Raw genomic sequence first — 60,394 nt, forward strand, 5'->3', positions numbered from 1 at the left:
CTAGGTCACATGGTAACACTGTTTAACTTTTTGAGGGTCTTCCAGACTGTTTTCAAATGAGGCTGCACCATTTTACATTCCCACTAGCAGCAGTGTATGAAGGTTCTGGTTTCTTCACATCCTTACCAACGCTTTTTCTTGTTTTTCTGATTATAGCTATCCTAGTGGATGTGAAGTGGTAGTTCATGGTACTTTTGATTTGCATCTCCCTAATGACTAACGACATTGAGCATCTTTTTACGTGCTTGTCCACTGTTTGTATATTTTCTTTGGAGAAATGTCTATTCAAATCCTGTGCCCATTTTTTATTTGGGTTGCCTTTTTATTCTTTTTGGGGGGATGGTGTATAGCTGGCTGGTACAAGGGTCAAACCCTGGACCTTGCTCACTGTAACCAACTGAGCTAACTGGCCAGCCCTTGTCTTTTTATTCTTAAATTGTAAGGGTTTTTTATATATTCTGGTATTAGACTATTATCAGATATATGATTTACAACTATTTTCTCCTATTCTATGATTTGCCTTTTCATTTTCGTTATAGTATCCTTTGAAGCATGAAAGTTTTAAATTTTATTTAAATTGAAGTCCAATTTATTTATTTTTTCTTTAGCTTTTATGCTTTTGTTGTCATATCCCAGGAAAAATGGACTAATCCAAGGTCATAGCAAAATACATCTATGTTTTCTCCTAAGAGTTTTACGCTTTTACTATTACATTTTGGTCTTTCATCCATTCTGAGGTGTTTTTTTTTTTTTTTTTTGATGCTGGCCTATATAGGGATCAGAACCCTTGACCTTGGTGTTGTCAACACCACACTCTAAGCAAGCTAACCCACCAGCCCTACAAATGCTTATTATTATTTACCCTTGCCTGGCTAGTCTCTACATTATATTACCATCTTGTTCACTTCCCTTTATCACTGGAAGTAGTTGGAACAGGGCAAATGGGTCCGAGCCAGGAATTCATAGTCAAAGTTAGAAATAAAAAGCCCAAACGTTCTGCAATAGGAATCTAAAATGTCAGTTAGGGGCCGGTCCGTGGCTCACTTGGGAGACTGTAGTGCTGATAAAACCAAGGCCACGGGTTCGGATCCCTATATAGGGATGGCTGGTTAGCTCACTGGGTGAGTGTGGTGCTGACAACACCAAGTCAAGGGTTAAGATCCCCTTACCGGTCATCTTTTAAAAATAAATTAAATTAAATTAAACAGTCAGTTAGGAGTATATTCTTTTATATTCCATCCCCACTGCCTTGCTTCAACTGTGCATTTTTACTTGCCTGGATAATTGCATCATTGACATTTCTCCCTTCAGGCTGTTAGGCCTCTGATTCACCCTTCTCATACTGCCAAAGCCATCTTCCTTAAATGCAAATATGATCAGAAATGACTTAACTGAGGGTGTTTTATTGAGATGGTAATTAATTCCTAGCCCCTTTTGTTTTCTTCATTCTCCCCAAGGGTCTTTGAACAGATTAGGCTCTCCTTGAGATGGTAATTAGTTACTAGCACCCATTGTTTTCTTCATTCTCTGGTGTTTCTCCCTTCACAGGGCTTAGGTGGGCCTTTTTTGAGGGCTTGTCCTGAGCCCCCAGACAAAGGAATTCCTTGTAAGGGGGTAATAAATTTTAGCCATCCTTTGGGAAGATTGTGCACCCTGTAGTACTCATAGCCAATGAGGAGGCAGAGGGAGGGACTCACATACTAGGAAATAAATTGCTTGTTACAGCCTTTTTCCGTGTGCCTGCCCTTCAGACACCAGAACCTTGCAAGGCCATAAAGTCTCACTTTGCTGTACCTCATGTCTCCGTGTCCATCCTTGGGCATTTGATGGGTGAGGGCATTTCTCACACTTCCCTGATTTATATCAAGTACTTCATTGGGTTCTGAATGCACACAGTGCACTGCACCTAGTGCTCAATAAATATTGGATGTTATTGTTGTTATACTTTATCATATTCTGATAGCTGTTTCCCTAATAAACTGTAAGTACATGTTGATTATTTTTGCAGATGACTTTGTAATCTATTACTTGTCAGTCTCTGCATTATACTGCCACTAACTGAAAGGAATAAAATTCAGCACCAGTTAAAGGATGAGACACAAACGCAAGGCAGCTCACCGGAGGTTTTTTTATTCAGCGGGCACATCTGCTTTTATAGGGTTAGAAGAGAGCTGATAGGTTTGCTGAGGACACGCAGCGTTCGGGGATTGGATGGATTGCGTTGCTAAGGGACCAGGAGCAGGGAGCCTGCGCTGATTGACGTGCGATTCGCGCCGGCAGGAAGGTATTGTGGCGCCGGTGGGAAGGAGAAGGCGGAAGAGAAGGGTAGCCAGTGCCATGATGGGGCATGGCCGAAGGGGTTCTCATACGACCTAATATTCCTCCCTTTTTGTTTTGTTAGGAAAAGGGCGACGTTTCTCTTTCTGGCTACTTCCTGCTGGTAGGGGGCGTCGTTTGGGAAGGGGTTGGAGTGTCAGGGAGGAATATGGTCAGGAGACCCCATAATATGGTGGAATATAAAAGAACCTCCTGGGGGGTGAAATGGATGAAAGTTCCCTGCAGTCATAAGTCGATAATCTGTTGACTCCACTCCTGATGTGTAAAAACTGGGTGTAGTAGCCAGGCGTCGGAGAAAGGGCATCTAGGAAGGCAATCCATCATGTCCTGTATGTTTCATCAGCATGTGGTGAGGAGTTTCTGAGAAGAGGCGGAGGGTTCATCAGTAGCTAGGAGTTGGTAGTTTCTAAGTAAAAGCTGGTTAAAAGTCTGGTTAGAAATTTTGCCCACTTGGGTTTGTAAAAACTTGAGTATACAAGGTAAAAAAAGGCATACCAGAAGGATTACAGAGAGGGGGCTGAGTATGGGCCAAACCCAGGTTAGGAGAGGGTTGGACATTAGAGAGGAGAATGGGCTGGAGTTGGGTGGGGCACGCAGGCTGGTAGCTAATTCAGTGAGTTTAATGATGTTATTTTCTACCACACCCGATTTGTTAATATAATAACATTCTTCTCTTAGGAAGAGGCAGGTGCCACCTTTTTCCGCTGTGAGCAGATCAAGGGCTCTCCTGTTCTGGAGAGTCACTTGGGCCAAAGAAGTTATTTGTTTTTGTAGGGAGGTTAGAGATTCTGCGTGGATGTGAGGGCCCTTTCTAACTTGGATTTAATATCTTCGGCAGCCCACAGAGAGTGGCCCAGGGTTCCTCTCGAGAGGCCGGCACTGGCGATGGAAATGGTTAAAGACATACCAACCAAGATAGGGAGGAAAGCCGCTCTTTTCTGTCGGTCGGGGGGATTAAGAAGGTGAAACATTTCTGAGCTGGTGTATAGGGTGAGCTGGGGAACAACAGTTATGAGAAGGCAAGGAGAAGTTATGTTGGGGAGGAAAGTGGTGATAAGGGTTCCATTGCACCAAAAAAAAGGTTCCAGGCAATGCATGAGTGGTATTTGTGAGGTTGAGACTGTATTGGCAAAAGGGGTCATTGAAAGATTTGGAAATAGTGGGGCCACAAAGGCATGTTCTAGGGAGGAGGGTGTGGCTGCCATCCTCAGGCTCCCACAAAGGAGCATTGGGTAGGGGTGAAGAGGGCCGTGGGGCCTGGGAAGGGTTTGGACGAAGGAGTGAGTCGGTGTTGTTGACTGGGACAGCGGCAAGCAGGGGGCGAGCCAAGGAGGCGCACAAAAAGCAATTTCCGGGGGAAATGGATGGAACAGTCTGGTTTAAAAAGGACAGGGTATCGGAGATGATCTGTAACCAAGTATATATAGGGGAGCCCAGGGCATGAAGGGAAGGGGCATTTTCTAAAGAGGATATGATGTTCTGTTCGTGATGTTTTATGTCTGTAGAGACAAGAGATATAAGGTCGTGAAGAGGAACATACGGGATATTTCAAAAGTTCTGCAGGGGTGTGAAGCATAGCCATTACAGTAAACAGAAGCAAGGACCCTGGTAGCCCATCGGCTCTCCCATGGGTCCTAGATGGTTAAAGAACACTGTCATTTGCCGTCACACTGAAAAAGTCTCCTACCAGTAGACTGTCCTATATACCCTAACCCCCCAGTGGATCTTACATGACTAATATGCCATAGGACAGCCGCCATAGGTGTCAGGCCACCAGCGGCAGTAATTGCAGGTCTGATCAAAGAGGAAGCAAAGGTAAGGGCGGTTGGCTTGTTTAGCTAACTTGGAATTGGAAAGAGTGATAGTGACAGCCTCAGTGCAACCTTTGATGGAGCAGTCCGCAGTAGCGGCCAAATGGGTGACTTTGGTGTTTGTTGTGTGTGTGTGTATGATTCTCTCACCTTAAATCTCCATATGTAAGATGGAGAAGAGGAACCTTGAGGAAGTATAAAGAGAAAGAGGAAGAGGATGTTAAAAGTCTTAAGAATACTAAGAGGGAGCATCCTTGTGATCGAGGGGAGGAAGAGCAGGAATGCGGGAAAATCGCAATTTCAGGGGATTAGATGGGTCCGGAGTACAAGAATAAGAGGGAGAAGGAGTAGATGGAGGGGAGCCTCGGGACTCTTCTGAGATATCCTGGACACCAGTGAGGACGAGGTTCCGGGTGTCTGGTTTTAATCTAGAAATGTGAATCCAGGTAGTAAAACGGTTACCAGGTAAAGAGAGTTTGGCGGCTGTAGGGGTGCAAAGAATAACTGGGTACGGGCCCTCCCACTTGGGCGTGAGAGGTCCTTTTTCTTCCGGGGAGTTGTAATATACTAGTTGTCCAGGGTGGAGAGGCAAGAAATTTTGAGAGGAAGCAGGGTCAGGAAGAAGCCAATCTTGAAATTTCCAAAGTTCAGAGCGGAGATGGAAAAGGAAAGGTAAATTGAGGTCTGGCGGTATTGGACCCTGTGAGGGAGTGAGCCCTGGAGGTAAGAGGGGACGCCCATACATTATTTCAAAAGGAGACAACAGAGAGGGTTTTTTTGGAAGAGCCCTTATCCTGAGTAAGGCCAACAGGAGTAGCTGAACCCAGTCCAGGTGTAGTTCTAAGGATAATTTTGTTAAAATATTTTTAAGAGTTCTGTTGGATCTCTCTACCTTTCTGGAAGCCTGGGGACGATAGGGACAATGTAAGTGCCACTGAAAAGAGAGAGCTTGGGAAACTTTCTGGGTAATCTGAGAGATAAACTCAGGACCATTGTCTGACTGTAATGAAGTGGGCATTCCAAATCTAGGGATAATCTGAGAGAGAAGGATGAACGCCACTGTAATAGCCCTTTTATTAGATGTGGGGAAGGCCTCTACCCATCCAGAGAAGGTATCTACGAACACTAGGAGATATCTCGTGCGTCGTGCAGGTGGCATGTTAGTGAAATCCACCTGCCAATCAGCTGCAGGTGTGTGACCTCTGGCCTGGTGGGAGGGGAAAGGTTTAGGTTTTAAAGGAGTGTTGGGGTTAGAGCGCTGGCAGACTTTACAAGTAAGGGAAATTTCCTGTAGGAGGGCTTTATCTAAAGGGGTGAGTGTAAAGAAAGTTTGTAAAAAGATTGTTAAAGTTTGGGGGGCTAGTGTGGAAGAGAGCATGTAGAAGCTGGAACAGGGCCGTATTGTCCACGGGGGGTATGTCAGAGAGGGCGGCTAAAAGGTGAGCAGGTTTATGTTCAGGATTCATGGCCGCTGTTCGTGCAGCCACGTCGGCCCTGGAATTGCCCTGTGTGATAGGGGAGTTGTCTTTCTGATGAGACTTGCAGTGAACTACTCCTAGCCGGACAGGCAGATGAGAGGCCTCTATAAGTTTGGTGATAAGGGATGAATTAGTGATGGAGTTTCCTTTTGTGGTGAGTAGACCCCCTTCCCTCCACACAGCAGCATGGGACAACAGGTTGTGGAAAACATATTTGGAGTCAGTGTAAAGCATGAGGCATTTACCTTGGGCTAAAATACAGGCTCTTGTAACTGCTATAAGCTCAGCCTGTTAGTTGGTAGTGCCTGGGGATAGGGGTCTGGCTTCTATGATTTCAGTGAGAGAGGTTATGGCATATCCTGCATAATGGGCAGAGTCCTGTCTGAAAGAACTACCATCCGTAAACCAAATGTAATCGGGATGAGAGAGAGGTCCTTCTGAAATAGAGGAGCGACAGGGCAGGAAGTTTTCTAGGGCCTCCAGGCAATCATGGGAAGGGGTGCCTATACCTGAAGGACAAGGTATGGGAAGTTAAGAGGCAGGATTTAAGGGGGTGGCATGGAAGAAAGGTGATGTCAGGGTTTTCGAGGAAGGAGGTGAGAAGGAACAAAACCCTGGATGGAGGGAGGGATTGAAGTCCCTTGTATGTCAGGAGATCCTTTAAATGGTGGGGGGAAAGGATAGTTAATGATGCCCCAAAAGTTAATTTGTACGCCTCCTTTTGTAAGAGCTGTCCGGCAGCTAGGGCACTTATGCAGGGTGCCCATCCACAGACGGTGGGATCTAACTGCTTGGAAAGGTATGCTACAGGAGCAAAGGTGGGTCCATAATTTTGTCTCAACACCCCGAGTGCCTGTCCGCCCTTCTCATGGACGTAAAAGAAGAAAGGTTTAGAGAGATCAGGGAGATGAAGTGCCAGCGCCTGTACAAGGGCCTGTCGCAATTTTAAAAAGGGATGGCGGGGGGAGGAGAGTAGGGGTTCATCAGGGGCACCCTTAGTTAGGTTATACAGAGGTCTGGCCCGGAGGTGATAATTTGGGATCCAGGCTCTGAAGTATCCAGCTAATCTCCAAAATGACAATATTTCAGCCTTTGTTTGGGGAATGGGAAGGTCCATGAGAAGTTGTTTTCTATTAAGCATAATTGACTTTTTCCCTGGGGAAAGGAGAAAGCCAAGGTAGGTTACCGTTGACTGGGAAATTTGGGCTTTATGTGGGGAGACCCGATATCCTTTATTAGCTAAGTGATTTAACAGGTGAGCGGTATCTGAGATTGCTCCCACGAGGGGCTGCACAAGAGAAGGCCATCTACATACTGAAGAAGCATGGAATCGGGGTGGTTGGCATAAAAATCAGTGAGATCCTGGGCTAAAACCTGGCCAAAGATGTGAGGACTGTCCCAAAATCCCTGTTGGAGAACAGTCCAGGTAAATTGTCAGGAGTGTCGGGTGTGAGGATCAGTCCAAGTGAAAGCAAAATATCTTGAGAGCTTGGCTCTAGAGGTATAGAGAAGAAAGCATCCTTTAAATCCAAAACCGAAAAATGGGTTGTGGTGGCTGGGATGTTAGAAAGGAGGGTATAGACATTGGGCACTAAGGAATGGATAGGGATGACTGAGGAGTTAATGAGGCACAAATCCTGCACCAAGCGATAGGTCCCGTTAGGTGTTTTTACAGCTAGTATAGGGGTGTTGAAAGGCGAGTGAGTGGGCCGGAGATGGCCCTTTTTTTGTAAATCCTGAACGATGGGGCAAAGGCCAAGAAGGGCTGTGGTGGTCAGGGGATACTGGGCCTGGCATATAAACTTAGTGGGGTCCTTAAGCCTAATGTGTATTGGAGAACACTTTACAGTGGAGGGGCTTGACGTGTCCCAGACAACTGTGTTGACAGGCTTAGTTAATGTTGGGAAAGGAGGCCGTGAGTCCGAGTCGTCGGCCAGGAGGGCTATAAAAAACTCTGTGGTAGGCGAGGCATGGGAGGTGATGCTGATCATAACCCTGAGAAGGGAGAGAATATCTCTTCCTAGTAGAGGGATGGGACATTGGGGCATGACAAGGAAGGAGTGTGAGAAGGGTGTGGAAACATCTTGCATGGTGCATGTTAATAGGGGGCGTTTACGAGGGAAAATCTGTTTACCTCCTACCCCGACAATAGGAGAGGTGGAAGGTGTAGTTGGGCCCCAGAACTCCCTCAGGACTGAAAAAGTGGCTCCGGTGTCTAAGAGGAAGGAAATGGGGCACCCATCCACCACAAGCCGCACCCTGGGTTCCTGTGTCATGATGGTCATGGTCGGGAACAGAGACCCAGGGCCCCATCAATCTTCTCCTTCTAGTCCCAACAGGTCAGGCTTAGATTGTGGGGTGATTGGCCCCTCTCCCCTTGGGGTGGCAGGGCAATCAGATCCCCAATGGCCTCTTTTGTGGCATTTGGGACAGGGAGTGGTTGGAGGCCGAGGAGAGGGTCAAGCTTTTGCCGAATGTCCCTCTTTTCTGCATTTAAAGTAGGTTCCAGGGGGTGGCTTATGGGTTTGTGGGCGCCTGGGTTGTGGCTGTCCTTGGATTATTTGTGCAAGCATCTGAAAATTTGCCTGATCAGCTCTCTGCTTATGGCGTTCCTTTTCCTCCTCTCTATTATGAAAAACCTTAAAAGCCACTGTAAGAATTTCAGTCTGAGGAGTAGCAGGCCCCTGCTCTAGCTTTTTAAATTTAGCCCTAATGTCAGGGTAGCTCTGGGCTAGGAAATAGGTCATTAAAACATGACAACCATCTGGGGTTTCTGGGTCTAGACTGGTATATTGTTGAAGGGCCTTGGTTAACCTGTCTAAAAATTCGGAAGGGGGTTCTTCCCTTTTTTGTATTACTTCCTGCACCTTTTGGAAATTTACAACTTTTTGAGCAGCCCGTTTGAGGCCGGCAACAAGGCAGGAAGCAAAAACATCACGGGAATTTATGCCAATAGGGGTGTTATAATCCCATTGGGGATCCTGTTCTGGCACTGCATTGGGGCCTGTAGGGTGGTTAGGATTAGTCCTGTGTGTTTCGTCTGCATGGGCTCTGGCCAATTCCCATACACGCCTTCACTCTTCAGGAAGGAGAATGTTAGCTATCAACATGTATATGTCATGGTGTGTGAGACTGTAAGCCTGCAGGATCCACTGAAACTCCCTAACATAGGTGGTGGGGTCAGTGGTAAAGGAGCCCAGTTTCTTCTCTAATTGTGTGAGATCAGAGATGGAAAAAGGTACATGAACTCTGATTACCCCTTCTGGGCCAGCCACCTCTTGAAGTGGTGCAATAGTGGGAGGGACTGGAGGGAGCCCCAGTGATCTAGTCTATGGAGGACTAAAAGGTGTTGCAGGAGGAGGGGAAATGGGGGCAGCTGTGGAATTGGAGTGGAAGGGGAAGCTGAAATGGAAGATGGCGGAGAGGAAACTGGGGTGGAGGGGGAAGTGGGAGTGGAGGGAGGTGGGCAGTATCGAAAGTAGGAGGGTCAAGAAGGGGTGGAGACTTACAGGCCAAGAGGACTTGGGAGGGAGAGGGGATCTCCTTCCACTTTTTGAGGCACTGGCAGTAGTTAAAAAGGTCACGAAGGAGGTCTGGGTCTAGGGATCCCTCAAAAGGCCAATGGTTTTGGTTGTCCAGGGGGTACTGGGGCCCATCTTGAGTGCAAAATCTGATCAAGAGCTTTGGCTTAATATCTGGTGTAAGGGAGAGTACAGTAAGGTTCTGAGTAAGCATTTGAGGAGCGAGGTTTCCGGAAGGGATGAGGAGGCTCCCATTGTGAAGTGGACAGAGATAAGGAAATCAAGAAGAAGAGAAAATGAGGAAATGAATCCCTGGGCCGGAAGTGGGTCAGCAAAATCCAGGAGGCATCCCCCAAGGAGTTTGTGAGCCACGGAGGTTCTATAGGAACCGGATTAGGAGGAGAGTGAGGGTCGTCACCCACACTTCAAGCTCCCAGGAGGCAGTGCCGGAGGCCACAAGGAACCTAGTACTAGGATTTTTGGAACCTGTTTTAGTGTCCAGAGAGAGAGAGAGAGAGAAGCAGAAAGGAGCCTCCACCCTGAACCCTCACGCTCAAAGGCTCCTGGAGAGAAGGGAGTGGATAGCTGGAGGGTCTGTCACTACCGTAAAGGTCTTAATGGGGTGTAACTATACATCTCTTCAGGGCGTCGGAGCCTTGTTGGTCGATAACTGCTCCACTGTAGCCCAGAAGAGGGTGGCAGCCTTATAAGAGAGACTTACCCAAGGGTGGAAGCGGGGGTGAGTGCAAAGAGCCAGTGCCCGAAAAGGTGGGCGAGGGTGAGCTGCCTTGGTTGAGATGGAGACGGGGCCCACAGTGGACAATCCCACCTCCCGGGTTTCAGCACCAATGAAAGGAATAAAATTCAGCACCAGTTAAAGGATGAGACACAAACACAAGGCAGCTCGCTGGAGAAGGTTTTTTATTTAGCGGGCACATCTGCTTTTATAGGGTTAGAAGAGAGCTGATAGGTTTGCTGAGGACACGGGGCATTCGGGGATTGGATGGATTGCTTTGCTAAGGGGTCAGGAGCAGGGAGCCTGTGCTGATTGGTGTGCGATTCGCGCTGGCAGGAAGGTATTGTGGCACTGGTGGGAAGGAGAAAGTGGAAGAGAAGGGTAGCCAGCGCCATGATGGGGCATGGCCAAAAGGGTTCTCATACGACCTAATACTAACTTCAGCGTAAAAACTGCCTTACTTTGCTTATCTGGAGGCTTACATATTATTTGGTACCCAGTTAATGTAGGAATTGAGTCACAAGCAGAACCACGAAACTGCCTATTGTTTCTGCTCTAGCAGGAGGTGAATTTTATTAGTTGCATGTTTCATTGGAGTCAAGAACTTGTACTCATTCTGAAACAAGGTGGCATAATTTTGGCTTTACAGAGTATCATATTGAAAGACAGTGAGCTGAGATGCCAGGTTCTGTTCAGGCTTTATTAAAGGAAAAGAATCTGCTGGGCTGCACTGAAAGGGGGGAGGGGCAGCCCGGGGCTGCCTTCAAAATGTAAGACAGCACCGGGTGTGGGGGTGGTAGAGCTTATATAGTGCGCCAAGGGCTGGCTGATACCATCAAGGACGGGCATTATGCTAATGTGGAAACTATGCGACCAGGGTGGAGAACTGCCCCTTGCAGAAGCAAAAGGTTTCTGTTTAAGTCAGGAGGCTTCTCATAAAGGGAAGGGGGGAGGGGTTTGGTGCTGGAGTGGAAGACAAGGCCAGAAGCCATTTCGTGCTTATTGTGTGCACAATGGCACCGGTCATGTCCAAAATTCATCATTCCCACCTTTTAAGCATAAGAAGAAGGGAAAAGGGGTGAAGGTCTCATTCTTCTGAAGATACTTCCTCCTGGAGATGGGTGAAAATATGGAAAAAATGAAAGATTTATGTTGGCAGGTAAAATAATTACGTGGCGGGGTATTGGTTTCATGTGGGGAGGCTGTATTCTTCTGGGGAAGTGCCGCTGATTCTGAGGGGCTGATATCCACCTCCCAGGAACAACTCAGCGACCTTTTGGTTGGTGAAAGCCTGTATATGTTCCTGCAAGAAATTAGAGAAACACAAAAGAGACAGGGACCAAAAAGTAGGATGAGGCACAGTTAGGGGTCCTAGTAGGGGCATAAGCCAGGGTATCCAAGGGTTCAGTGACATGGTTTAAGTTGTTTTGGATCACCCTAGACTCATTTACGTAGTAACAGCATTCCTCCCCCAAGAAGAGGCAGGTGCCTTCCTTCTCAGCTGTAAGGAAGTAAAGGGCCTGATGGTTCTGTAAAGCAGACTGTCACGAGTGAGGTGACCTGTCGCTGGAGGAAGGAGATGCTATCTATACTTAGTTCTTCTGAGAGTTTTTGATAGAATTGAGAGGCAGTAGCAAGGCCTGCTGTGCCAGTGCCAGTTGCAGGAAGGATCCCTGCCCCAATTAGAAGGTACAATTAATGCCCTATGAGAGCAGGGGGGGGGCACTTCTTGGGGGGGCAAAGTTAGTCTCGGTCCTGTCTCCATCCCTCCACCTGTCTGGACAGTGATGTCTGGGAATAGCCAAAAGAGTATGCAAGAAATCGTGTTGGGGGCAAGCAACAGGATAAAATAGTTTTACAAAGGAAATATATTCTGATTTTAGGGCATGGACAAGGAGGAGGTAAGTGAGCAGTAGCAGTTAGTGGTGTTAGTAAGGCAGAGTGTGGGCAGGCCCGACACAATGCTGACAGTCCCCACTGAGGTGAGATCAGAGGAAAGTGAAGAGATGTTTGTGGAAACGTTGTGGGCTGCATCGACAGGGAGGGGGGTGATCACAAAAAGTTTCTCACAAAGTGGGAGACAGATGAGTTGCTTGGGGACCAATGTGATTTGTTGAGGACTGCGTCATCCCTGCAGACCTGGAACCTCCATGTTCCAGGTAAGGGGGAGCATTGATATAGGAGGAAAAACATGGGAAGCCAAAAGAATTTAAAGGGCACATTGCCACAATGAAATTGCTAAGAAGCATCCTACTGATAGGAGGTAAAGGAGTGCCAGGAAAAATCTTCCTATAATGTTACAATCTTTTGGAGCAGCAATGGCCAATCCTGTAGCAAGTACTAGAACAGGTAGTATAATAGTAGCTCTTTCGTGAAGGACGTGAAGCAGGCCTGCAAGAGCAACAGGATAATTGCTGGGGGAAAGATCATCCTTCTTTTGGGATTGGGGCCAGAGCGGAGGTCCTGGAGATTTTCAGTTTTGTAGGTCCTAAAATGGATGAAGTCTAGTTGTTTAGAGAGGTATGTAACCAGAGAGAAAATATCTCCTGCCTCCTGTCCCAAAACCCTGACTGCCAATCCTTGGGTTTTGGTGACATATAGGATAAAAGGATGAGATAGATTTGGGAGGGATAGAGCTGGGTCTATAAGGAGAGTGACTTTTAATTGCTGGAAAGGAGAATGAATGGGCTTTGTAGGATCTAAGGGAATGGCAGGATCCCCTTTGGCTGTCCCATAAAGTTGTTTTGCTAGCACGCCAGAGTTAGGAATCCACATGCAGAGAGATCCTGCAAGCCCCAGGAAAGAGAGAATTTCACTCTTTGTGGTAGGAGTAGGGAGTTCAGAAACTAGACTTTTGCGATCCACCGTTATTTCTCTGGTGTTGGAGGTGAGGTGGACTCCCAAGTAGGTGACTGAAGGAGAAGAAATTTGGGCATTGCTGGGGACACTTGATATCCCCTGGAGGCCAGCAGGAAATTAAGGAGAGCAACAATGTGGGCCTGTGAATCCTCATAGGAGGGGCTACAAAGGAGGAGGTCATCTACACATTGTATTAAAGTGCTAGAGGTTGGGGAAAGTTCAGATAAGTCTTGAGCTAAGGCCTGTACGAAGAAGCGGGGGCTATCCTGAAACCCCTGAGGTAGTACTGTCCAAGTAAGTTGTTGGGAATGGCATGTGTCAGGATCAGTCCTGTACAGAATGGTATGAGCTGTTAGGCTTTATAACTGGAAGGATGGGTGTATTAAAAGGCGAGTGTGTAGGCCGTGAGAGATGAGAAGAAAGGAGTTTGTTTATAAGGGGCTTTAACCCTATTAGGTGTTTATTAGCAATGGGGTATTATGGGACACTAGGGAACAAAGAGGGGTTCCACAACTTAACAAGGATAGGAGAATGGTGTGTAGCAATAGAGGGAGAAGAAGCATCCCACACTACAGGATTAACCTTGTACAGGGGGGAGGGGAAGGTGGAAGCCTCAGGGGCCAGGTCTGGGGTGGCCTGTAATAGGAGTATTATAGCTGGAGTTAAAGTGTTTAGGGTAAGAATGGCTTTGAGTTTGAAAAGAATGTCCAGTCCCAGTAAGGGGGTTGGTCATTGAGGCATTAGTAAAAACTTGTGTGTAAATTGGGTGTGACATAGGGTGCAGGAAAGGGGCTGAGTGATCCATGGGCAGTATTCTGATCCCATGACCCCTACTATTGTGATAGAGGATGGGGTTCTTGGTCCTACATATTCAGGAAGGGTAAAATAAGTGGCCCCTGTATCGATGACAAAAGAGATCAGCTCACCTGCTATGAGGAAAGTTACACTGGGCTTATGCATGGTGATCTCTGTGGGGACCTCAGGCCCTGGGCATCATCAGTCCTCCTCCTGGGCAGAAGTTGAGAAGCTCTGGTAGGGATGGCTGTGAAGCCAAAGGCTGTAGGTTGGGGACTGGGCCACTCCCTCTCTGGTGAGTGGCAGAGTCAGCCCCCCAGTGACCTGGCTGTTTGTAGTGAGAACAGGGCCCAGGAGAGGGCCTGGGGTTATTACAGACCAGTGCTGAGTGGCCCGGTTGACTGCATTTGAAGCAGTTCCCACGTGGCTTGCCCTGAGAGGCAGCTGGCTTTGGAGTATGTGAGCCATGGATGGCATTAGCCAGGAGCTGGTATCTGGCCTGATCTCTTTTATAGTTTTTTTTTTTAATGTCAGGGGCTGATTGGGTAATGAAGTGAGAGTGTAAGAGGGCCATGCCTGCAGGGGAGTTTGAGTCTATAGGTGTGTATTCATGTAAAGCCTCAGAGAGGTGGGTTAGGAATTTGCTGGGATTTTCAGTGGATCTCTGTGTGATCTCTCTAAGTTTGTCATAATTGAATGGCTTGTGAGTAGCTTTTTGGAGGCTGTGAAATAGGTGTGTGATCATATTATCCCAGAGATCCTGATCCCTGTGGCCAGCCTGGTAGTCCCAATTTGGGTCTGTGCAAGGAACAGCAACAGCTCCCACAGGCCCCCTATTATTTTGAGCATGTACCTGAGCCGCCATCCAGACCTGCTCCCTGTACATGGACTTGGACAATTCCTTCCATCCCAGCCACTTCATGGAAGGGTTATAAAAAGCTGCAGCTGAGGTAGGGTTGTTACCTGATGTAGGGGGAGGAGGAGAGGGGTTGAGTGGCTGAGGACAAGCATCTTGAGACCAGGTAGAGGGAAGAGAGGGAAATGTAGAGGGGCTGGTGAAGGATTCGGAGCATACAGAGGTAGTCAAGGTGGCCCATATGGGTAGCAGAGTAGTCTGACAGATCAGAGTATTGATCCGAGTCTAATAGGGGAGGTCGAGCATGAGCTAGAAGAATTTGAGACATAGGACATTTTTGACAGAGAGAAGAATGCATTCAGAGATAGAAGAAGGCCTGAACAAAAAAATCTGTCTTGCTGCTTTGGTGAGAGTATCTAAATCGAGAGTGCCATCTTGTGGCCACTGGGATCCATTGTAACGAGGCGTTCAAGTTTTAATGTCTCCCTGGAGGCCGAGAAATTGGTTAGGAGACAGCCTGGAGGTGTAGAGCGCAGAGAACAGTAGAAAACTAGACATTTAGGTTTGGATTGTGAGGATCTCATTTAGAGGGTGAGAGAGGGCAGTCAGTCCTGGTAGAAGACGTTTGCCAACAAAGAGCATCCTCTTTGCTGTCCACCTTCTTTTCTAGAGAAAAAAGCCACAACCCGCTAATGAAGTGTCCTTCAACAGCTGGGGGACACGAGAAAGTTCCCCTTGGCCAGGCGCTTGGGATTCGAGAAGGAGAGAGAGAGAGCGAGTAGGGGGAACTGAGACAAGCCAGGACTGACCCACTGACTCACCCTGAATTGAGGCTGATGTTGGATGCGTTGGTCTGAAACGGCAAAAAGGAGAGAGTCCTGAGTGTACCTTGTTTCAGCAGGTTCAGGAAGGGTGGCTGGGAGGCGGCCAATTAACCCGAGAGAAGGGACTGTCCGACAGTCCGGCCAAGACCCTTCCCGGGTATCGGTGCCATAGTGAAAGAAAGTGAGCCTAGACTCCGGCTACTGTTCAAGCGTTATTAAAGGAAAAGAATCTGCCAGAGTGCACTGAAGGGGGGGTGGGCAGCCTGGGGCTGCCTTCAAAATGGAAGAGGGCACCGGGTGTGGGGGGGTGGTAGAGCTTATAAAGTGCGCCAAGGGCTGGCTGATACCATCAAGGACGGGCATTATGCTAATGTGGAAACTGCGACCAGGGTGGAGAACTGCGCCCTTGCAGAAGCAAAAGGGTTTCTGTTTAAGTCAGGAGGCTTCTCATAAAGGGAAGTGGGGAGGGGTTTGGTGCTGGAGTGGAAGACAAGGCCAGCGGCTATTTTGTGCTTATTGTGTGCACAATGGCACCGGTCACGTCTGAAATCCATCACATATTACTGATTCTGCCCTATCCCATCCACGCTCAAATAAATCGTGTCTCATCAGATGAGAAAAGATAATAATACTCTCCACACACGCACAAATGTACACTCCTTGAGGAACGAGAGGCTCACGGGTATCAATGCACCAGGGCACACACAATTTAACGAAAGGCTGCAGAGAAGGCACACTCGACCTGAGAGAAGTTAGCGGGTGCATTGCGGGGTCCTGACCTACCCCCATCTTCAGGTGTAAGAGTCTGCTGCTCTAAATATGTCAGGATCCTTGAGAAACGAGAAAACACAAATAAAGCCTAAGCTTGAAGGAAAACTGGAGAATACGGTCAGAGTTGACAAGGAGGGGGGTTTGCTGTGTTCCAGGCACAAGTATTTCAAGGCCGCATTTTCCACGCTGCCCCAGGGAATCCCAAAAGCCACCACCACACCTCCCGGGAGCTTCCGAGTTGGGGGCGGGACTTCCCCCGGCCCTGCACTATTCAGCGGCCAGGCGGTAGGCATGCGCACTGATTGCGGACGTGTGAACCAAAAGGGTTCATTTTGGTGAATCCGGTTTGCGGGGAGGCGCAGCTTCATCCACCTTCCCACAAGGCCTCCTCAGCCCCCGGCGCAGACCGAGGTTTTAGAGCTGCGGGGCGGGAGCCGACGTTTCTTCTTCCTTCCGCTTTGGCAGAGGCTTTGTGGCTGTGGGCCGGGCCCCAAGGCGCCCCCCATGGCGGGGCAGCTGGTGGAGGTCGACGGCGGGATCATGGAAGGGGTGAGTGTGGGGCCAAGGGCAAAGCGGCTGGGGCTGCATGCAGCCCAGGTTAAACAGAGCTTTCACGTCCGGAGTTCTTACGTCTCTTCTCCCCGCACCCCACCCTTGGCAGGGCGGCCAGATCCTCAGGGTCTCTACAGCCCTTAGCTGTCTCCTGGGCCTCCCGTTGCGGGTGCAGAAGATCAGGGCCGGCCGCAGCACGCCAGGCCTGAGGTAAATCGGGGCGGCGGAGGAGCGGGGCTGTGGAGTTGGGAGGTCTGGGGACCGGTTTGCTAGCTGGGGGCGGGAGGGTGGGGTGGGGCGGGCGGGGCTTGGGAGTAAGGGGCGGGTTGCCGGTCTGGGGGAATCCGGAGTCCGAGCGATGGAGTCTGGAAATCCTGGCCATAGGGTTGGGGGATCTGCGGACCGGGGCGGCGGGGTCTGGGGGGTGGCGGGGGCGCGGCGCTTGGGCCTCCTTTCCTAGCTCTGGGACGCGCAGCCTGGGTGGCGGCCTGAGTTACAACAATCTTGAAAGCCTCCAGGGGCGAGTTTAGAAATAGGCTCGAATTTTCTTTATTGGGCTAAAGTCTCGTTTGCTAAAGAGCTATCTTTTAAAAAGTTTCTTCACCTCATTGGGCATTTCAATTACCCGGAGAGCACATATCAGCGGGCGAGATAGATCAGGGCAGAAGTGCTTGTGAGTCCAGAGGAAACCCCACTTTTTAGTCAGTGCATTCTGTGCTGCTGCACATTTTAGAGTCATAGAAAGGATCTTGAGATGTGCTATTCCAGCTTTCATTCAGACCTCCAGAAAACTGTGGTACGACCACAATTATCTGTTCTGGAGGAGGAAATACCTTGACTGTTCACCTTCCTGTTTCTTCTGTCTGGGAAACTGAGCATACCACCAGATTAAGTTATATGCACCTATTAGAAGAGGACCCAGCTTGAAGCCAAACGGATTTCTTTGTACATATTCTGTATATATTTCATTTTATTTTATTATTTTTTTAGTTTACTTTTTTCGAGGGATTTATGTATTTTTTGATTTAAACGTATTGATTGTATGTATTTATGGGGTACAGAGTTATATTTAAATACATGTATACAATGTGTGATGATCAAATCAGGGTTACTATATATTCACGATTCTAATAAATGTCCATGATAAAATATTCCTCCTGGGTGTATATTCCATTTTAATGGTTCAGCTTTCTCTTAGCCTTTATTTTTGTTTGTTTTGGGGTTTATTTGTTTGTTTTTGTTTTTTTAATGGCGGCTGGAGGGCAGGGGGATCCAAACCTTAGTGTTATAAGGCTGTGCTCTAATCAACTGAGTTAACCGGCCAGCCCTTAGCTTTTAATTTTATTCACAATCAGTTTTGAAATTATTAAAAGGCAGTTAATGAAATATGTAAACGTAATTCCCTTTGTCATAGTAGTTGTTTGCAGCAGTCTAGTTCACCAATAGGGGATTCAATTCTTTAAGGCTGTGTTATGTACTGTCTAGGTCTGCCATAACAAAATACCACACACTGGGTGACTTAAACAACAGAAATTAATTTTCTAATAGTTCTGGAGGCTGCAAGTCCAAGATCAAGATATTGGCAGAATTGGTTTCCTCTGAGGGTCCTAAGAATCTGTTCCAGGCCTCTCTCCTTGCCTCTTCACATAGTGGTCCCTCTGTGCACTGTGCCCTTGGTTTCTCTCCTAATCTCTTTATGGGGACACCAGTCAGATTGTATTAGGGCCCACCATAACTGCCTCATTTTAACTTAATTACCTCTTTAAATACCCTGTCTCCAAATACATTCTGAAATACTGAGGGTTAAGACTTCAGCATATGAATTTTGGGGGAATACAGTTCAACCCATAATATTACTTTTTTTGGTGGCTGGTGGGTAAAGGGATCTGAATCCTTGACCTTGATGTTAAAGCACCGTGCTTCCTTTAACCAACTGAGCTAACTGGCCAGCCCTAGCCCATAATAGGTACCAGAGATTACTCAATGAAGTACAAGTTGAGACTGGTAGCTCGTAGGTAGTTTTATTTGTTTTCCTCTTTTGCACACTTCTTACTTGGAACAATAAATCAGTGTATGTATTTACAGCCAAAATGACTGGTCTTAAAATGATGCCTAATAGCAGGTGGTCTTGGTGCATGAAAACCCTAAAGGAAGTTCTGACACTGAAGATGTGGCTCTTACTGTGGTTAGATTTTGCTGTGTTCTTGCCATGGCAGTTTTATAAATGTGTCATAAAATGTGGGGATATAGGCAGTCTGAATGCACACATTTTGATGCAGTATTATGACCTGAAGGCCTCAACATTTATCTGGACTGGAAATGGTTCGAGATTTGTGTAATGGACAACTGGAGGGGGCAGAAATCGGCTCAACAGAAATAACCTTTATACCAGAAAAGATCAAAGGTGGAATCCACACAGCAGATACCAAGACTGCAGGGTATGTATCACTTATATTTCACTTAAGTATGGGTTTTAGAGTTAGACCTGGATTCAAATCGAGATTCTACCACTTTACTTGGCAAGTTGCTCAACTTCTTTGAGCTTCAGTTTTCCCATTTTTAAAATGGAGGTGAAACACCTACCTTTTAGGGTTAGAGACAATGTATGTAAAGTTGTGGGTATCTAATTGTTTATTAATGGTAGCTATTACTTTCTGAAATTTTCTCATGTGTAGTATGGTGCACTACATTTGCTTCTTTAGTTTTCATTATACAGAAATTGAATATTTGAAACTGACTTGCTTTCATGTTCTGTAGTCTTTGCATTGTAGCAAATTTAGTTCTTGGCTTATACCTAATTAGGAACCATATTCTACTATTTTTAGTCTAGGTATTTTTGCTATCTTTTCATAGATACTTGTGCAACTCTAGATATTTTTAGATGTAATCCTGATTTTTTTCCCCACCACGCAATGGATATTTAATAATTAAATTGAGCCATTATCATTTTCTAAATATTTCTTCTTTTATTGAGAAAACAGAGAGAGCAATTAATTTTTGTATTGCTTTTTTGAGCTATTTGGCTGATTGCTATTGTGAACAGCATCCTTTTACCAAAATCCTATCCATTTACTAGGAAATTTGATAAAATAAGAAATGGTTGATTTGTAGAAAAGAAAAGAAAAGAAATGGTATGTAAAACTGATGCCAGTTTCCTTCAGAAATGAGTGTTTTAATTATGATTTTTTACTTTAAGAACATGTTTAGTAGTAATTGAGATTTGAATTATGATGTAAATAGACCTCTATGAAAAAGGACCTGCTGCTAGGCCTAGCATGAGGTTTGCTAAGTGAGAATTTTTCTGAGGGAAATAAAGAATTTTGAGTTAACTTTATAGTCAGCATATTATTTCAGGCATTCTCCTGTACAAAAAGGGAAAAAAAGTCACAGTTAACCAATGGTCTAAATGTTAACTAAAATAGCATTGTAGAATTTTGAAACTGCAAGAGGAAACACGTATTCCATCTCTTCCTCCAGTTTTTTTTTTTTTTTTTTTGGCAGCTGGCCAATATGGGGATCTGAACCCTTGAACTTGGTGTTATCAGCACCATGCTCTACCAAGTGAGCTAACTGGCCAGCCCTTCCTCCAGTTTGTGAATGAAGTCAAGACCCCCTGGGGTTAAGTGATTTACCTAAAGTCACAGGGTCAGGGTCAGAACTAGAATTAGAATTGAGGCCTCTGACTCACTCCACTAGAATGTGTGGAACGTGAGTTTAAAGTCAATAATCTAGGTCCATTCAGGAGATTAAAACAAGCAGAATCCTAGCAAGAAAACACATCTTACCTATTCACTTTTTATCACACTTACTCATTTTTAGTACTAATTGTGATTACAGTACCATGTGGTTCTCAGTCTACCTTTATCATTGCAATTCCCGACTCCTAAAATTAAGGTTGTCTTTACTATTCTTGGGATCTGATTTTATTGGGGAGAAAAGAAACAACTTATGTCTTGAATTACTCAGAGGAAATAAACAATAAATTCAGTAGTTACAAGCCTATAGTCTGTAGTAAGCTAAACATTTCCAAGTATTTTTCATTTTCTCCTACGTTCAACTCATTGAGAACAGGGATTATATTGCATATGTTTTTCCCTTACAATGCTAAGCATATTACATTGCCAATAAATATTTATTGAATTAATGAAATTCATTTGTCGGTGATAAAGACTTTCCAGTTCAGTACATATGCATTGTTGTGGTAAGCAAGTTAAGTAAAGGTCTATTTTTTGGTATGTACAGGCTATATTGAATTTCCTTTCAAAGTACAATCAGCTTATGAATATGATTGTTTTCCTTTAACTTCGGAGAAGAAGGGAGATAACAGTTCACTTAGAAAATCTGACCAAATGTTTTATTTCATAAATTTTTTCATGTTCTATAACTATTTCTTGTGATTTATTGCATTGTTTGACTATAAGGCAAGTAAAAGAGGCAAGTAAAGCAAGGATTATTTCCCTAAAACTTTTCTGTGTGAAATACTCAGCTTTCAGTCTTTGTAAAATATTATTCAATTATATCATGAGGTCCACAATGGTAGGAACTATACCTTAACTTGATACATGGAACAGTGCCTTGTGCATGGTGGCAACTCAGATATAATCAATTGAATATTTCTAGACCTTGACTTTTTTGAATACATTTTCATAAACTGCTACTTTTATGAATTCTTTTATAAAAACATTTTTAAAAGCTTTTATTTTCAATTATACTTCTTTGTAACACAAAGAAAAATGTCAGAACTTACCCAGGCTGACACGTCTTTAGTCTTGGATTCAACCCAACCTTATTATTTAAAGCCAGTTTTTTCTACTGTGAAGTACTGTCTTTCCTTAAGATTCATGATTTTACCATTCTGATACTCAAGTGTTTAACTTTAAACTTAAGGGGATAAACCTACCACCATTTTAGTTGTCTGTGCTTCACCTAATAGTGATGACTAATAACGTGGTTTTGTTGAGACTTTAAAAAGAAAACACAGCTCAGCCTGTTCTGCCTTCTCCTTAGGAGTGTGTGCCTCTTGATGCAGGTCTCAATGCCCTGTGTTCTCTTTGCTGCTTCTCCATCAGAACTTCGTTTGAAAGGTGGAACTAATGCTGAAATGGCACCACAAGTTGATTACACGGTGATGGTAAGAACTTTTGTTGTGGGACAAAATGAAAAGATCTCATATATCCTTTTGAATCTCTGTTCTCTATTTAAATATACACTGAGTGTTTTTGTGTACATTCCTTTTTATTTCTTCACAGTGTCTAGTTCTATTGCAGGAAAGTTTGGGGAATTATGTTTGAGTTTCTTGTTATATCTTAGAATAGTGTTCATAGTAAATTCTTTAAAAACCTCAAGTGTAATTATTATATAAATTATATCAGTTATTCTATAAGTACATTATTTTATAAATATAGGAATTATGATTTGGAGGAAAACTAAAAAATTTTTTAAATGATAAAACTCAATACTGGGGCTGGTAGCTCAGGTGGTTATAGTGTGGTGCTGGTAACACCAAGGTCTGGGGTTCAATTCCTGTGCTGGTTAGCTGCCAAAAAAATAAAATAAAATAAAGTAAAACTGAATGCTGGTATGCTTGTACAACTAGTGGGAGAGAAAAGTGGTATAATTTTTTTCCTCCAGGTTTGTTAAGGTATGTATTAGTCCGTTTCTGTTGCTTATAACAAAATACTTGAAACGGGGTTATTTATAAAGATAAATGACATTTATTGCTTACAGTTTTGAGGCTGGGAAGTCTAAAGTCCATCTGGTGATGGCACCAATGACCCAGGGGTCTCAGATTGCAAGATAGTGGAAGAGAAAACAGAGAGAGAAAGACAGATTCTCCTCTTTTGAAGCCCTCAGAACCATGCCCCTGACCACCATTTTTAATCTATTCACTACTGCCCTGTCCAACAATCCAATTACCTCTTCAAGGCCCCACCTTTCAATTACTGTAATAGCATTTCCAACCCTTTTAACAGTCACAGTGGGGGCTAAGTTTCTAATACATGAAACTTGGGGGGACACAGTTCAAGCTCCAGTGAGTTTTGGGAGTACATAATTCAATCCACTACAAGGTGTAATTATTTATAATGAAATTCATCCTTTTTAATGTACACTTTTGTGGTTTTGACATACAGTTGTGAACCAACCACCACAATCAAGATATAGAATAGTTCCATTTCTCCAGAAAATTCCCTTATATCCCTTATATCTCTGCCCCTACCCTTGGCAACCACTGATCTGTTTTCTGGCATTGTTTTGCCTTTTTTTTCCCAGGATGTCATATAAAGAAATAGTGTAAGTAGCCTTTGAGTCTGTTTTTTTTAGCTTGACATGATAAATTAGAGATTCACCCCTGTTGCTTATATCAGTAATAAAAGCTAAGTAGTGTTCTATTATGTGGATATACTAGTTTGTTTATCCATTGTTGAAGGACATTTGGGTTGTTTCCAGTTTGGGGCAATTTTGAATAAAGTCAGTATTAACATTTATGTGCAGATTTTTTGTGAACATACGTTTTCATTTCTCTTGGGTAAATACTTAGGAGTGAGATTGCTGGTTTTTTATAGTAAATGCATGTCTAATTGTATGAGAAACTGCCAGATCGTTTTGGCATCCAAAGTGGCTACGTCATTTTGCATTTTCATCAGTACTGTATGAGCATTGATATTCTCCCCAGCACTTGATATTCTCAGGTTTTTACTTTTAAAATTTTTTCTGCCCTTTCTTTTTAAACAAACAGAAGTTTAATAACTTGTATACCTTCTCTATACTGGGGAGATAACCCAGAAAAATGAATAAATCTTTAGAATAGATCTCAAAAAGTTGCCTTAGACTTTAGGCTTAAATATTATCTTTCTCTGAAACATTTCTATTCTAGTAGATGGTACATATAATCTTTTTTTTGTTTTGTTTTTTGTTTTGTTTGTTTTGGTGACTGACCTGTACAAGGATCTAACCCTGGACTTCGGTGTTATCAGCACCATGCTCTAACCAACTGAGCTAACCGGCCAGCGGAAGTCAGTTTGGTGTGATGTATAATGCGAGTTAATCTCTCTTCACCCAGTAATTTCACTTCAAGGAAACTAGCCTAATTAAATATTACAAAATGCAGCAAAAGATAAGTGTTAAAGGTATTTGAGCAGAGCATTATATACTATAATTATTATTATATAATAGTATATCATTATGCAATAATGACAACTTGAAAATGGTTAAGTAAATTATGCTAGAATGCCATGCAGTCATTCAAATATTGTTTAGGGAGAATTTTATGATTTTAGGAAAATGCTTATGTTTATATTGTTAAATGGAAAAAATAAGGATAAAATGTATATGCAATGAGATTTCAACTGTATAAAAAAATTGAGATGGTAGAATGGAATGCTGTTCACCAACCCCACATAATTTCTTATAGTGTATTTTACTGAGAAGGATTAGGAAATACTGGCCTGTGGTGTAAAAAAAAAAAAACCACTGGGATCAAGTATCCTGAGTTCTGGGCTAGCCAGTTAGCTCAGTTGGTTAGAGCACAGCCTTGTAAACACCAAGGTCAAGTGTTCGGATCCCCATACTGGCCAGCCACTCAAAAAAAATAAATAAATAAAAATAAAAAAAGGAAGTATCCTGAGTTCTGATTTTTTTTTCTTTCGTTAGATAGACCTGCACAGTCATGATTAATTAAATGTTAAATTTTAAATTTAGCTACATATCAGTTTTTTTGTTTGAAAAATGGAACTAGCCTACATGTTTTTATCACTGTTTACCTATAATGCCTAAAGCTCAGTGAGAGCACTTTTGTTTAATAAATATACTTATTGAATCAGTGAATATTGGTGGTTAAAGTAACAATAAACTGATTTTTCAGGTTTTCAAGCCAATTGTTGAAAAATTTGGTTTCGAATTTAATTGTGACATTAAAATGAGGTAAGTTGCTCATTTCTCCACCCTTTTGATCCATTACTTGTGCTAAAAAAAACAGCGGAAAAATTAGACATTAGACTAACTATCATTCTGGAACCCACTTAATACGTTAGCTTTCTTGTAGGAAATAATTGTACTTTGTGGCTTAAAAGCAATAAGCAGTGGGACACGGGGATTTGAAAGCAGCTGCATGTGATTTTCATTTGTTTCTTGGGAGAAATAGTTTCCAAGGGAATTTCCACAGTGAGGCACCTTCATATCTCGTGTTATCTATGCTCTGTGCCCCAGCACAGATTACATGCTTACCATGTGCAGACAACTGGACTAGGGACTACAGGGTCATAAAAGAGATTCTATAGGCTGGCCGGTTACTCAGTTGGTTAGAGCATGGTGCTGATAACACCAAGGTCAAAGGTTCACATCCCCCTGGCCAGCCACACACAAAAAATAAATAAATAAAAGGGATTCTCTTCTATACTGTGATTAGAAATACATTGGGTATTCAGGTTATTTCTCTTTAAGGCTTGCCTTCTGCCACACAAAAACAAGGCCAAATTTCTTGGCATGGCATTTAAGTGCTTTGCAGTTTTGGGCTGGACTATGGCTCACTTGGGAGAGTGTGGTGCTGATAACACCAAGGCTGCAGATTTGGATCCTATATAGGGATGGCTGGTTAGCTCACTGGCTGAGCATGGTGCTGACAACACCAAGCTAAGGGTTAAGATCCCCTTACCGGTCACCTTTTTTAAAAATAAAAAAAATAAAAAATAAATGCTTTGCAGTTTTGCCCCAATTTACCTTTCTAGCTTCGTCATCCCTCCCCGCCTTTCAACATGCCATGTATTCTAACCACATGATTGCTTGCTATTCTTTAAACATACTTAGAGCCTTCGGACTTTCATGTTTTTGTTCATGTTATTCTTCCCTTGCTCTCCTAAAAATTGGAAATCTGATGTTTTTTCAAAATGAAACTTGTAATTTCTTGTGTGAACTGTCTGTGAATGTGCCTCAATCTAATTCATATTTGTACCTCTGTCCTTCTTACAGCTGTAGTCTTCCTTACAGCCTGACTTGTATTCTAGTAGATAGTGTGTGGAGCCATCTCCCCCCCAGATGATGAGCTCCTCGAAGATAGGAGCATTCTTTTTCTCAGCATCTGGTATAGAATAAATGACACTAAATAATTGAGTTAAAATTTTATTAGTGTTCAGCTACTTAAATATTCATCATATATTTATGTGAGTATCTACTATGTGCCAGGCATTGTTTTAGGCACTAGAAAACAGCAGTAACAAAATAGGTCCAGCCATCTCTGAGCTTATACTCTAAAACTGCACTGCCAAGTAACTTTCTGCATTGAGAGAAATGTTCCCTATCTGTGCTGTCCAATATGATAGTCATTAGCCAAATGTGACTATTGAGCACTTGAAATGTGGCTAGTGCAACTGGGGAGCTGATTTCTAAATTTTATTCTATTTTAATAGTTGGATATAGCTTGAGGCTACCATATTGGACAGCATAGACCTAAAATATTATTACAAACTTTTTGTTAATTACATGTTTGGATATCATTCACATTATTTTATTGTAATATTGAGCTTTATTTTTGTCATCCAGTCATTTTATGTGGGTATTTGTTGTACTTTTCATAGGGGCTATTACCCAAAAGGAGGTGGTGAAGTGATTGTCCGAATATCACCAGTTAAACAATTGAACCCAATAAATTTAACTGACCGTGGCTCTGTGACTAAAGTATACGGAAGAGCTTTCGTTGCTGGTGTTTTGCCATTTAAAGTAAGTTGACTATGGGGATAATTGGAAGGGGACAAAGGGTACAAAAGCAATTTCTGGTAATGGGTATGTCCCCAATATGAATCTGGCCCCCACATCATGGTCAGGAGGTGGGACAATCAAATCAGCTTTGTATCTCATGAATATTCAAAATAAATAAATAAGTAAATAAATAATAAAGTAAGTTGCCTAGATGTTCTTAGAAGTGTATGTATGTCTCGATAAGTATTATGTCATCTAAAATTTGAAATTATTGAAAGAACTTACTTTTTAATAAATCTTTAAAATTTTTCTTAAAATTCAGTGCTCTTCTTACTCTTGAAAATCAAGCTTTTAAATAATGCATGTGAATGTTATTAATTATTTTATGTTATTGTTTTTGTTTTTGGTGACTGGCTGGTATAGGGATCTGAACCCTATGTTGTATCTTTGAAGGCTTAAAAACAGTTGTCCAAATAATCAGTAATTAATTTATTCTATTTGTCTGTCTTGCCAAATAGGTAGCAAAAGAAATGGCAGCGGCAGCTGTGAGATGCATCAGAAAGGAGATTAGGGATCTGTATGTTAATATCCAGCCTGTTCAGGAACCTAAAGACCAAGCATTTGGCAATGGAAATGGAATAATGTGAGACAATATGTTTTTTCCTAAACATTGGTTGAGAGCCCTGAAATAATTATCCCATTTAAATTAAGGGTTTGTAGGTTTTTTGCCTAAATTCACAGTTTTAAGAAGACATATTTTGAAGGGCATGCCTATCTAAAACAACAGTAAGATGAATTAAGATGATTATTCCAAATTTTTTCTGAGGATGGTTTGCCTCTTATTGTAACCTCCCTTTCGCTTATAAAGTGAATTGAAGGGCTGGCCGGTTAGCTCAGTTGGTTAAAGGGCAGCTTTATAACACCAAGGTCTCAGGTTCATATCCCCATACTGGCCAGCAGCCAAAAAAAGACCAAAACTATATAGTGAACTTAAATGTTTAAGCTAATCAGAAGTTAGACTTTGAAGCTGATCCTACGAGAAATATTTCCAGTAGTATAAAATACCTCAAATGTGAAATTAATTCACAAATAAATTTGGCAAGATCCCTTTTAAAAAAGGAATGGGACTATTACATTAATCCAATTAGAAGTTATAGATTTAAGTGTTATAAAAATCCTTTTGTTTTTGGTGGCTGGCTGGTACGGGAATCCATAAAAGTTCTTTAATTGATGTTTTTGAAGTATAAAAGTATCCTCTGTGGATATTTAAATTTCAAACCATCTTATTCAGAGTTTCTATTAAAGGGTTTAAGTAAATGCTCTCTGTACTTATCAAAAATCTGTAGAACAAAACCAAAAGTCCCTCCATGACAACCTTTTTATTTAAGATAATCATAAAACACTTTATAGCACTGTGTGCCTGTGAAATGGTTACCACTTTGTGCTGATAACATGCTCAGTTCTTGGGGTAGGGGGAGACATTCCTTACCTGTGGATTAGAATCTGGTGTGACTTCTGGTCAAGAGCTAAAGGATACTTAATGGTCTGATTAAGGCTGTTGGAGAAAATCATGCCACTCTCTGTATGAAGAATTTGACCTTTGTGATATACTGGCCAGATTTAATTGTCCGTTTAACAATCACAGTTCTCCTGTGTTGTATTTGCTGTAATTTTAGAATATTTATAACATGAGTAGTAATACTTTTTTTTTTCCCTTTATAGCATTATTGCTGAGACATCCACTGGCTGTTTGTTTGCTGGATCATCGCTTGGTAAACGAGGTATAGATAAAGGAAGGGGGTCCATAGTTCCCAATGCTACTGTAAAATTCTTTTAATTATTTGTCAGGATTGGAATGTTATAGAATTATGGATGACACGTTTCAAAGGATACAATTAACTGATTCATTTTAGAATCAATTAAACTTTCAGTCTTCCTCCCAACTTTGTTTGCTTGTTTGTTTGTTTTTTGTTTTGGTGGCTGGCCAGTAAGGGGATCTGAACCTTTGACCTTGGTGTTATCAGCATCTCCCAACTTTATATTCTGAAAAATGTCAAACATATTAAAAGGTTGAATGACGAATTCAACAGTCATCCATACACCCTTCTCCTAGATTCACCAGTTGTGAACATTTAATTACGTGTTGTGTATGTTTCTGAACCATTTCAATGTAAATTGTAGGTACCATATCTTACCCCAGACTACTACAGCACATGTTTCCAAAGAACAATCCTATATAATCATAATATCATTTTTACACCAGAACAATTTTCTATTATTTTCAGACACACCAGACATATACAATGAGTTGCCTCCAAAATATTCTTTAGAGCGATGTAAGATATTTTTATTTTGAAGCACACACATTTGGTTAAGTCTGTTTAGTTTCTCTTTTAATACAGAATGCTCCCTTCACCTTTTTTTTTTTTTCCTTTTATGATATTGACATTTTGAAAAGTCTAGGCCATTCTCTCAGGATTTCCCACAATTTGAATTTGTCTGATTGTCTCATGATTAGGTATATTCAGATGAAACATTTTTAGTTGCATGGGTGATTTTCTGGGCATTCTACTGCATTGCATCAGAGGGCACATATTATCAGTTTGTCCTTTATTGGTGAGGTGGAGTGTGATCACTAGGTTAAGGAGATGTCCTCCAGGTCTGTCCGCTGTAATGGTTCTTTTTCCCTTTACAGTTAACAAGTAATCTGGGATAATACTTTGAGACCATCTGATTATCCTGTTCCCATACAACTTTCATCTGATGGTTTTAATGTCTATTGAAGATTATTCCCAGCATGAGTTATTACATTTGTGATTTCAAAATATTGAATAGTTTTGTAAAAGGTTAATTTGTTTAGCATATTAGGGAAAGGATATACATATATGCATCAGTTTGTGAATATTTAAAGTTATTTTGGCGGGCCCGGTAACTTTCAGATGAACTTCTAATTGTGTGGTAGTTGTCTGCTTTATTCCTACTTTGTAGCATCTTTAAAAATGCTTACCCTTGCTATGCTGTTAAACCACATTATCACTCCTGAATACAAACAATTTCAGGTAATCTTAGTCTGCTCAGTTGGTAAATCTGCTAGTTGAGCATCGGATCTAATCAACATAGTGGAATAAATAAAATCAACATCTCCAATTGACCTCACATGAAAGAATTCTATCTAAAACTGTTTTTTAGAAACATCCAAAATATGAGATGATTCGTCATTTAGTTAGAAAAGCATTAGGGTTTCAGAATTTATTAGGATTTTGATTTTTTTTTTTTTTTTTAACATAATGCTAGCAAAATTCTCATGTTTTCTTCATTCTGCTCAGTTGCAGTAATGGCTGGTAATAATGTAAATTCATTTATACCATTGTTCAGCTGTCAAGATGGTAGGTAGGAAGGATTGTGAATGGCTCAGAGATATACTTTGCGACTTGGCAGAAAACTTTAATGTGCCTACTGCTCTCTAGTACTGCAAAGCCAAGAATTCTTTCCTTCTCTGTCCCAATTGTAGCCATTTTTCAAAGATTCGCTTAAGTCTTTCATGCTGCATGAAACCTCAGATTATTCTAGAGGGCTGGCCAATTAGCTAAGTTGGTTAGAGAGTGGTTCTGATAACACCAAAGCCCAGGGTTTGATCTCTGTATAGGCCAGCTGCCATAATATATATATATATATATATATATATTTTTTTTTTTTTTTTTTTCTAGAAGCTATAATATTTTTTTTCCTCTGAACTCCTTTTGCTTGTGTAGTTTACACTATAGAGCTTAGCATTTAATTATCCTCTAGTACTGTAATATGAATTTTTTTTAATGTCTCCTTAGCAAAGGAACCAGCATGGTACATAGTGGGTGCTCAATACTACTATTATTATTAATAGCTTATTACGTACTGGTCTTGGTGATAGATGCTTTATAAATACTATCTCTAATTTCTCTAACATTTTTGCAACATAGTTATCATCTCCATTTCCAACTAGAAGAAGAAATGGCAGTAGCTAAGTAGCTTACCCAAAAAGTCAAGATTCATACCACATGTTCCATACCATTTCATCCAGTTATGTAAATACTTGACCACTCGATGATGTAAAAATAGTAAATTTATTATATTATTACAATAACTGCCATCAGGAAAAATTGAGTTAAAATTCGGAAATTTCCAATTTTCTGGGGTATTTTATGAATGAAGGTATATAATCAAATAAATTTGCAAATATAAAATAGGAACAAAATTGGGCTGGCTCATGGCTCATTTGGGAGGGTATGGTGCTGACAACACCAAGGGTTAAGATCCCCTTACCAGTCATCTTTTAAAAAAAAAAAAAGAAAAGAAACAAAATTAACCACATTCTAATTTTTTAAAAGACATTTTCATTTGTAGCCAAGGATTTCTTTTAATTTAAAGTAAATACCTTAAAAGAATAATTTGACATTCCACTACTTCTGACAGACTCATTTTGTATTCAGTTTTGTACCAAAGATTTGGAGTATGTGGAGAGGCAGGAAGTAGAGCAAGTGGGTAAATATTTTGACTTATATTCAAAGTAAAATAATACCTGTTCAAATCTTAAAGGGAATAACACTTTAAAATATTTGTCAGCACCATGCTCAGCCAGTGAGCAAACCGGCCGTCCCTATATAGGATCCGAACCCGTGGCCTTGGTGTTATCAGCACCGCACTCTACCGAGTGAGCCACGGGCCGGCCTACACTTTAAAATATTTGGTGTGAGAATGTTATCTGCTCTTCTTTAGATGAAAATCAGTTCCCTAACTTTTAAAAAATTCTTTAATTCTTATGGAATTGCCTACAGACTAATTGTAAATTAATTATTTAAATTTTGAAATCGAGGCGTAGCGTTATAGGGTCACAACTTAGTACATTTTAAACAGGGCCAAAGCAAGCTATTTTTTCCTTACTAGTACATTTAAAGATTTAAAGTCTTTGCATATACCAAGCTCTCAGAAGATTAAATAACTAAAGATTTTATTCTAAAAGATCCATTGGGTGAGTTCAGAAGCCTGAAAAATATTATACCAGTGCTAACTGGGATGTACTAACTAAACTTTTGCCTCTTAGTATCTAATTCAGGAGTTTTTGTTTTTTTTCTTTTACATTGTGCTTGTCTTAGGTGTAAATGCAGACAAGGTTGGAATTGAAGCTGCCGAAATGCTATTAGCAAATCTTAGACATGGTGGTACTGTGGATGAGTATCTGCAAGACCAGGTAATGACACTTTTAGGATAAAAACCTTCCAGTCTATTAGATTTGAATAGTTGGTACTTAGATTGAATATAAATTTTTTTTATTGAATCGTAATTGATTATACATATTTTGGGAATTCAATGTTGACATATGTTGATTAAATCAATGTTATTAGTCTGTATATTGTTACAAATTGTACTTATTCTTGTGTCCCTTGTCCAATCTCTCCCGATCCCCCTCTCCCTCCCCGCTCCCACCACTGATAACCCTAGATTTCTTCTCTCCCTCTGAAAGAGTAATGGTTACTCTGTTAATTTGTTGCCTAGATGATCTGTCCAATGCTGAAAGGTGTGTTATTATCATAGAGCAGATGCTTTTTCTGTCACTCTGGAATGGGCTTTGTGGAGAGAGAATCCTATTCTTTTCTTGGGTCTCTACTTTGAGACTCTCCTTGTGTCAGTGCACTCCAGTGGCTGGTGGACCATCTGCATGGTGGTTGTGACGTCTAGCCACTTTTGCAGCAGCTGTGGTTACTGTTGTGGCTGTGATGGGCTACCCACATGGAAATGATGTTTTGGCATGCTCCTTGGCGCTGGTGGTGTGCCCGGTTTTGGGAGGAAGTCCAGTCCCTGGCTCCATTCCCTGGGTCCCTGGGCAAGCCCCGAGGCACTGGCTGTGTTCCTGGATGTGGGTGGGGTGTCTGGTCCCTGGCTCCATGCCCCAGGCATCTGGGCGGGGCCCCAAGGTGCTGGTGGTATGCCGGGTGGTGGGGGGTGAGGTTCGGTCTCCAGCTCCATGTGCTGGGCCCCCGGGTGGGCCCCAAGGTGCTGGCAGTGTGCCTGAATGTGGGAGTGGGGTCTGGTCTGCAGCTCCATGCCTCATGTCCCCTGGAGGGCCCCAAGGCACTCGTGGTATACCTGGGCCAGAACTAATTTTTTGTCATTTGCTTACTTCTAAAACGGGGGAACTTCCTGTGGGAACCAGTACTTGAGCTGAGTTGTTAAGCTAAATTGCTGCTTTGCTGCTGCTTCCCTAGGAAAGGCTTTTTGTGCAGCTCAGGTGTTAATGGTTGACTTTATAGGTACTTCTGGCTCTCCAGAGACCCGGTGCACCTGGGTTATATAGAAACTCTGATCTGGGCCTGAGTCTTTTCATCAAACTGCCCCCCACGCAATTCTGCATTCCCGACCAGTCTCCTCTGAGTGGTCCTGTGCTGCTTGTGGGGACGGACCACTGTCCTTGCTGTGTCCCAGTGTTCTCCCCTATGGCCCGTGCCCAAACACTTCCCATGGGATGGGCCCTGTGCCAGTCCCTTGCGATGACTCACCAGCCTCTGAATGGCTCCCCATTTTCAGCTGTTCTGGCTTCTTGCTCCTGCATGGGTCCACGGGAACTCTGTTAGTGGTCTTACTGTCCTGGGGGCCACCAAGGCCCTCTTCTCCCCTGCCGCCTCCAAGCAACTCCATCTGAAGGGCACAGCTGTGGCTTCTGCTGGCTCCTGCTCCATGTGCTCATCAGCTCCAGCCTTAAAGTAGCCACCACCCAAAATGCTTCGAGCAGTTTTTTCTTTCTCTCGTGCCTTCTCCTGCCTTCATGAACTCCACAGGTCTCTCCTCCTCTTCGCCTGAGCTCCAGTGGCCCCAGTTTGGCTGGTGTTACATTTTTATAGCTGTAAATTGGTTGATTTGTGGGAGAGAGTGACACTGGGGACCGTCTATTCCGCCATCTTGACCAGAACTCTGAATATAAATTTTAATCATTGACTTTCAAACACTGATTACCAAGTCCTATGTGAATCATTTTTTAAAGTATTCTGGAATTTATATTCCTCACATTTCAGTCTTCATCTTACTTGACCTGTCCACAGCATTTGGCACAATTGATCACTCCTTTCTACTTGAAATACTTTCTTCACTTGGTTTCTGAAATACTGTTATCTTCTCACCTCACTGATAATACATTCTAGTGTCCTTTGCTAGTTTGTTGTTTTCATCTTTTCAACTTCTCAATTTTGATGAGCCCCTAGTCTCAGGCTGATGCTTCTTTTTAAAAATATTTATAAACACTCCCTCAGTTATTTTGTCCAGTCTCATGGCTTAAACACCATCTGTATGCTGACAGCTCCCACATTTATATCGCTAGCCCAGGACTTTCTCCTTAACTCTTTACTCATTATATCCCCTATTCCTATCAACATTTCCACTTGGATGTGTCATAGACCTCTCAAACTTAACATGTTCACTCACACCGAGAGATGGCTATTATTTCCAAATGAGATCTTTTTTATGGTTTACTGTCTTTATTGATTTCCCTTTCTATCATACAATTTTCTCCTTAATCTCAAATCAGCAGTCTACATTTAGAACTGTATTCCCCAAGGTTTTTTGTCCAGTTTCTTAAAGTAGTTTCCCTTACTAGTCTCTTCCTTGTCCAGGTCTACTCCGTATGTTCCCAGTAATTCCGTATTGTTTTATTTATTCACCTGTCAAAATGTAATTTTAAAGAGTGGAATAAACGTGTCATATTATACATACCAGCTTGCAGTGATGGTTGGTCTAATTAAATATATTAACTTTCTATTCCATGTTTTATTCTTAAACAATAATTTTTAAAATTCTATATTGAGAAGTGCTACTAAGCATTTCTGTACCATACCACAGGTTTTCTGTCATCTTCTAAGGACTTCTGGAAACCTAAAGAAATAGAAATTCTTTTTCACCTATTTTGATTTCTAGTAGTATTTCATATGAATAACAATGGAATTGTAACTCCAAATATTAGTAAATGTGTGAGATTTTTATTGTTTGTTCTTTTTTCAATAGCTGATTATTTTCATGGCATTAGCCAATGGAGTTTCCAGAATAAAAACAGGACCAGTTACACTCCATACGCAAACAGCTATACATTTTGCTGAACAACTAGCAAAGGTAAATATTGTATCATAAAGAGTAATTGATTTCCATTGTAGCCAATTTGGGGTTAAATTTTAATGAACAGAAAATTTAAGAGTAATCATAACTCCTATATCACTCACTGAGTACTTCCTTTGTGGCAGACACTGAACTAACCCAGCAATTTATTTGAATCCTCTTACTCTATATGACCAGTGTAGGTGGCTATTTGTTATTACTCCCATTTTACTTATGAGTAAAGTGAGGCAGAGAGATTACTTAAATTCTTCAAGGCCACATAATTTCTTAGTGACAGAACTAGGCTTTGAGCAAACCTGGGAAAGCATACTTCAAAGCTCATGTTATAATCACTGTGTGGTACTACCTTACAGAGTAAGGAAATATATTTTGGGGGGTTTTTTTTGGCAGCTGGCTTGTATAGAGATTGAATCCTGGACTTTGGTGTTATCAGTAACATACTGTAATCAACTGAGCAAATTGGCCAGCCCCGTAAATATATTTTAATGGGAACTATGATATTAAATTACAAGAGGTTTATGGTTGGCTATAAACTTAAATATTTATATAAAATTTTAAATGTTTTATTTTCTTGTGATTCTTTTGGTAGATTAAAATATTTGCTGAGGGCTGGCTGATTAGTTCAGTTGGTTAGAGAATGGTGCTAACACCAAGGTCCAGGGTCCAATCCCTGTACTGGCCAGCTACCTGAATGAATGAATGAATGAATGAATATAAGTAAATAAATAGCTGGAATTCTAACATTCACTAGTACTCTTAAATTTATTTATTTTTAATTTTTTTTAGTTTAGTCCTTTTAAATTTAGAAGAGTAGATTTACAATTTTTAGTGAAAATGGATTTAACATTGTATAAGTTCATGCTGATACCTTTTCTTTCTGTGAGATGCTTAATTTTATTTTTATTTTTTTCCTTTTTTTGTTTTTGTTCTTTTTTTTTTTTTTTTGTCAGCTGGGTAGTATGGGGATCCAGACCCTTGACCTTGGTGTTACAACACTGAGCTCTAACCAGCTGAGGTAACTGGCCAGCCCAGGATTCTTAATTAAAAAAAAAATGATTAAGGGCCGACACCGTGGCGCACTTGGGAGAGTGCGGCGCTGGGAGCGCAGCAGTGCTCCTGCCCGCAGGTTCGGATCCTATATAAGGATGGCCGGTGCGCTGCTCACTTGCTAAGCGCAGTGCGGCCGGTCACAAAAAGACAAAAAAAAAAAAAAAAAAAAAAAAAAGATTAATATATACATTTCATCGTGAAACTAATAACAATTTTTTAATAGAAAATATAGAATATGGGAAAATCTGCATATAAAACCACTATTGACATTTATGTATTTCTACCCCGTTATTTCTTAATTTTTTCAAGTTCCCCAAGCTTTATTTATTGCTAAAAGATGGGGCAGCCCTCTCCTGCAGCTGAGTTGACCATCCCACCCCTCCAAGTTTTGTGCCCAGTTTATCATCCAGTGATGGATTGATTCTCCTCTCTCTTAAATTGTTTCTTTTTGCATTTTTTACAGTTAATGCACACAACTTCATTTCTTGCCTTCTTCAGTAATTAAGAGCAGATTTCCATTTTGCTATATTCTTTATAATGTAATTTTGTAAAGTAATATAAAATGTATGACTCATGAGGAAAGGTGCTGACCTTAAGCATTTTAAAAAATTATAAAAGTAATATACACTAATTTAAAAAATTAAGCATTACAGAAATGTACCAAATACAAAGCCACTGTTGCCTTACTCCTACTTGTATGATTCTTAATAATACATACTGTTTTTTTGGTTATTAGATAGGGTTTTTACTGTTGGTTCTGAGATAATTATCTAATACAGATTTTCTTTTTTTGTTTGTTTCTTTTTCTTTTTTTTTCTGGCCTGTACAGGGTTGGAATCCTGGGCCGTGGTATTATCAGCACCACACACTTAATGAGCTAACTGGCCAGCATTTCTTTTATATTATTATTAGAAGGCATGGATAGGTTTTGGTTAAATTGTAAGAAGAGGCTAATGGGAATTGAAGGCAAATTATATTTGATGTCGAGAGAGTTAACTTTTTTTTTTTTTTTTTTTTTTATTCTACATAGGCTGTATTTGTAATTATTCCTTGTCTATCTCCCCCTTGTAGATTGACCTTGATAGCAGGGACCGAGTTTTATCATTATAGTCACAGTACTTTGCATATAGTAGACACTTCTGTGTTATTTGAAGTGAATACATAATGGAAAATGGTATGAATTGGAATTTTAGCTCTGGTTTCTTATCCAGGTTTGTTGTGTTTTAACTGGGTGACTTGGGGCAAGCTTCTTCATCTCTCTGTGTCTCAATGCAGAAAATTTGGTTATCTACCTCAGAATTCAATGTTTATTCATCAACAATAATTTCAAGTGTCCATTGTGTGTTGGTACGCTGCTGCATAACACTGAAACTGAAAGACTTTGTGAGCACTATTGTTCAGTAAGACCCTAGAGTAATGGTTTTCTAATTGTATTTCAAAGAAATCCTAGGTTTTAGGCAACTTGAAATCCCTTTGCCACAAACTCAGCCTACTCATTTGTTTTGATTTAGATTCAGTTTTGTTAAAATGAACCACATTTGCTTTAACAATAATTGTTTTCAAAATACAGCGATAGAGATCAAATATTTCAAAACCAACTGTAGTTAGTAAGTGAAAATACAGTGTTAAGCCCAATAAAGATAAAGGAAGATGTTGATCCCACCAGCACTTCTCCTCCCCGCCTACCTTCTCTGAACTAGGTCTTAAATGTTTCAGTTCCATGTCTTAGAAAAGTTTTAGGGACTGGGGAGTGGAGTGCATTATAATCAACAGTTGAGATTTAAAAATTGATAATTGCCTAGGTGCACCCCTGGGGGTTCTGATTCAGTGGGTGTGGAGCAGGGCCCAGACATATATACTCTGACAAAACTCTATAGGCATGTATACCTCTGAACAAGAATCACTGTTCTAGAACAAAATATTTTTTCTTTAGGCTATTGAATTTCTCATGAATCATTTGATCTTTGTGTCTCTGTAGCTTCTTCAATAAAGTGGGTTTGATATTAACTTCCTGCCTTCTTTAGCTGGGCTCTTCCTTCTATCCCTCTTCTTATTACTTATATACTAATTGCTTGTTTGGTTTCAGGCTAAATTTACTGTGAAGAAATCAGAAGATGAAGATGCCTCTAAAGACACTTATGTTATTGAGTGCCAAGGAATTGGGATGACAAATCCAAATCTATAGAATTTGTCTTTTAAGTATATCTCAATGATGTATTGCACTAATTCATTTCATAGATATAAAATGATGAATAAGAAGTAACTTATTAAAGGACTTGACTTAAATTTGGAGATGAAGTACAGTGTTCTAGATTTGCTGAGAATGCTTCATCAAGTTAATCTCATTTTGAATATCTCCTGAGATATGGACCATGAACTGTAAGAGCTGGTGGGTATGTATTATAGCTGATTTCAGTATTAAAGTATTGAAATAAAATATTCTTTACAGCTGAAGTAAATGTTTTTCTTTTTTATGTAATAAATTAAGTCAGGAATATAGATTTGATCTCTGCTGAAATCTCATCTAAAGTATGAGACAACTTTATGCAAAAGTGCTGTATCAATAGTAACTTTTAATAAGCATTGTCTCATTCTAATTATATATACCTTCTATGGAGCGGGCACTTGGTAAATATTTACTGAATTTATATTTGTTGAATGAATATGTTTTGGAAGGCAAACAAGAGTTGCAAAATTTTAACCCTAGTAGATTTGGCCAAGTTCAGTTCCAGACATGTTTTTGTTTGGCTTATAGTATTAAAAAATAATTGACTGCCTTTAGAATAGAATGTTCTTTCATCACTCCATGTTACCTTATACCCAGCCTGCTTCCATATTTAGATTACTTCCTGGTCCCTGTAGGCAATTGAGGTTGTGACACAAATGAAACTGATTTGGTATATCACCTCTATGTACCATACTGTAAAATAGTGAGGAACTCATTAAAACTTGGGTCTGTCCTGGACCTTATCTGGTGATAATTAAAATGTGGTCCAAGATGTATATCCAGAGGATGGTACAAGGGTACTTCAGAAAGTTCATAGAGAACTGGCTGGTTAGCTTGGTGAGAGCACAGTGTTGAAACATCAAGATCAAGGGTTTGGGTCCCCATACAGGCCAGCCACCAAAACAAAAGAAAACAAAAAGGTCATGGAAAGATTCGTATTATCTTTCAATTCTGTTTTTCCACGAACTTTTTGAAATACCTTCATACATTTAGAAAGTCTTGTATTAGTCTGTATAGAACAGTATAATGAAAAAAATTACTCTGTGTACATAATCATTCCTACCCTTGTCAGCGATTTCTATGGCCTCGGACAGTTGGGTTCAATGTGCTTTAAAGATAATGATGATAGTATTGCTGGCTATTTATATTTTCACAAAGTGGGTAACTTATAAGTTGCTCATTTCTATAATGGTTGAGATATAAGGTATTGAACTCTAGTTTTAGAGTAAAACTATTCAGTGTGGTTGTTGGAGGGTTAGTGATGAATTATAGAGTCTTCAGACTGTTGTGATCCTTGCTGTTTCTGACGGGGTGTGCCAGCAGTGTTAAAGCGGTAGGCTGGAGTGCAGATTAAAAATCTGGCAGAGAGAGAAGTTCAACAATGTATGTGGTGAGTTTATGATTAATCTTGGCTTGGGTGTGTCATTATTATTGAGTTGTCAGCTTAGGTAAAATAAAGGTGGGAATACTGCAAAGAAATTTTTGACAAGTCCTACGAGCGATTTGAATTTCTATTTTCCCAAAATAAAATTCTATTTCTATTTCTATTCTTTTTGGGGGGTATTGGGGCAGGGGGTGGGGCAGGGAGGCTGCTGGCAGTTATGGGAATCCAAACCTTTGATCTCGGTCTTCTATTTCTATTCTCTGTCTAAAATTCAAACATATTTCAGTATGTTTGTTTGTAGAACACCAAATACAAGTAATTCTGTTGATTTGACACTCCGTGTACAACAGTCTTTAAAAATATTCTTTAAGTCAGTGGCTTCAAACAGGTATTCCTACAACTTGAGTTTTACCAAGCCTTTCCATGAGTTTCAGCTTTGCAGACATCAGTAGTTTTTAGAGAACTGGTTTCCAAATTTCCCTACTTAAATATGTACTTCCTCTTAAAATTGAGTTGCCAGAAATCAAGGTAGGGCTTTGCAGGTTCTCCTTTTTAGCTTCTCTTTCATAATTGCCATTCTTCCTCTTTACAAAAGAAAAGTATTTTTTATTCATCTTAATCTTACTGTGGTGCATTCCCCCAGAGTAGGATAAAATTTTCAGGGCACCAAATAAAGGGACAGTTTGAAATATCACTAAAAAATCCCAGCTTTCTTGCTTCCCAATCCAGCTTTAGCAGAGGGCCTCTTTTTCAGAAGTTACTGGGTCTCCCAGTTCCTTGTATCTGTTCTTTATAGATTAGAACCTAGAATGCAGGAGGGGATTTTACTGCTAATGTAAAACAAAGTGTCTTTATAGGGGAAATAATTGTAAAAGCATTGTTTTAGTGATCATAAAAATAATTAGACTTTCTCTTTTTCTTTTTGTTGTTGTTATGGTAGTGGTGGTGATTGGTGGTTTTTTGGTTGGTTTGTTCTTTGCACCAAAAAGTGTGACATTTGGGTTTTGTTCAGGATTCAGTGTGTGCTGCTTCAGTAGCTCTGAAATATTAATTGAAAGGTGTGCATGATGTGTTTTTTTAGCCATTCGTCTGGGTGGGCAGGGATTTCCTAAAGGAGAGTGGGGACTGAGGGGAATGCAGTAATAAAAAACCAGGAGGCAAGGGAGTCTGGGAATTACAGTTTACACGCCCAGACATCATGGAACAGTTTTGAAAGTTGTGCTTGGAGCCGAGAGGCAGTAAATAGCCAGCAGAATCTATCCTTTTGGTCGTTCAGCATCATTTACATGTTTCTACCTTACAATAACGATAGCATCTGATTGCTTTTGCCTAACAAGATACAGTTATACTTTTTACAAACAAAGGTATTTCTTTTCATTCCCTTCCTTAAAAGAGAGGCCCAAAGTTCCAACAATCACCATAACCAGTCTAAGTGATATTTAACAGTTTTTATGTAAAATAAAGGAAGACTATGAAGAAGAGGGGAAAGGTAAGTAAATGTATATCAGTATAAATATAACAAGCCAGGCAGAAAAGCTGTATAACTGCTAACAGTCATGTGTGTTCGTATCTGTAATACAGTCTGTGTTCCCTTTGTTGTCAACTGGTACCTCAGCCAATCAGCGTTCTTTCCTGGTGGAGTTGATCTAAACCTTCACTCCGCAAGGGTCTAAGTCTTAATGGTCTTTTATGTGTAGTTGAAATTTTGCCTTGGTTTTTACTGCTGGATTTGATAGCAGTCAGAAGCACCTTAGAGAATGCCCTGGACTCTGGACATAGTCCCACCCTATCTCCATTATTGTCCCAGCCACTCAATTTACCCTTAGTAATTGGAAGCAATTGCCCCTGCAAAAACAATGATCCCTTCTTTGTTATTTCAATAGCAGGAGAAGCTCAACATGGACAGTGGAAGTTTCATCTTCCAACTCAGTGGAGCCATTGTTGTGACCTCTGGTGGAAACATTCCTCCTATGGGAATTAAAACACCTAAACCAACAGCACTCAAAGTAGCAAGAAGGGAAAATAAATTTTGTGGGTTGGTAATTAACTGTAATGGAGGAGCCACTCCCACTTCCAAACCTTTATCTATTTTTCTGGTATGGAAGAAAGGGTATCCTGTATTAGTCTTTGGTTCCAATGATAGCCAATATCCTATATTCTATTAATTAGAAGCAAATGACTGGTCTAACTCATACCTAAGGGATTTTTCAAGGGATGAATAGCAGGGGGTGGGGATCATTGGCCATTTTAGAGGCTTCCTATAGTAGTTACACTGGCAGAAGCACAGACCACTAGGATTATTGAATAGGTAATTATTCTTTTCAGAAATAGCAGGCTGGTCAGTTAGCTCACTTGGTTAGAGTGTAGCCTTATAACCCCAGGGTCATTGGTTTGTTATTGGGCTCTGGAGGAGACTGAACTTCTGATCATGGGATATCTGGTAACCACATTATCTGAGCTGCCCATGATGAAATGGATGTTTTCTGGCCCACCAAGATACAAGGTTGGTTGAAGTCATCAGCAATCCAATATCAAATGGAAATGGTATAAAGGAGATTAGGCACAAGCAGGTCCTGAAGATGAGTACCTAGCACAAAAGTTGGCTCAGTATCCGACAGCACCTACTCCTGTGTCTATCAACCCCCTCCTATAGCCTCATGAAAAATTCCAGTTGAGTGAGGAAGAAAAAGCTTAGGCCTGGTTTCAGTATGGTTCTGCATCAACGGGAAGCAGAGGGCTGCATGCAGCATTACAACCACGTACAGGAGTGGCCCAGCAAGACACTGGTGATAGGAAATCTTTCCAGTGGACAGAACTTTGAGCAGTACATTTAGTTGATTAAGAGATGGCCAGAAATACAAATATTCTGATTCATGGACAGTGACTGGCAGTTTGGCTGAAGCATTCGGAACTCAGAAAAAGGTTTTGGCAGATTGGTGTCAAAGAGGACCGGGGGAAGAAATGTGGATGACACTTTCAGAATGAGCATAGAGTGTGAAAAAAATTTGTATCCCATGTGCAGAAGGTATCCACTGTAGAGGAGACTTTCAGTAATCAGGTGGGCAAAATGACCCACTCTGGATATCAGTCAGTTACTTAGTGCTTGCTTAGTGGCCACAGTGGAGGGAATAAAGGTTATCCCTGAGCTCATCAGCAGCTACTCCCCTCACCAATGCTGGGCTGGCTTATCCTCATTGCTGGGTGCCTAACCTGCCAAGAGCAGAGACTTACAACTGAGCCCTTTACATAGCACCTTTCCCTGGGAGAAACCAGGAAACTACTTTCTGGAAGGTTGATCACAGTAATTTGTCCTCCCTGTAAAGAACTTATTCAGGATGTGTATTTGTCTTCCCGGACTGCAACACTTCTGCCAATATGGCTATCCTTGTATAAATGGATGTTTGACTCAGTATTGCTTCTGACCAAGGAGCTCATTTCTAAATCATTCTTATGTTAAGAAAAAGCAGCGTTCTTAAAAAAAAAAAAGGGTAGGAAGGTAATATATCAAAATGTTAAAAGTAGTTGTCTAATGGGCATTAGGGCAATACTTTTTCATTTTCCATTTTTTCATTTTCCAAATTAACATGTGCCTGGAAAAATAAAATAACCTATGAAGGCAATTGAAGAAAGTTTAAAATTTAAACACTTTGTAGCTCTAAAATTCACTATATGAATAATTAAATCTGAAAGAGTTCAGTTCCATGACTATGGAAAGATTGCTTGGAGGCTACTCTGATTTAAATCATGATTTCTGTTCTATTATTTTAAACCATTCAGGTACAGATTATTGCCGTCTTACCCAATGATATTTCTCCATATTCTCAGCGACTCTCAAACTTCAGTGTAATAAGCATCTTCAGGGAGATACAAAAATGCAAACTTCTGGTCCACCTCTCTTCCCAGGAAATTCTGAGTGGGTAGTTCTGGGTGGGACCTAGGAATCTACATATTTTTTAAAGTACTGGTTTAGGTGGTTCACATAACACCCTTTAAGGAACACTGCTCTAGAGTTACAGGCGGCTCCAAGGCTGGGAAGAACTGAGGAAGAATTTAAGTAGGACTCGGGAAGAAACAGGTGCAAGTTATTGTTCTGTTGTCAATAGAATCAGATTCCAGAAACATAAGTAGAAAGACAACCTAAAATCCTTTTTGCCTTTGCTGAGCATTGATTCAAAATGTAGCACATCACTATACTCACATTACTGCTCTAGGCTGCAGAACAGTTCTCTAGCTGTATGAGAAAGGCCACACAACATAATGGGTACTGGTATCAGATTGCTCTTTCATGACCATATCACAGCTGCTTCCACCAGTGGAAACAAGTAGGTCTGAGTTTGAATACCAGCATCATCACTTCTGTGTGTCAACTTTAGGTGAATTAACCGAGCCTTGAACTTCTGATGGGAATTATACTTTTTAGCTGTTACAGAAATATGACTTAAGTTGAAATAGTTAATTGTTTTAGACTTCAGTTCTTTCATAAAATAAAGAGAATAAGAATTTCTGATACCCTTTACAGCTCAAAATTTCAGTATATGAGGATCTTATGTTTATTATAAACCAAGTAAAAACATTCAGATTCTTGCAGAAAACATAAAATCACAGTGTTGATGTATCAGCCAGCTGCCAAAAAAATTAAAAAGCAAAATCACAATGTTGAGAAAAAAAGCCATTAAAATAATTGTGCTTCCTTGGGCAGAAAAAAATTTAATAATCAGTATATTCTTAAATTGAATAATGGCCAGTGTCATTCAATGGCAGTGATTACTTCAGGTAAAAGGAGCCTGTGTAGGAAGCTGCAGGGTCTCCCAACTAATCTTTGGCTCTGCCCCCTAAGTGCTGCCTTAACAGTCAAATCCTGTGACTGTATGTCCTCAGTGGACTTTCTGTCATGGAAAAAGACGGTGATGTGAAACCAGAGCTCTGTCACACTGACCCTGAAGTTAATGGCCCCAAAGTGAGGTGTATGAAGAGTGAATGACACTAAATTCCTAAGGAGCCTTTGAGCCGAAATAGGGCATGGCATCTCATCTCACTCCTGATGTCTCAGATTTCCCCATTCTCTATCACCACGAGAGAATATAAAGGAGAAAGAATTTCCTATCAAAGACCAGGAGCCTTCCTGGAAAACCCAATCAGGAGACTGGGTTCCTGCCTTTTCCCTCTTTCTCTCACTTTTCTGGCACCCACCTTGTCTGTTCCAACACACGTTGTTACATTTATGTAGACAGCTGACCTTTACAGTGGGGATTCTGAGGTACAAACATTTAAGATTTTCTTCTCAAACAGACTTCAGATTATTCAGTTGTCTTTGCATAGTTATTGAAGTCCCAAGTTATGCATAGTTGTCAAAAAGACTTGCAGGTTGAATGTACTATGCAGATACTCTTCTTGGCATTCCATTTAGCTCTTAGGTCTCCATAAGGACCTTGCCCTTGGGATTATAGATTTAAGAATTAGCAGACAACATTAAAATAGTTATTATGATTGTATCTCATATGTTCAAAACACTGAAAAGGGAAGATCAAACATATTAATTAGAGACATGGAAGATATAAAAAGGACCCAAGTAGAACTTAGACATGAAAACTGTGATATTTGAGATGAAAATACACTGTTGGCAAATTAAACATCACAGAAGAGTAGATTACTAAACTTGAAAACATGGCAATACAAATAATCTAAAATGAAACATACAAAAAACAAATTTTGAAAGTTGAATAGAATATTAGTGAGCTACAAGGCAACTTTGACTGGTTTAATGTATATGTAATTGGAATCCATGAATGAGGGGAAATAGAAAAGTATTTGAAAAAATAATGATACATTTTTCTAAATTTGATGAAAAATATAAACCCACAGTTCTAAGAAGATCAACAAATCCCAAGAATGAGAAGCAGGAAGAAAATTACACCAAAGTACAAATTGCCCAAAACCAGTGATAAAAAGAAAATCTTAAAAACCACCAAAAAATAAAACACATTTCATATGGAGGAACAAAGATAAGGATGATAGATTTCTTGCAAAATAACATAAGCAAGAAGACTGACAGAAACATATTTAAAGTACTGAAAGAAACAAATTGTAAACAAAAATGTCTTTTAAAGATGAAGGCAAATACTTTTTCAGATACACAAAAGCTGAAAGAATTAATCATCAATAGACCTGTACTACAAGAGATGTTAAAGGAAGTTCCTCAGACAGAAGGGAAAATGATACCAAGGAAACGTAGAACTATACAAGGGAAGAGCACCAGAAATGGTAACTTCATGGATAAATATATACTTTTTTCTTTTTTCTTAGAGCTCTTTAAAGGAGAATGAACTGTTGAAACAAAATTAATAACAATGTAGCATGGAGTTTATTGCATATAGAAGTAAACTATATGACAATAGTAGCACAAAAGCTGGAAGAAGAGAAATGAGATGATACTATAGTAAGTTTCTTATGCTATATGTAAAGAAGTATAATTGGTTCTACTTCTGTAATTGTGCCCTGACTGATATAGACTCTATGAAAAACGTGTTGGGATTTTGAATAGGACTGCATTAAATCTAGAGATCCAATGGGAATCTTTCTATTCATGAACATGGTATGTCTCTCCATTTATTTATGTGTTCTTTAAAGTCTTCTAATAAAGTATTATATTTTTCCATAAAAATATATACTTCTTTTGCCATTCCTAGTTACTTTACATTTTTATTACTACAAAATATGTCTTTTTTTAGGGCTGGCCCGTGGCTCACTTGGGAGAGTGTGGTACTGAAAACACCAAGTCAAGAGTTAAGATCCCCTTACCAGTCATCTTTAAAAAAAAAAAAAAAAAGTCCTCTTTAAAAAAAACAGACTATTTTTTTAGAGCAAGTTTTAGGTTCACAGAAAATTGGAGGGGAAGGTGCAGGCATTTCCCGTATACTCCCTACCTGATCCCCCAAAACACGGCCTCCCTGTGATGATTAATTTCATGGGCTAACTCGACTGGGCTAAGGGATGCCCAGATGGTTGGTAAAACATTATTTCTGGATGTAACTATGAGGATGTTTTTGGAAGAGTTTAGCATTTGAATCAGTAGGCTGAGTAATGATAACCCTTACCAATGTTTCTGGGCATCATCCAATCCATTGAGGACCCAAATAGAACCAAAAGGCAGAGGAAAGTCAAATTTCTTCTTTCTCTTCTTGGACATCCATCTTCTTTTGCCCTCAGGCATTGGAGTTTCTGATTCTCAAGCCTTTAGACCCAGTTTAAAATATACCACCAGCTTTTCTGATTCTCCAGCATATAGATGGCGTATCATGGAACTTCTTGTACTCTGTAATTCATGAGCTAATTGCCATAATAAATGTCCTCTTATCTGTCTGTCTATCTATCTATAGATCTCCTATTGATTCTATTTTTCTAAAAAATCTCTGACTAGTATACTCTCTCACTATCAGCATTCCACACTGGAGTGGTACACCTTATAAGTCAGTGTACTAAAGTGTAATTATGCAAAGGGAACAGAAAAATATCTGTAAGTTCCAGATATCATCAGCCAAATAGCCTCCTCTTCTCCATTTCTCAGCTAATACCCTAGACTAAGCCCTGGTCATTCTGTGCCTGGATAACAACATGGTTTTTCTAATGGTGCCTGTTTTTCTCTCTCCAGTCTATCCTAGCACCAGTGCCAAACTAATCTTATACACAACTTTCAGTGACCTCAATGACTACTGATTCAAGTTTGCACTACTCTACCTGGCTCTTGAAAGCCTTATAATTTAGCCTCGTTAAGGCCAGCACAGAACTTTCTTGTCATTTTTGTTTCTTCTGTGCCTAGAAAATGCTATTCTTCTTCCTGCCTCCAAGATTTCGTCCTTGTTATTCCTCTACTTTGGACTATTTTCTGCTTTTTCTTGCCTTTTCAGATCCTTCCCATTTTTCAATACAGCTCAAGTCAACTTTGCTTGATGAAACCATTCCAATTTTTCCAGCTCCGGCTTCAATCTTCTCTGAATTTCTAATGCACCAGAGACTCCAGTCCTTAATTACATGCTGTCTTCTAGAATTATACACTATCTCAGAATAGCCTTAATTAGATAATTGCTTAATAAATTCTCAAATCCTGGGGATAGGACAGTTGGAGGTGGGGAGGAGGTACAGAATCAAAAAGAAACCCAGTTTTGGGTCAAAGAAGAGTTTTTTAAAGAATGGGTAAATAAGTGTTAAATGTTATTGAAGATTTACCAAGAAGAATGACAATTGAGGTAAAGCCACTGGATTTTCCAACTAGGAAAGTATTGATAACTATTCAGAGTGAAATATCTTTAGAATGGTTGGACCAAAAAGTCAAAAAGCTTGCTTAAGAAGAGTGAGGAATCGATTGAGTAAGAGATGCCAATGTTGTAAAATGTGCTGGGAATTTCAGCTGGGAAAGTAAGAAGGAAATTGTTGTAAGTGTTTTGGTCATTCTTAATGTAGATATTGATGCTTTAGGTAACCAATCCTGGAAGATATGTATTTTATTCTACTCATTGTACATGGAGTGGAGTTTATTTACTTTTGCATGTAAAGAAAATCTAGTCTATAATGAACACTTATTCAATACAAAACTCAGAGGCCTTTTCTATAAAAATGTTTCTCTTCTTTCTCCCACATGTAATATACGCAATTCGGGGCTGAAATTTCTGGGATTAAAAATGAATTTCAGGGGGCTGGCTGGTTAGCTCAGTTGGTTAGAGCATGGTTTTACATCAAGGTCAAGGGTTTGGATCCCTTTACTGGCCGTCAAAAAAAAAAAATAAGACTTTTGGAAAATGTAGTTATTAAAGCTAATGCTAATGTAAATAATAATAATGATATCAAACACTTCTGTAGTGCTTGCTATATGCCAGGCTCTTGTCTTAATATTTTACATGTAACAACTCATTTAATCCTCACAACAAACCATTGTAACAAATAAAGAAACGGAGAGGTTACTTAACTTGCTCAAGGTCACACAGCTAGTAAGTGGTAGAGCCATTAATCAAACCCAGATAGTGTGGTTCCCAAGCCCAGGCTCTTCATTATACTGCTAAAGATTGGGATGACTCAGTTCACCTCTACATTTCTCTGATCCTCTCAAGGCATGGCCTGTGTATCACCCATAGTGTCTTGTTCAGTGAAGAATCTCAGGAGTGAGGTCAGGTTTTTCATGCTCAGGCATATCTGTAATGCTTTTTGCTTTGTTAGCTTGGCTAACTCTGCTGTTTTGGATGTAGTTGAAAGAAGTTGACCAAGAGCCTGTGAAAGTACTCAACAGAAGTGACTTACAAGACTGACCTAGACAGAGATGTGAAATTGGCTTTGCTTAGACACCGTGGTCCTCCCACCATGAGCTTTAATGCCATGCTATCACATACTAGTGTGAGGGGAGGTGCCTTGTGAAGGCTTAGTAGAAAGAGTGTCACCTATTATTCTGCCTTGACCAAAAACAGTATTTTGGAAAAGCGCATTTTATGGTAAGGATCAGCACACTTTTCCCCTTTAGTACTTTTTTTTTTGGCAGCTGGATGGTATGAGGATCCAAACTTTTCCCCTTTTCGTAGAAGCACAAAAGAGGCAAAAAGTTTGATAAACTCAACTCTGAAGAAAATATACAGCAGGAATCCCACTGAGGGCAGCAAGTTTCAGCAATTTTTTGCCTTTACAACAGTAATGCCACCAGCTATAGTTTTAATGTTCTGGTTATTTCTACTATTTGTTATTTCACAATTCCACAAAATACTGAAATGATGGAGGTGGATTGTTAGAGTGCCCTGTCCAAAGTTAAGTACTGTTTTCTTTTCTCTAAGGAGAAAATTTCCAGAGAATTGCCTTGGAACTCAAAAGGAATATCCCTAATCCCCCAGCTCCCTGAAGGTCAAGGGGGGATTTACCTAGGAATCACTGAGGAGTCTCCCTTAGTTTCCTTCCCTGAAGTCATTGAGGGAAGCTTCTCTTATAATGGTGGATTCAGGGGAAAGAGTCCTCATAGTCCTCTGACAAAAGAAGCACCATCTGGGAGAAAATTTTTTAGAGTAGTGGATAATTGGGTTGATTTTTTGCAGGCTGAAAAGAAGTCAGTGCAGGTGGTGAGATTGAATATACAAGAGAGAATTAACAATAGGCAAGAGCAAAGAGCAAATTCTCACACTAGCAGGAGAGCATGGAATCAAGGACTTAAGTTGAAAGATTAGCCTTGGGATAAATTGTTGGAGTGAGCAGGACTGAACCTTACTGGGACCTGAAGCCACATGGGCTCTAAAAAAATTTTTAAAAGACAATTTTTTTTCTTGGCATGCATTTCTCTGAGTTCCCTCTTTTCCCATGGTTATTTGATATTTTGAGCCTTGGTTATGGGGCAAAATGACATTATTTACATGAGTGTAAAGTTGTATTTTGGCCAGCCTGAAGCTACAGACTTTCACATACTACCCAGACCCTGAGCTAAGGATAGGCGCAGAGACCAGACGAGAGTTAGCAAGACTGTACCTGGTCCCTTGCACGTCCTCCTCCCTCCTGCTTTTCATTTCCCATGTTCCATGCCCTCATCCCCCTCTTAAAAAACCCCTCAGTAAACCTGAGTCTTTGAGATGGCGTTAGCCTGGCCATTCTCCTTCAGGTTTAGTGGGGAGATGGGATAGTCTAACATCTCTCCTCAGGTCACTGGTATTCCTGAATAAATACTGACTTCCATTTTCACCAACATTTGACATTTGAGGGTTTGGTTTTTCTTTTGGTCTCAGGGCAGGCAGCCTGACTTGTGAGTTTGGTAAAAATTTTGGGGAGCCTCAGCCAGGAGTTGAGTATGCCCTGGCACAAGAGGAGGAATATTTCTTTCTCTCAAATTTGTGGCTTAGAGATAACAGGGAAGCATTGAAGTGATTGGATAAAAGTTAGTGATGACATTGGATTGGCTCTGAGTCTGCAGAAATACTTTGATTAAATGCATATGTCACATGGGAGGGGAGCCATATTAGCCAATCAGTATAGAAAATCACTGATGATTTTAGCATTGATTAATTTTCAGATTGACTAGCTATGTCCTGGAAAGCATAAGAAAATGGAAAGGTTAAGGCTATCGCCAGACAAAATTATGAAATAGGAGTTAGTTTTATTCCTCTTCTCACTTCCCTTTTCAGCACCTTTATTGTGTGTTGAATTCTGCTTAATCCCACCTTCTTCCCCTTTTCTTCAGAAGCTAATTCTAATGTTCTTCCCCAAAGGTTTTACTTCAAGGTAGATGTCAGCCAAAATGATGAGTTTAGCTGCAACCCTCATCTTTGAGTTTCTGAGGCTCAAAGAGCACTTAAGAACAACGTGATTGACTCTAGAAAGGAGCTAGAAGGATCGGCCCATGGCTCACTTGCGGGAGTGTGGTGCTGATAACACCAAGGCCACGGATTCGAATCCCTATATAGGGATGGCTGGTTAGCTCACTTGGGAGGGCATGGTGCTGACACCACCAAGTCAAGGGTTCAGATCCCCTTACTGGTCATCTTAAAAAAAAAAAAAAGAAAGAAAGGAGCCAGAAGATGGTGGAAACTCAAAATATGTTAATTCAACTGATTTCTTCCCACTACTAGGGAATATACACTCTTTTCAAGTAGACATGGGTATATTTGAAAATTGACCATATATTTGTCCGTATAATAAATGCTTATAAAAAAGTTTTATAATGCTTTTAAAAGTTTTCAAAGAATATGTACCAAATAGAACACATTTACCAACATTAACACATTTCAGTTAGAAATCAGTAATGAAAAGTTACCTTCAAAATGCTATGCATTTGGAAACTAATCCATTGATTAAAGAAAAAACCATAATAGAAATTAGAAAATACTTTCAATGATTGTGAAGATCGTACACATAAACACTTGTAGGCAGCTAGAACACTACTTAAAAGAGACATGGAAAGATGCCTGATCACATTATCATCATGGAAATGCAAATACAAATCCCAATGAGATACCATATCATACTTACCAGAGGTCGGCAAAATGTTAAAATCTGAAGTGTGGGCAAGGATGTGGAACAATGGGAACACTTGTGTGTTGCTGGTAGAAGTGTAAATTAGTCCACCACTTTGGAACAGACATTGATATTACTCTTTACTCAGTGAATTTGAAGAAGTACATATCCTACAATCCAGAATTCCTCTCCTTCATATATAACCTATAGATGTGTGTATGTGCATCCGGTTACATGTGCAAGAATTTTTATAGGTGTATTATTAGAAATAGCCTAAAACTGCAAACAATTAAAATGCATATAAATAGAAGAATGGCTAAAGAAGGGTTGGTGTTATCACACAATGGAACATTATATAGCAGTGAAAAGAAATAATCAATGAATTACTGCTACATGGGTGAATATCAAAACAGCTTTAGACTGAGAAAGTAACTCTCAGAAACATATATCCAGTGTGTAATTCCCTTCATGAATAATTCAAAAATATGCAAAACTATAAATTTATTTTATTGGGATTCAATAAGTTGATTCCAAGATGACAGGAGAATTCAATATTTAGAGAAGCAATTACTTTGGGGTAAAGAGAGGGAAGGACAAGCAGTCCAAAAAGGCACAAAGAAGAAAGGAAAGAAAATAGAATCATGTATGATGCTCAATTAGAACCACAAAAAGCAGAAAAAGGGTGGAAGACAAAAACAGCCACAAGGAACAGGGCAACAAATAGAAAACAGTAACAAGTATGGCAGATATTAACCCAACTATATCAATAATCATTTGAATGTCAATGGTCTAAATACACCAGTTAAAAGACAGATTGTCAGAGTGTATTAAAAAACAAGTTCCTAGGGCCGAGCCTGTGGCGCACTCGGGAGGGTGCGGCGCTGGGAGCGCGGCGACGCTCCCAGCGACCGCGGGTTCGGATCCTATATAGGAGTGGCCGGTGCACTCACTGGCTGAGTGCCGGTCACGAAAAAGAAAAAAAAAAAAAAAAAAAACAAGTTCCAGGGCCAGCCCTGTGGCTCACTCGGGAGAGTGTGGTGCTGATAGCACCAAGGCCGCGGGTTCAGATCCTATATAGGGATGGCCGGTGCACTTGCTGGCTGAGTGTGGTGCAGACAACACCAAGTCGAGGGTTGCGATCCCCTTACCTGTCAAAAAAAAAAAAAGTTCCAACTATATGTTGTCCACAAGAAACTCACTTTAAATGTAAAGACAATATGAGGGTACTTCAAAAAGTTCACAGAAAGGTTTGAATTATCTTTCAATTCCATTTTTCCGCAAACTTTTTGAAGTATCCTTGTATAGACTGAAAGTAAATGAAGGGGGAAAGTTATACCATGCTAACATTAATCAAAAGAAAGCAGGAATAGCTATACTGATTTCATACAGAGCATACTCAAAGCAAGGAAAGTTGTCAGGGATAAAGAAGAGAAGTACATAATGATACAGAGGTCAATGTTCCAAGAAGAGATAATAATCCTTAACATATATGCACCTAAAAACAGAGCATCAAAACACCTGAGCCAAAAAAGGGCACAAAGTAGGTTTCCACAGTGCTGGTGATGTTCTATGACTTAAGCTGAGTCTTATTATTATATAATATATAAATGTAAGTCATATATACTATTTTGTATGTGCTATGGTCTCAAAATTCATATGTTGGAACCTAATACGCAATGTGATAGTATTAAGAGGTGGGGCCTTTAGGAGATGATTAGGTCATAAGGACTCTGCCCTCATGACTGGGATTAATGCCCTTATAAAAAGAGGTTTGTTTTGTCCCTTCCACCATGTGAGGACACACAGAAGGGACCATCCATCAGGAACAAACCCTTGCCAGGCACCACATTTGCTGGTGCCTTGATCTTGGACTTCCTAGCCTCCAAAACTGTGAGCAATACATTTCAGCTGTTTATAAATTATGCAGTTTAAGGTATTTTATCAGCATTGTAATACCAAGGTCAAGAGTTTGGATCCCCATACTGGCCAGCTGCCAAAGAAAAAAAGGTATTTTGGGTTTTTTTTGGTGACCGGCTTGTATAGGGATCTGAACCCTTGACCTTGGTGTTGTAACACCACGCTCTAACCAATTGAACTAAGGTATTTTGTTACAACAGCTGGAAGAGACTAAGATAGTATGTATAATTTGTTAATATAATATATTTACAATATACATATATGTGATATATTTCATAGTATATTTACAACAATCAGCCATGATTAACTCAAGCCTTTTGAAATAGATTTTAAGATTTTGAATTAACTGGATGCTGTAGGTTGAAGGAAAAGAAAAAATTGAGGATTATTCCATTTTCTATCTTGTAAGACCATACATTTTTATAAATTAATAGAAAATTTCTGGAAGGCTAACTAGAAAGTAGCAACAGTGTTGCTTTCAGTGGAGAGCTGAATAAATAGTACTGGGTACAAGAGGGAGGCAAACATACTTTTCATTGTCTCTTTTGAATTCTGAACAATGTTCATATATTATCTATTCAAAAAATGAAAAAAAAAAATTAAAGAGTAGAGATTTGTATTTAGTTCAGATATGGCTTTTCTGATTTAATGAGGGAAAAGTTTTGTAGTAGCAATATGACTGTAGCAATGACTCCACCTATGTTTTTGGATCCGAGGCTGGTTTAGGCCAAGTAGCAAATCTTTTGCATTTATCCTAGGCTAGAATGGAAGTGAGGGTTGACTGCCCTCTGGTCAAGGGCTGACTCATGCTGAGGTAAAACATGGCTGCTAGGGCTGCCCCTTCAGCACTGGGTAGTCGTCATGATAGACATGTTTGGTATAACAACACAAAGAAACAATAAAAACTCCCTGGTTGATCCTGTGGCTGCAGCAGCCCCATTTTAAAATTATAAAGCGAGGTTGATTCTTCGTGTTGTCTTACCTGCCCTTTCTATACCTTTTCTTGTCAGTATCCTCTCCTGTATATAATCCTACATATATTTGAGCTAGTCCTCAGTAAGCTCTGAAGTGATAAAGACTTAAATTATGAACTTTCCAAGGGGGTTCTGCATTTTTATTAGGAATTCTAAAAATCAAGAAGCCCTCAAAACTAAAAAAAAAAAAAAAAAAAAGATATTGTATCAGTCCATTTTGTGTTGTTATAACAGAAATAACTGAGTCTGGGTAATTTATAAAGAACAGAGGTCTATTTGGCTGACGATTCTGGGACAGCTGCATCTGGCATGGGCCTCAGGCTGTTTCTACTCATGGTGGAAAGCAGCAGGCAGCTGGTCGGTACAAGCAGATCACAAGGCAAGAGGAAGCAAGAGGGGGGGGGAGGTGCCAGGGTCTTTTAAACAACCAGCTCTCCTGGGAACTAATCAACTGAGAACTCACTCATTACTCCCCCCTCCCCCGGGGAGAGCATTAATCCATTCATGAGGGATCCACCCCCATGACTCAAAAAGCTTCCAGCACTGTCACATTGGGGCTCAAATTTCCTCATGAGTTTTGGGAGGACAATACATCCAAACTCTATGAGATATTATTGTGAGCTTTCTTTTTCTTTCTTTTTTTGTAGCTGGAAAGACTGGCATTTATTGGAAGGCACCAACCAAGTAGAACAGGCCAGCTAATGCTGTAAAGACCTGAACTCCCTGAAGGCTAAGAATCATAAGCATTGTGTGTGTGTGTGTGTGTGTGTGTGTGTGTGTGTGTGTGTGTGTGTGTGTGTGTGTGTGTGCGCGCTGAAGTATTTTTCCTTTTATTTTTTTATTTAAGATTTTTATTTATTATTAGCTTATTCATTCTTACAAATCGTGATATTTCTTTATGCCCTTTGCCCAACCTATCACTTCCCAAACCCCCTCCCTCCTTCCCTCCCACCTCTATTATCCTTAGGTTTGTTCTCTCCTGAGAGTTCAACGTATTGCTGTGGTCTTTTCTTTCTTTCTTTCCTTCATTCCTTCCTTCTCCCCTCCTTCCCTCCCTTCCATCCTTCCTTCCTAGCAGCCAATTATAAGTGAGAATATGCAATATTTCTGTTTCTTTGTCTGGCTTATTTCACTTTAGCATAATTTTCTCCAGGCTTATCCACGTTGCTGCAAATGGCAGAATTTCATTCTTATTTATGGCTGAGTAGTATTCCATTGTGTATATATACTGCATTTTCTTTCTCTTTTTTTTTTTAAAGATGACCGGTAAGGGGATCTTAACCCGTGACTTGGTGGTGTCAGCACCACGCTCACCCAGTGAGCTAACCAGCCATCCCTATATGGGATCCGAACCTGTGGCCTTGGTGTTATCAGCGCCACACTCTCCCGAGTGAGCCACGGGCCAGCCCTGCATTTTCTTTATCCAGTCATTCATTGATGGACACTTAGGTTGGTTCCATATTTTGGCTATTGTAATAGAGCTGCAAGGAACATGGGAGTGATGATTTCCATTCCTTTGGATATATGCCTAGTAGTGGGATTGCTGGATCATATGATAACTCTATCTGTAGTTGTTTGAGAAACCTCCATACTGTTTTCCATAATGGCTGTGCTAATTTACAGTCCCACCAATAGTGTAGAAGAGTTCCCCTTTGCCCACATCCTCGCCAGCATTTGTTATTCTCAGTCTTTTTAATAATGGCCGGTCTAACTGGGGCGAGACAATATCTCAATGTGGTTTTGATTTGCATTTCTCTGATAATTAGTGATGCTGAGCATTTTTTCATGGACCTATTGGCCATTTGTATGTCTTCCTTAGGAAAGCGTCTATTCATCTCCTTTTTGGAGATGAATTCATCTCCTTTTTGGAGATGAATTCATCTTCTCTTTGGATTATTTGGTTTTTTACTGTATAGTTGTTTGAGTTCTTTGTATACTTTTTAAATCTTAAAATGCTTTCTCTTCACTGAAGCCATCTTTGGAGTTAGTCATTACTCTTATCATGTCTGTCATCTTGACTCCAACTTGATATCCTTTTGGTCCAGACCCTCAGATTTTAAAAGTACCTTCAAGTTAAGGAAAGGGCATTTTTCCACATTTCAGTTCTCTGAGAAACTTCCATCTCCCACTGAAAAATCATAGTCCAGGAGTGAAGCAATCACATGCTAGAACTTCAGCGCCAATTGGAAAGTCATTATCAACACTCACATTGGTCGATCTTATTTATCACCACAAGCCTGCAAACGAACAGTCCTGAAAAAGGTGGCCTCTCTGTGCACACGTGATTTTTAAAAAGGAGAAGGCAATGTGAAGTGGGCTGAGGCTTGATCACCAAAAATCACACAATGAAAAAAAATGATAATGAATAATGAGCATGAAAATTCAGATTACCAGATGTTTTAAAGAGATGGGGTACCAGTTTTCAATTTCATCGTTTTGAAGACCACATTATAAAAGAACTATTTTTAAAAATAAGGGATTGAGGGAAAAGAAAAAAAAATAAAAAGAATATCTAAACTGTTGAATGACCCCCTGTTTGTTCCTGATAAACTTCAATCATGTCTTCCTCCTCCATTCCTGGTTCTTTTGGAGTATGATTATCAGCAATTCTCTGACCTTTGACGAGAAACCTGAGTGAATTCATTGGAACTCCCTGTCTGACAGTATGATTCTTTGAGTTTCTTGAGATGTGTTGTCATTTTCACTTTGAAGTGAATCTCACTGCTATCCTGTCCAATGACTTTGAGTTTAATGTATTCTCCTTCCTTCTTATCCTCCAAGTCCTCAGTTGAAGGTTTTGCCTCCTGGTCAGACACGGTGATGGTGACTTCACCCAGGGGTCTCTGCACAGCAGCAGCCTCAGGTAGGTAGAACCTCGCTCCGGGGATTACAAATCCATCTCCCTTCCTTACAGCACAACACTGAGGCTGCTATTGTGAGCTTTCTAATGCTTATGTCTTTTCCATTACACTATTTGATTAATTACTAGGGATGATTCTGCCTCTTGTTTTACAATTTCATATATATAATATAAATGTTCACTCATTGTTTTATTTAACTTCTATTCACATCTTGCCTCATTTCACAAAGTATTTGAGGTGACATAATAAGTACAGAGCATGAAATGGTAAGCTGCAGATAAGGAATTAGATATCAGGCCCACAGAAATAAAAACTAGAGTAGAAAGTCATGCTCAGGCATAAAAGTAGAACACAAATGAACCACTAGAATTGAGTTTCAAATTTAGTTGAGGATTTCTGGTGAAAGTGAAAAGAAAGACATGATATGTTACTAGTTATTCTCCTTACATCCCCTCCATCCCAACCCCCTCAAAAGCCCTCTATTTCCTTAGAGGAAGTATATAGCTTTTGCTAACACATGGCCCTAGAAGAAATTCCTCACATGGGGCTATAAGCTTTTATTATCACCACTAATTCCATATACCTTTGCATAATAAAGGGCACAAAGCCAAAAAGAAAATAAGCTGTTGAAGCAACATTGAGGTTAACCTGTGCACTGGGTATGAAAAATCAGTGAGTGTCACTGACATGATTTGAGGAGCTGTGTATTTGTTTACCAATTTATATCACAGTAACAGGTAACTAGGGATTTAAGAATCTTCATTTGTGTGCTTTGGAAATATCATGCAATCACCTGATACAGTTGCATCATTTTTTGGTTCACATGAAAATAGTTGAAGTGATGATCACTTGGTAATTCTGTTCACTGAACTTTGTGATTCACGTGTTATTTCATACCATGTGTTATTTCAAGTATTTAGGTTGTTCTCTACACCGTTAAATGTCTTCGTTTAGTGGGCCACTGGGGAAATAATAGTAATTTCTGACGAAAAGTTTTATTCAGCATATTTATCATTGACTTGGAGGGAGAGAGAGCATATTGATTAAAACTATAATGGGCACGAAGCTTCAGGGTTAATTCAATCCATGGATGACAGAATCTGGGTCTCATTCTATCTTGGGACCTTTAAATGACCATTTCACAAGTTGTCTGAAACATGTTAAAATCCGGCCAAACACATATCTGCCTGTCTGTGGGATTTTCTGGACAAGTTCCCGTTCTTTTTTTATTTTTTTAAATTTGAATTGACACATAATAATTGTACATATTTGTGAGGTACCAGTGCGATATTTTGATACATTTTATACAATGTGTAAATGATCAAATCAGGTTAATCAACATGTTCTTCACCTCAAACATTTATCATTTCTTTGTGTTGGGAACATTCAAAATTCTCTCCTGTAGCTAACTGAAAGTATACAATAAATTGTTGTTAATTATAGTCACCCTACAGTGCTATAGAACACTAGATCTTATTCCTCCTATCTAGCTGTAATTTTGTATCCACCATTCTATTCTACTCTCCTATGCAGTCAACTTTCTTAGCTTCCACATTTGAGTGAGGACATGTGAGGACCACTTCCCTGTCTGAGCCTCTGTTCGTGTCTGCTCTATGACTCCGTTGGTTCTGCCCTTCTCTTCCCAGACTTTCCACAGGTCTTCTTGCTTACTGACCTGTTTGGAGCTACTTCTTTTGCTAGGCCCCTGGCACTGGTTCCTGGAGATGATCTGTGTTCAGCCTTTGGCTCCATGCCCTGAAACTCTGTGGAAAGGGTGCTCTTGCCTTTCCCTGTGACCACAAGCTTGACTCAGCTCCACCCAGCTCTGCCCAGCTCAGCCCAGCTCAGTCCAGCTCAGCCCATCTTGCCACATTCCCTCATGGTATGTGAGTATGTGGGGGTGTGATCAATCTTTACCTCCTTTGTATGTTAACTGGAGTTGGAGTGATGAAATCCAAATGCTATTCAGAATTGTTTAATGAAATGACAAAGTTTGAAAGTGTATTCACTCATTCATTCATTCATTCATTTATTATTTATTCATCATCCATTTTGTGCCAGGCACAGAGGACAGGGAGGTAAACATGATCAACACTGTCTATCTTCACGATGGTGAATTAATAGTAAGGGAAGTAATTTTAAGGTAGCTTTTTCAGTGTGATTTATCCATTAGTTACATAGTGGACATAGTTGATTGGACATTTGGACAAGAGTGGTATGACAAAGATGATGTGTCCTTAACAGCAGCCATTAATTGATCTCCACAGTGGTTCTCAAACTTGGGTGATTTTGCCACTTCACTTCCCCTCCCACGAGACATTCAGTAATGTCTGGAGACATTTTTGAACGTCACAACTGTGAAGGTGCTACATGGTGGTTAGAAGTCAGGGATGCTACTAAACATCCTACAATGCATAGGAGAGTCCCCCATAAGGAATCATTGAATCCAAAATACCAGTAGCACCGAGACTGAGAATTCCTGGCTAGTGTACAGTATGTGTCAGTCTGAATGTTTCTGAGAGAGCAACTATCAGGAAAGCTTCCTTTAGCCTGCCATTTATTCATAATAATAATAATAGCTGACATTTATTGTGCACCTACTATATGCCGGGCATATGGTAAGTGTTTTAAGTTATCTCATTTAATCATCAAAAACCTATACGGTGAGTTTTATTATTAGCTCTGTCTTAGAGATGGAGAAACAGGTTTAATGGGGTTAAGAAACTTGTCCAAGAGGTCATTGCTAATATCAGGGGACTTCAAAAAATTCATAGATGGTAGAGCATGGTGCTATAGCAGCAGGGTCAAGGGTTCAGATCCCCGTAGTGGCCAGCCACACACACACACACAAAAAAAAGTTCGTGGAAAAATGGAATTAAAAGATAAAAACAAAATAAATAAACTTTATTTCTCAACATAAGCTCCATAAAATTCAAGACACTTTTGTAAGTGATAATATCAGCTATTTAGTCCATCTCTAAAGAACCGAGGGTCCTGGGAATTCAGCTATGTCAATGAAGTCGTTTTTATGTAATTAACTGAAGAAAAATGGGTGCCCTTTAAAAATTCTTTAAGATTAGGAAACAAAAAGAAGTCAAAAGGAGCCAAATCAGACTGTAAGTAGGATGCCTAATAATTTCCCATTGAGACTCTTACACTTTGTTTGATGAGAGAAACGAGCAGGAGCATGGTTGTGGTGAAGAAAGACTCTCTGGTGAAGATTTCCTGTATGTTTTTCTGTTAAAGCTTTGGCTAGCTTTCTCAAAACACTCCCATAATAAGCAGTTGTTATTTGGTCCTCAAGAAAGTCAATAAGGGCTGAGCCTGTGGCGCACTCGGGAGGGTGCGGCGCTGGGAGCGCGGCGACGCTCCCAGCGGCCGCGGGTTCGGATCCTATATAGGAATGGCTGGTGCACTCACTGGCTAAGTGCCGGTCACGAAAAAGAAAAAAAAAAAAAAAAGAAAGTCAATAAGCAAAATGCCTTGAGCATCACAAGACTGTTGCCATGAACTTTACTCATGACTGGACTGCTTTTGCTTTGACTGGACCACTTCCACCTCTTGGTAGCCATTGTTCTGATTATGCTTTATCTTCAGGATCATACTGGTAAAGCCATGTTTCATCTCCTGTTACAATTCTCCCAAGAAATG

The 60,394-nt window shown here is 40.5% G+C and overlaps 1 protein-coding gene across 2 annotated transcripts; it reads left to right on the forward strand.

Moving 5' to 3' along the window:
* The first annotated feature begins 16,300 nt into the window (after positions 1 to 16,300).
* RTCA (RNA 3'-terminal phosphate cyclase) lies at positions 16,301 to 37,872 on the forward strand. 2 transcript variants are annotated; one of them, XM_063104972.1, is made up of 11 exons: positions 16,301 to 16,537; positions 16,650 to 16,750; positions 18,835 to 18,978; positions 21,548 to 21,671; positions 24,402 to 24,460; positions 26,110 to 26,251; positions 26,749 to 26,873; positions 27,953 to 28,011; positions 31,360 to 31,454; positions 34,256 to 34,360; positions 37,500 to 37,872. In XM_063104972.1, exons 1-11 carry the CDS (start codon positions 16,493 to 16,495, stop codon positions 37,596 to 37,598), a joined length of 1,098 nt encoding a protein of 365 aa, XP_062961042.1. In that variant the 5' UTR covers positions 16,301 to 16,492; the 3' UTR covers positions 37,599 to 37,872. The 2 variants fall into 2 exon arrangements, with proteins under 2 accessions (XP_062961042.1, XP_062961043.1); XM_063104973.1 differs by lacking the exon at positions 16,301 to 16,537 and having other exon boundaries at positions 16,671 to 16,750; positions 18,820 to 18,978.
* Positions 37,873 to 60,394: the final 22,522 nt, after the last annotated feature.

This window comes from Cynocephalus volans, chromosome 8 (genome assembly GCF_027409185.1).
Source record: "Cynocephalus volans isolate mCynVol1 chromosome 8, mCynVol1.pri, whole genome shotgun sequence".
Classification (NCBI taxonomy): Eukaryota; Metazoa; Chordata; class Mammalia; order Dermoptera; family Cynocephalidae; genus Cynocephalus; species Cynocephalus volans.

Coding starts and splice junctions, on each gene's coding strand:
- RTCA (XM_063104972.1), top strand. CDS start 16,493: ATGGCGGGGCAGCTGGTGGAGGTCGACGGCGGGATCATGGAAGGG. Junction 24,461..26,109: donor AATTGTGACATTAAAATGAG/GTAAGTTGCTCA, acceptor TACTTTTCATAG/GGGCTATTACCCAAAAGGAG. Junction 31,455..34,255: donor ATGAGTATCTGCAAGACCAG/GTAATGACACTT, acceptor TTTTTTCAATAG/CTGATTATTTTCATGGCATT.